This window comes from Chenopodium album, chromosome 20 (genome assembly GCF_948465745.1).
Source record: "Chenopodium album chromosome 20, dcCheAlbu1.1, whole genome shotgun sequence".
NCBI lineage: Eukaryota > Viridiplantae > Streptophyta > Magnoliopsida > Caryophyllales > Amaranthaceae > Chenopodium > Chenopodium album.
The window spans coordinates 39,710,863-39,766,134 of NC_137853.1; the positions used below are offsets into that span (position 1 = coordinate 39,710,863).

Consider the following 55,272-nt stretch of genomic DNA (forward strand, 5'->3'; position numbering starts at 1 on the left):
ATATATAAATTTTAATCATTTTATCATATCCCTAGGCAATTCTATTTTACCTCCCACAATCGAACTTGTATCTTCTAAACCATGTTACTCAAAACCTTCCCTAATGTTCTGTAAGCCTGAACCCATGTCAACATAAGTGTGATCCTTTATATAAATAAGAAAACTTAGATGCAGCCATGGCGGACACCATATCTGAGGCCGACATATTCAGCGAGTTTAAGCAAAAATAACTCATCAGCTAAACAGTTCATCTACAAATTAAACTTAATTGCCTCATGATAACAAGCCGACATAGTACTTAAGCATTAAGTAAAAACATCAACAGAAACCTTAAGGACAACATTTTACTGTACTCAATGTCATAATAGATTTGAATTATACAGAAAAATCCACAAAGCATCTAACATCTACAAATAAGGAGTACACTACGAGTAGTATTCAAACTAGAACCATGAATATTCTACAATGTAATGAGTGACTCACATGTGAAATATGCTGCAGAAGACAAAGAAATTCACTGTTTAAGCACTCGAACTTTCTATTTATAACAGGCAAGACCAAGCTGTCCCAAAAAAGAATCAGTGCCACGTCAGACTGTGTAACTGGACCCACTGAGTGTTACTCCCATGTATAGCTGCAAAACATTCTTGAATGCCTACAAAAGTGTAACAAAATCACAAAATGTAACTTACATCTTAAAATAATACTTTAATATAACATAGTAAAAGATATCTTGCATTATTGATCGATCTAATAAATATATGATTCTGATTGTGAAACAGAAGCATGTCCAAGAATTTTATAATCATAAGAAGTAAAATCCAGCTTTCTTCTTGGGAGTCCTAAAGCGCAGACGGCTCTTAGACATAGAGATGAAAGCCACAGTTACAAGGTAACTAACTAGTATAGCATTAACTTAAGGCCAACCCAAAAGAGAAAACGATAAAAAGGATGAAAAATGGATTGTGATTCAAAAGGCTTGTAAAGTACTTTTTCCAGGATAAGAAGTTACATTTGATTATGTATTAGTGTACAAAACTGTATGATAACAAGGACATAAAAGCAACAGTAGGGTGAATTATATTCCCACTTCATCGGTGGAATGGTAGATAGAAAAGTTTGCATATAAAAGTTCTACTGTAAGGGTTTTCCTATCCCACAAATTAAAAAAAAAAATTAAAAAAATTAAAAAAAAAAATAATTTGTCTCGATAGCTTAACAGTACAGTAACTTCCTTAAACAGAGGTACAATGACCTTGTACCAATTTTGACTAATTAATTAAGCAAGCTTTTGCTAAAAATTACAAACATTAAAGTCGGTACTCACCTCAATTAAAATAGTTTTTCTTCTTACTATGTAATGCTCTATTTATCAGCCTTTTCCCTCAACAGATATCGATGCAAAATTCAAATTAGAAAAATACAAAGGTAAAATCATTTCTTACCTGGAGTGCAAATGACTCTTTTCCTTTCAAGATCACATCCATTACAGCAAATTGATCATCAAACACACTATAAAACCTCTGGTAGAATGAGCCCCTGTAATTAACAAGACAAATACCAAATTAGAGGTGTCAAACCTGCCATATTTGGAGGAAAAAAAAAAAAAAACAGTCATTTCTCAATTGATCACTTACCGGTCTTCTTCAGTCAGCTGCTGATCTAATTCATCAAATTTTCGCGTAAGAACTTCAGCCCCCACTGGCGAAAGCATGTGAAGTATCAATGCTTCTAAGGTTCGGGGAAAGCTGTTCTGAAAAAATAACAAAACAGACAAACATAATAATAAGATGCCACTTGGATAGCACAATTAACACCAATTAATAATGATTTGCATTGATGAAATGTCAGGTGATAAGTAGCTAACTGCACACAAAATTTAAATAAATAAACAGAGACAAGAAGCGTCAATATATTAGTTCGAGCGTTTAGTTATGAAAAAAAATTTATCAAAGTCCTTTTTAAGATGCCAGAACATATTAATCAATCAATCTTCCCAAAAGTGTTGTGAATTCCAGTGCAAAGCTTACTACGAGGTAGAGAAAAAATAGCTACATAAAATTCTTAATAATCTAGAAAATGACAAAAACAAACGATATTTTGCATAAGAGAAAGCACATAAGCAAAGGGACTGCAGCACGGAGCAGAAAAACTTTCAACTGGTTTCCCTGATTCAAGGCATTAAAAGCAAAAACTCACCGCCATTGCCATAAAAACTGTCAGAAGATCAATTGGTTCAAGATTCCAGAGAATACTGGCAATTGAATCATCTTCCAAACGACATAAGTTAGATATCAGCACGTTCTTGGAGTCCTTGTCTGGAATAACTCCTGAATCACTTCTTGAAGAGCATTGATCTTGAGTGGCAGCACTGGGGCAATAGGGCTTGGTAACCATTGTGTTCTTGCCATTCTTATCAGGAATCACCCTAGACTCAGTTGTAGTACATGGTTGACTGACAGCACTAACCCCATCATGGACGAGAGAAAGAAGTTCATGAAGTGTTTCAAGTGCTAGGGGGGCAAGATCATGAGGTTTGACGTTAAGATTAATCTTATTTTCATGCTTCTGGTGCACGACAATTCCTTGACTATCTGATGCAAGGACACGAGAATCTAATCAGTTACTCTAGACCAGATGCTCAATATATATCCACCAATGTGCAGCGAATATAAGACCTGCTTTTCCATTATCAGGTTCTTCACTTCTGCAGTCTCTCATTTTGCCAGAACCCGCATTATAAGTTTTCTGCAACATCTGATTCTGCCCTATTGAAAAGGAAAGAAGTATCATGAAAAAATAGTCACCCAAAAATGTTGAAGTATTTTAGACTGCGTCAGTAAAGTAAATTCTAATGATGATACACACTGGGACATGTGCCCACAAAAAAAAAATACTAGCATTTCTAAGGTCGCCATTTTTCTTGAAACATGTCTTGATAAATGATAATGCGGACATGCTGAGGAATATATGATATACAGAATACACAAGTTTAATAATAAATAAACAAATAAAAGACAATTATGCAAATGCCAATTTTCAAGGCACCAGACTACAAGGCAACGCATATGGGGATTCATTAAATATAAAGAAAAGAATTATCACAGTTAGAGTTGATGAAAAGGAAAGGTAAGCTGAGTAAAGAAGCAAACATCAGCAGTCCACAAGCATACTGATAGCGACACATATTTAGACAAACGATTCTAAACATCAAGACATGTGCCATCACTTCAAATAAGCAACAAGCCTGTGCACAATATTGACAGAACCACAGAAGAAATTCTCAGGCAATCAAGACACAATCACTTCAAATGAATAACAAACATGTACAATTCTACGACAAAATGAAATGACAAGCTACATACCATCTCTTTGTCAATTAATCTTCATTTTGAGAACACCCGTATCACCAACAGACACAACACGGAAAAAACGTAGCATAAGTCATAGTTTATATAATTTATCAAATTACATTATTGAGGTAAATGAAAAGGCACACCTTCTCAATATTCTACGCAAGTAATATACATCCATGTGTTCCAACATGTTCGACGTCATATTTGATCTCCACCAAAAGTTAACAGCTATGGTTAATTGATCACTATCAACTTGATGGAACCTGTCAAACAAGTGATATGAAGTAAAGGAATGGATTCTTGCAGTTCTAGATATTATGATAACAAAAACTCCTCTATATATTTGAAAAGAGTAAAGGACATAACCATATATATGGCTCTACAAAACAAAAAGTCCTCTATATAACTTTGCAATGAACTAGCCTGAAGGGAGGGGTAGTCTAGGCAATGCGGCAATACATATTTAGCTGTTAGAATAAAGTTTGAGCTAGCTTGAGTAACAAGAAGAGGGGAGTAAGTCTATTTCTGATTAACATTCTATACAAACTTTTGCATTACCCTTGCCCTAATAATATTTCTGATTTCCATTCTATACAACTTTTGTATTTCTTTAGACCTAGAAGACCAGAACGGTCGTCAGAGCACCTGTGTTTTAGATACGATGCTTAAAAACCATATTTCAGTTGAAAAACAAATTGCCAAGATAATCATCAATTAAGATCAAAAACCTCATCTGAGTCATAAGAATATCACTCTTACACAAAAACACAGAATTGAATCACAAGAATTATTCAATAGATTTGGAACTTGGATGCCCTGGTTCATGACTCCAGACCTATTACCAATTAAAAGCCCAGGTGCAATGGGCAGTCATAAGGACAATCATTGCTGACGTATGTGTAAAGATGACAGTTTTTAAAATACTTACCAGCCTTCAGGAATAAAGAGGCAATCTCCTGCTTGAAGAGTGACTTTCTGAGAGTACTCATGAGCACGTTCAAATCTTGGATAACGCGAAAAATCAGGAGAATCAAGAGTAACAGAGCTGTTGGAAAAAAAGTGAAGATGAATCAATCAAAGCCTTAATCCCATAAATGGGGTCAGCTACATGAACCAAATATAATTATTCCGTGTGGTCGTCCACAAAAATCTTCCTCCCCCATCCCTTACGATCCAATACCTCATCCTCATGCAAGTCCATATACTTCATATCCTTCTTAACTCCTTCCAACCAAGTCTAGCATAGGGTTCTAAACTTATGATAATTCCATTTTGCCCTCCAGAATATGACAAAAAGCACTGAATACTTAGCGCCAGTCAGGGTTTTCAAAAATGGGTATCTAGAGTTGGGAATGGAAAATAAGTGACCAAATTTATGTTTTCCATTTGTTTCATTTGATTGGAGATAATTGTTAGGCCTTATTACTTGCTCATTAATGACCATAGAAAAGATAGATAAATGGATATTTTAGTAATTTGCCGCTTTATTCTCAATTTATTCCCATTAGCCCACCACAACCCAAAGTTCCAAACAAAGGAACAGAAATTACCATACGAATTTCGAAATCCCAATCAACATCCAACCCCACTGCCAGTTTTTGATCCCCAAACTCCCATTAGAATTTTACTTACATTCCTTTAGTAACTGTATTTTCAGCATACCTATGATTAGAGGACTCTCCGTAAATTGGCATAGGATACAACAGCGGCCCAGCAGATGGTGGCCATAAAACAACTGCCAAAAGTAGAATAGTCAGAGGTGAATCAATACAAAGTGACAAGCAAAAATACATATGTTAGTTGCTTAAAGATTGGATGCTGCATGACAGAAGTTAAAAAGCAGCATCATTCAGCATCTGAGTTTAAACAAATATATTCCACCTTTCCTAAAAATAAACGAAGTATTTAAAAATATAAACCCTCACCCTCAAGGCTTAAAGGCTTTGATAAACACACAAAGAAGCACAACTAATATGAGAGTATAAGGATGATCATTCCAAACAAAGAAACCAATAAGCTTAAAATTCAGAAAAAATGTCCATGTGAAGAACAGTTTTGCTACCAAATCTTAGTCTTACAATATTTATAAAAGAAAAGTTAACTGCCGTTTATATGCACCACAATAATGCAGCATATATTAGAATGCCATTCACTTAATCTCACTCCAATATCCACAACTCTGAGTCAGGGATTAGATCTTTCCGAATTCAGAACACAAACATGGCCCTAATTTCTTCCTTTTCACAAAAATACCAATCAGAAGGACAAGAGAACTAGACCAAACCAGAATGTAATAACTGGAGTTCTATAAATATAATAATAATAATTAAAGCAATGCACTAGGGATGATCTGTCACGTTGTCAAATTTCATACAATGTACATGACAAAGGTCTATCAGTCAACCCAAAAAAAGGCCTATCATCACAATATCACTAACAAAGCAAGATATCAGTCAAATGCAGATATAAAAGTGTTTGCAGATAGACTAATCAAACACCATAATGCAGATACAAAAGTGTTTGCATATTTGCACAAACATAGCACTCTTCTGCACTAAACAACAATAATACAACATAAGTTGCAAGAAATTCAAAGAAAAAAAAAAAGTTAGGTACCTTGCTTGCACCCAGAAATTACACATAAAAGATTATGGTGTGGATCATAGTGGGTGCTTGATCTAGCATCTGCATTATTCATCCACAAATTGATAGAAGAAATTTTATTTGGTCCCAAGAAAGAAGGCTGGTAATAAGAAGCAAGCAGTAAGGCAGGGGCTACATTCAGAATCAGAACAGCTGCAAATCAAAACACATAAGTAAAGGGTTCATAAACATACTATTTTTATGTCTTCTTGTAAACTTTCTAATTGTACCCTTTCTTCATTCTCTCTGTTCAGGATTGGAACCTACAGCCACATTATATGTACAAGAATTATAAACAAGTAGATGCCAATACTTCAGTGCTTAGAACATAAAGAGGGGTAATAAAAAATTCTGCTTCAAACACAACTCAAGAGATAGTGTAGCGCAGATAGGAGCAACATAATGCAACCCTGCATTTCTAAGCAAATGTTCTGACTCTATGCCCTACCAGAAGTCTAGCATTATCTGATAAGGCATTAGGATTCAGCCTCCAGTGATAGTTGTATTATGCACATGTATAATTTTTTATTTAAAAAAAAAGGAACATAAATCACAAACGGATATTCCTTGTATTTACTTAACTCAAAAAAGGTAACCTGGTCCAAATTTTAGATTTCATTTTATCTCATCTGAGTTGTTTGTATCTTGCCTATTTGAATACTTACAGAACCATTATCATTGTAATAATTATCACCGTCATCATTATGTTATTAGCTAATGCTGCACATCACGTTCTACCATTAATACACTGTCCAGTGTCAACTAGGAGTCTCTGGACTATGAGCTTCAACCTGAGCTAAATAAATCTGATCACGAGCATTTGTTAATGAATTGCACAGCTCGGCATCCGATCCCACACTCTGAAGTATCTCAGACTCACTGCAGGCATCATGACTATCATCTTTGATTGGACCCCTCTTACAAAACTCAATGAATGAAGAAAACGGCAGTGGAACCTACACGTCAGAAAGGGTAATAACTTGAATAAATAGTCCAAAATCATAAGGTTAGAAATGGTAAATGGCAAAAGAACTGCATACCCTCTCATGGCTTCTAATATCACCATAGAAGACAGGTGCTGATCTTGATAACATAACCTCCACAACAGCTGATTGTACCCGCTCCTAATATTTATAATCAGTTAATCACATATGCTACACAACTTTCCATCCAATTTTGGATGAAAGAAATGAAAACGAAACTAAACAAGAATATAAATAACATGATGAAAGAGTAAAGATGCAAGAAAGAGGAACAAACTATGCTGATTGTACATATGTAACAATGACTCCTTTAGCATGTACATTCTTTGGTTAAATAGGGATGATAAGAACTCGTAGAGCTTAATGGAAATTAAGCTCAAGGCAATCTAGGCTTGAAGGCCTTGAACTCAAGCTTGTCGAAAACAAAATTTTCAGGCACGACAACTCTTGCTTGATTGGAGCTCGAGTAAAGAGCAAGTAAATCCTTTCTCAAGCTCTAATGTTTCATCATTCTTCAAGATCCTTGAAACAATTTAGTTAAATCAATATTGTATCTCAAACGTCATAACTCATCTTTTCATTCAACTAAATTCATATATACAAACATGAACTCGAGCACACGTCAATCTCATCCATTTACTTAACTTAATCCATACATTCAAACATGCACTCGAGCTTTTCAAGGAATAGCCACACATAAGAGTATATCCTATTTTAACACACTTGTATAATCTTCCGAGCTCGAATAGGCTCGTAAAGTCGTAAAGGTATCAAGTTATCGACTAGAGCCAAACTTTGATCGAGGATATCCTAAGTAGATTAGGCTCATTATCATCCCTAATATTTATGCATAACCAAATTCCAACTTGATTAAGCTAATTACCTTGTTAAAATAGTGAAAATAATTCCTCGATATATTATAAATTTGTTGCGCAAATCATTAAACTAAAAGCAAATAAACAGCCAGTACATTCAAATAATTCATAATTCAATGCAATAATAATGCAAAATGATGAAATTATAAAACGCAAACCTGCAAATAATCGAGACCGCCATTTTTAGGGTTCCAACTGTGGAAAGCTTTCCAATCCTTAACAAATCCTCTGAAAACCTTTTGTTTTTTTCAAAATCAAAATTGAAACAATATTCAAAATCAAATAAATTAAGAAATAGAATTAGAGAAATAGAAAAATCAGGAAATTGTGAAATTTACAACGGGAACATTTAGGGTTTCGATTTGAGACTCAAATTCTTCAGTGGAAATAGTTTCTTCGATTTCTTTAATTCGCAACGAATCCTCCATTTTTGTTCTTGACTTGAATTTTACTGATTTTGAGTTCAATTCTTCAGTAGTTCAATCGTTCTAAGAATGATGATGGAGCAAATGATAATGGGTCGTTTTGTTGGACTATGTTTTCGACGCTAACTATCGGGCCTGTTCAATAAATAAAGTGGCCCGATTCTAAATAAGACCGAAACCAACCTGATCTAATATTCTAATGATTACCCAACATTAATTTTTTAATCCGATAATTCGAGACTTATACAAGTATATTTTAGGGCATGTTCTTTTGAGCTGATGTGCTCGGCTCTGCTCTGCTCTACTCAAAAGCTCTAAAAAACATGGTCTATCGGTCTATACCTGATTCATAACCAACACAAGGAAACTTGGGATTCAATTTGGATTTGATTTAATACGAGTATTTAGTCATTCATAAATTTAAATATTGGTTACTCTATAAGTTTTCATTATACTTTACAAGTATTTATGCATTTTGTCAAAAAAAAAAAAAAAAACAAAAAAAATTATAGAACAATATGATTACCTTTACACACTAATATTTGATTTTAATCTTTTATAAATAGAAACTTTATCTACAAGCTTTACTTTCATGATAAGGGATGTAAGCTTGGTAAAGATACGCGTTAACCTTTTTTAGGTTGAAATCAACTCTATTTTCTCGATATGTTAAAGAGTCTTATTTAAACAACTAAAAGGTGAGCATGTGTTGTGCCTCGATAGGTCAAGAAATAGTTGTGTTATGTCGTGTCGAGCTCATGTCGATCTTTTAAATCAAAGTTCATGCACGGTCCACGCCCACATGTCGTGTCGTGTCATCAAACCTCCTTAATAATTTGTACTTCGTATATTATTGTTGAATTGCTCAAAATAAGCTGGTCAATATCAAACTGACTCGTTATGCTTGTGGTGCCAAATTTTGAAAAAAAATTGTTCATGCACGACCCATTAGTCCATTACCCACCAAGCCTTGTGTCGTATTGATCTTGTGACAAGCTCATGCCGAGTTGGATCTTTTTGTGTTCTGCTTAATTGGCCTTCATGCATGCTGGCTCGAAAAATGATGTCAAAAATGCCTTTTTGCATGGTAATCTGGATAAAGTGGTGTATATGAATTTTCCTCCACCCATGTCTATATCTGTAAGCATCTATAAACTATAAATATACTGCAATAATCAAAGTATCAACTACTCCTACAATTAAAAACTATGAGCAATTTGTTTAAATTTGGATTGGTCATTTGAGGCTTGAAGCCCCCAAGATTTGTTTAGTAGTAAAATTAAAATTAAAATTCAAAATACATGTACAACTTTATTAAATCAATACAAGTCAATAATGTTCTCGTAACATCAATAGGGAGATTAGGTTTATAAAATATCTTAGCACATTATGACATTAGTTATTATAACATGTTTCGAAATCTAATTTAGCTAGCTAGCAAGTTGGTTTCAATAGTTTTGCATCATTGGATAGACTAATTCTGAGCTATGTGCCTGGACCATGTCGAATTTCATATAGTCACGCAAGTATTGAGCACGAAGCAATACAAGTAGGTATATTAAGTATTCTCTAGTATTAGGCTAGATTTGGTAAATGAAGTGCCGCAATATTAAAGCATGCTGTAAATGATAAGAATATGAGACCAACAAGAGCTGAAATTGACCGTGGTGTACTATATGAAAACGAAACCTCAAGCAAATCAAATTAAATATCAGCTGACAAATAAGTTTATCCACACATTTAAGGCACAAGTGCTCTCATATAGTGTCATACTCGCTCTCATATGATAACGTACATGTAACTTTATCGTCTTTCCAAAATAAGTTTTTATATTCTTATTTTCATAAAAATAATTGATAGATGAATTGGTATTTTGGGTTTTATTTTTTTTAAACACTTTTAACAATTTACTGTAAATTTTGTAGTTTTGTCTATTCAGAAAAATTGACATCATAACAGGAATAAGTGCAAGATATTTGAACCTTTCAAAAAAATTAAAATGTGCAAGATATTTTAAAAAATTGAACTTGAAGCTTTACTATAAAAGGTTTAAATTAATATAATTTCCTTGAAAAATCGAGGCAATAGAAGATGCTCATGATACGAAGTATTACTTTCTTATGTTTTCAAAAAAAAAAAAAAAAAAAAAAAAGTATCACTTTATTATTACCAAAAAGTATTGGGGTTAAATCTATTTTTATTATCATCAATAGTCAATTGAGACTTTAACTGAAATACAATATCGTTTAGAACTTCTTTAAAAAATGAAAATTATTTAATTAAGCCTTAATTATTTTAATGAACTGAACAAAGATTGTTTTTACTTTAAGGCGAAGAGAACATGGATGGCCTAATGCAAAATGATATTCAAATACTATGGAGTAGGATTTACTTGGGAAATTATATTAGATAGTAGTAGTTGATTTCATGACCATGGTAACGTTGTGTGAATGAACATTAGTTGACTCCATCTTAGGCTGACCAAACTTTATTTTATTAAATTAAGGGACAAGACTTATTCACACCTAACCACATTTCATGTACTACGTATCACTTATTCACTTATCTTTCATTAAACGGAAAGTTATAATCTTGCATTCTTGCTTGTTTAGTTTAGATGTTTACCAATCAAAAAATAGCAACTCTATGAAACGAAACCGCAAATACGGAGTAATAAACTATACTAGGGAAGTTTTAAGTCTTCTAACTCATTTATTCTTCTTCATTGCATGGCTAATAAAATTGTATTTTATGGCAATTTAGGTTTTTATTTTCCCTTAAAAAAAAGGTTATTACTTTATTACACACATAATTATAAAAGCATCAAAAATTAATGTTATACACTTATACTTGATCATTATATTTTCTCTTGTGTTTGCATTCGATTTACTTGTATCATGATTTTAAACAAAATTAGTGTGTAGTCCGGGTGTTGCACCAGGTTTCTACTTTAATTATTTCTTGTAATTAAATGTATTTGCTATTTGTAATGTTTTTTTTATTTTAATTTTTAATTTTTTTTTAATTAGACCTTGTGATTATCAATTATATACATTTATTTTCATGTTTATAGCATAATTGATAATTGGCTTAGATGGTTAAATAACCATCTTTCTTATAAGAGGTTGGGTATTCGAATCCCCTTACCATCTTTCTTAGACATTCTTAGGCCCTGTTCTCTAATTAAAAATAATTAGCAAAAATAAGGTGAAGAGAACGCGACCTTAGTAACGCCTTTTAATATATATATTAGTACTAGGTTAAGTCCCGTGCCATGCACGGTAATTTATAAAACTTGATACTTATCATTAATTTAGCATTATTATTTAATTATAAAAAATTAAACCTAATTGCAGAATAAAATAAAAGTTTTGTAATTACAAAAAAATTTAAAAAAATTGATCACACCAAAGAAAACAGAGAGAATGCGAGTGAGGGATAGCTCAAGTGGTTAGAGATCATGGGATCGATTCTTACCCCCGCCCTTGTGGCTCTCTTAACAAAAAAAAAAAAGAATAATGTATACACAACTAATAAAAATAACTATGAATTACATCATAAAGTTATAGATAGAAAACAATTATTGCATAATATTGTATATAAAAAAAAATCTTTGTTTGATTGTGTACAAATGTCAAATGGAATATACTTATAAAAGAGGAAGTGAAATATTATTGAATAGTTTGTATTAAAAACTTCTCTAAGAAGTTTTGGCCAAAAAAAAAAAAAAAACAAAACAAAACTTTTGGAGGGAAAATTTTTAACCAGAAGATGACATGTGTCATTTCTGGTTTCGCCTTTAGTATAAAGTTATAGATAGATTGATAATTGGCTTAGATGGTTAAATAACCATCTTTCTTATAAGAGGTTGGGTATTCGAATCCCCTTACCATCTTTCTTAGACATTCTTAGGCCCTGTTCTCTAATTAAAAATAATTAGCAAAAATAAGGTGAAGAGAACGCGACCTTAGTAACGCCTTTTAATATATATATTAGTACTAGGTTAAGTCCCGTGCCATGCACGGTAATTTATAAAACTTGATACTTATCATTAATTTAGCATTATTATTTAATTATAAAAAATTAAACCTAATTGCAGAATAAAATAAAAGTTTTGTAATTACAAAAAAATTTAAAAAAATTGATCACACCAAAGAAAACAGAGAGAATGCGAGTGAGGGATAGCTCAAGTGGTTAGAGATCATGGGATCGATTCTTACCCCCGCCCTTGTGGCTCTCTTAACAAAAAAAAAAAGAATAATGTATACACAACTAATAAAAATAACTATGAATTACATCATAAAGTTATAGATAGAAAACAATTATTGCATAATATTGTATATAAAAAAAAATCTTTGTTTGATTGTGTACAAATGTCAAATGGAATATACTTATAAAAGAGGAAGTGAAATATTATTGAATAGTTTGTATTAAAAACTTCTCTAAGAAGTTTTGGCCAAAAAAAAAAAAAAAACAAAACAAAACTTTTGGAGGGAAAAAATGTCATTTCTGGTTTCGCCTTTAGTATAAAGTTATAGATTGATAATTGGCTTAGATGGTTAAATAACCATCTTTCTTATAAGAGGTTGGGTATTCGAATCCCCTTACCATCTTTCTTAGACATTCTTAGGCCCTGTTCTCTAATTAAAAATAATTAGCAAAAATAAGGTGAAGAGAACGTGACCTTAGTAACGCCTTTTAATATATATATTAGTACTAGGTTAAGTCCCGTGCCATGCACGGTAATTTATAAAACTTGATACTTATCATTAATTTAGCATTATTATTTAATTATAAAAAATTAAACCTAATTGCAGAATAAAATAAAAGTTTTGTAATTACAAAAAAATTTAAAAAAATTGATCACACCAAAGAAAACAGAGAGAATGCGAGTGAGGGATAGCTCAAGTGGTTAGAGATCATGGGATCGATTCTTACCCCCGCCCTTGTGGCTCTCTTAACAAAAAAAAAAAGAATAATGTATACACAACTAATAAAAATAACTATGAATTACATCATAAAGTTATAGATAGAAAACAATTATTGCATAATATTGTATATAAAAAAAAATCTTTGTTTGATTGTGTACAAATGTCAAATGGAATATACTTATAAAAGAGGAAGTGAAATATTATTGAATAGTTTGTATTAAAAACTTCTCTAAGAAGTTTTGGCCAAAAAAAAAAAAAAAAACAAAACAAAACTTTTGGAGGGAAAATTTTTAACCAGAAGATGACATGTGTCATTTCTGGTTTCGCCTTTAGTATAAAGTTATAGATAGATTAAGGACAATATTCATTTTTCTCTACAAATTAAGTCCATATCTACTCAGGTGATCATCATCACATCTTGAACTCGATCAATGTACAAGTACACCATGTATATGAAGAATAATATACTGTTAAGGAATTTAAAGTTGAATAAATTATCATTACAATTTCAATTTTAAAAATGCATATCTATAGATGAAACTTAATAGTTAGTTGATTCAATTGCATACATAAGCTTTATTTATAAAAATTCTATTTTTAGATGTGAATTGTGTTATACATTTACCGTTATACTTGCGTTTCCTTATTTCTTAAATTAGTCCAATTCTTGAGCTTCAAAAATGAAAATTATATGATAACTCATGAAAGCTACATGTCTACATGCCCTAAATGAAAATTACATGCCAACAAAACTTCAAAGCTAGATTCTTCTCCACTGAACACTTTTTACAATGTCTAACATACTATTTCCAGTTGTAATACGTAGTATACAATTTTAAAACCTTCTTCTATCACCATGCATATTAATTATCGATAATTTATTAATTTAATTATAGTGGATAGATTTATTTATTTATTTGTAAATCACCATGAGTTCGTGACACATATATGTTTTTTTTTTCTTTGTTTTTTTCATTTTCAATATTACGTAAAAGCCATCGAAGACCACAAGAGGGAATTGTGTAATAATAAGTCATCTTTTAAACATTCAATCTTGTTGGCTATCCATTTACTCCACCAAAATCCTTAATGATTCTAACATTAAAACAAACATCCATTATTTAAAAAGAATATAAATTTTATCCACTTTAATTAAATAAATAAATGCAAATAGACATAAAAACATACTAACGTAACACCTCCATTATTATTGCAGGCCAATTTCCCTCCAAAAGTAATTGAAAAATCCCATAAAATAATTAGACATAACTTAATTACTACTCCTAACTACTTAACACTACTAACCAAAAAAAAAAAATAGTGCTAACTGAGAGGTCACCACGTCTAAGCCGTTGATTTTCACCTGCCACGTGGATATAATTTCAGACGTGGATCTTTAATTATGACGTCATAGGAGAGAGAAAATGAGATTAGTACTACTGTACTAGTACTAATATCAATTTAGGAGAGCGCGAAACGAGGAGAAGAAACAGCAAATAGACGAAAGGAAATTATTTTCTGGAGAGAGAAAAAAGAAAAAAGAAAAAAAAAATAAACAGAGGTAATTTATTTATTCAAAATTGGAAATTATTATAAAAAAAAAAAGAAATATCAAAAAGGAAGAAAATCTTCTTCCCTATTTCATAGTGTTCAACGCGTTTTTTGCAGAATTTTTGCTAGCAAATTTAGGGCAGAAGATAAAATTTGCCGAAGAAAAAGGAAGAAAATAAATTTCAAATTTCAAGCTTCAATCAAAAAAATCCAAAAATCAAATTTTCAATCAAATTTCTTGTTCTAAGCCCTAATTTCTTCAATAATTTCGATCTACCTTTCTGCATTTTGTACTGTAATATCAGAAGTTTGATTTGATTACATTTTTTGAGAATTTTTTTGGTGTTGAATTTGAGCTGGAAGATAGATCGATTATCATCGTTGGATTAATCGGATCTAACGGCGAGGAATGATCCGAGTCGTCGGATGAGAAACGGCGTCGTCGGATGTTCCAGAAGAAAACGATGAAATGGACAACATTGCTTAAGGACTTGAGAGAGAAGGTTGGATTAACTCAGCAGCAGCAGCAGCAGCAGCAGCAATCTTTTCCGTCGTCGTCGTCGTCTTCGTCTTCGTCGTTGTTTCCGTCTTCTTCTCTCTCATCTTCAGCTGATAATCACAATGCTGCATCTCTTTCTTCATCAGATTATCATCATGCTTACTTGTCCAATTCAAGGTTTGTATTTCTTTCTTTTTTTTGATTATTAAAGATTGTTTTTGCTGGATTATTTATGTTTATTTTGTGAATGAATGTTGTAATTTCTTTTTTGTTTGATGAATGTTGTTTTTGGCATTTTAATTAGTGATAATTTGAAGTTGAGCTTGATTTTACCTAATTCAGCTTTGACTACAGTTGAATTTTAGATTGCAAGGTTGTTATTGTTGAATTGGCGGTTTGTATTGATTTTTGGGGTAGTATTTCCTGCGATTAGTGATTATACAGGAAATGAGGAATCGGTAATTCGATATCAATCTGATCGATCGATTGAAGTGTAGGATTTGCATTTTTATAGGTAGGAGCGTTGTGGGAGGACAAGAGTAAGGTGTTTAGAGGAGAAAATTGGTTGATGGAATTTCTCGATTTTAGTTCGGCTTTGACTATGGATTTAACGTCAATGCTCAAGCCATTATAAGTATTCTTAGTTTTAGCGGTATTAGATGTTGTTCTGTAGAAGTTTGAGGAGACATTGTGCACATGCATAGGGTAATTGGAATTTGAGTTTTTTGTGAAGTTGAAGTGTTTGGGCTACACCTTGGGTTGGAGCTTTTCGAAATGGACAATAAATTTTAATTTTTAGTTTTAGTACAGTGGATCGTGTGCTTACTTTTTGGTATCCAGGTCCCTTCCTTTGCTGAATTCGATTAGGGTGCTTTAACTTGGGTTGGTCCTGTGAATTTCTATGACTTATATTGAGGATTTGATTGTTAACCTCTTGCCACATCAACGGCCTTTTACGCCATGATTTGCTACCTTAGTAGTAGGTATAAAGGGACCAAATTTTGTTATGATTCCTTTACTTGGAAGGTACATCATGAAGTGTTTGCTTTCGTTAAGCTGATCATTAGCTAATTGGGTTGATAAACCGATGAATTGCCAAAAGTAGAGACTCTCTTTCTCAGGCTTAAAAAGTTAAAAAGTGTTATGTAACAGAGTTACTTGTAAAAAGCATAAATAAAAATCTATTGCAATTTCAGGGACAGACACGAGCTCGAGAGTGACTTCAAGAGATTCTGGGAAGAGTTTCGCTCTTCAAGTTCGGAGAAGGTATCTTATATCTTTGAACAGAACTGGAATTGCTCTTGAAATTTTGTCTTTTCCAATGTACTAGTTTATATATGCTTACATGTTATTTGTCTTGTAGGAAAAGGAAACGGCCTTGAACATGGCTGTTGATGCATTCTGTAAATTAGCAAAGCAGCTTGCCGATGTAGCACAGTTAGTTACTATGTACGGTGTACCTAACCTCTCTTTCATTGTCCTTAAACCTATCATGTTTTAAGAATTATTTAAGCCAATATCTTATCTACATACACTGAATTCATATGTTTGTATTTATTTTTGGTATAATCCTTTCTTTACTTGACTGACAGATTTTCTTGTAGATAACCTAGTAACTAATTTTGATTTTCTGATTTTGTTCACAGGTTAGTTGAAACACATATTTTCTCTTTTGTGGTAGGAAGGGCTTTTGTTACAGATATTGAGAAACTTAAAATTAGCAACAAGGCGAGATCATTAGTTGTAGAGGAAGTATTACGTTTTTTTGCAGAGGTTACAAAGGTCTGTTCTTCTTATGATGAATATAGTTGCTGGTGACTGATCTTTTTGTGCTGTGATGTAATCTCATCTGTCTTGCAATCTCATTTTTAGGATGGCATATGCCCTGGCGCGAATCTTCTAAGTGCAATTGAACTTCTTTTATCTGGGGTATGTGCTTTACTATCCTCGTAAGAAAGTAAAGTTTAATTTCTGCCTTGTCTGCTTGATTATATAATTTGTTGCATTATGGTTTTTATTTTGACCGGAAATATGAAGTTTTAGTTTTCCTGATCATTGACTCTCCTGGACAAAAATTAATTATAACTTGCGAAATACAGTTGGCATTAAATGCTCACCTTGTTCTTGTTGTTTGTTTTTCTCCATTTCCGTTGTTTGTTTGATGACATACTACCTCCGTTTACGATAGATGCACTAATTTGACTTATTTACTTTCCAACGCGCTACCTTGACCATTAAGGAATTAAGGTATTAATTTATGTATACATTAATTAATAAAGTTTTTATAAGATTTTTTCTTCTTCTTCTTCTTCTTGAACGCCTTAATCCCATAAGTGGGGTCGGCTACATAAACCAAGATGAGAACTTCCCAGGTTGTCACCCATCCTAGTACTACTCTCAATAACTGTGGCTCATGTCAAGCGATGTGACAAAGCATGTCAAGCGATGTGACAAAGCATGTCAAGCGATGTGACAAAACTGTCATTGGCTATCACTGACCTACCGTAACCATCCTCCTTCATCCAGGTTTGGGACTGGTAGCGGAAAACCATTCCAGTAGAGTTTATAAAATTATTTTACTATTTTAAAAATATACATCGAGACCAATCTAACATATTTTACATGTAAATATTTATTTATTTATTTATTTTTATATACATGTAATAAGTGAGTCAAAGTTAGCAAATGACTTGTGCAATTTGCATCTAGTGTGAAACGTAGGTAGTAAATAAGTACTCATTATCTCATTTTTCATATTTTTGGATAATTTTATAGGGAAGAAGAGGGAAGGGGAAAGAAAGGGAAGGGATGGGAATAAGAGGAAAGGAAAGAATTAAGCTCACAATAGAGGGAAGGAAAATGTATTTGTTCAATTCTATTCACTCCCTTTCCCTCCTTAACATCCAAACAAGGACAAATTGATCCCTTACTCTCTTGACCTCTCTTTCCCTTCTCTCCAAAATCCATCATCCATAAAAATTGCAGAAGATGCTGGTACCGTTTATGAACCTTGCTGCCTTTGAACTTCAAGCTAAGCTAAACCTTCAATACTTGATTGCGTTGGGCAGTGAATGTGTGTTCTTGACTCAATTCAAATGCTTAGGGATTTAATGAGGCACAACATGTTGTATTGGTGTTTAGATAACTTTTTATTTTATTTATTTATTTATTTATTTATTTTTTTTCTATTTATATTACTTGCCAATCTGGTGGAATGTCGCTTTTGTATTTCCATGGAGTGCTAATCTGGTCCCTGGCTAGTGTTTTTTTTGTCAAGCTGCTTCCAAATCGGACCTTAATTTGTATGGCACCAAAATGGTTTTTCTAAACTTATCAAATATATATTCTATCTATCAAGTTATTATGATTCCATTAGGCAAGTGCTTGCTGTTAGGTTATATACTTTGACAATGATTCTTTCCCTCCTTTAAAAGCTGTCAATAATAAAAAAATTGATGTACTGTTGATTCATTCTACTCACATGTCCTATGATTTGATAATTGCAGCCGATTGATAAACAGTCTCTCCTTGATTCGGGAATTCTCTGCTGTCTTATTCATATTTTAAATGCTCTCCTGGGCTCCAGTGGAGGAAATAATGGTCAAAGGAGTTCTGATCATGATAAACAATTAGTTAGTGACCATGTAGATGCTGGTGGTCTTCGTACTCGTCAGCTGGAGGTGAGTCGCGTGTTTACATTTATTTAACTCATGCAGCACACGAGTTGTATGGCATATAAAATATTTTGCACTCATTATATCTGTATCATGAACTACTCCAGTACTTATATATTAAATTTTGTCATACTAAATGTTAATGGTAATAAAAAAAAAGGAGACGTTGCTGAAGGAGGTAAAGATATTAACTCCTTTCATTCCTTTTTCTTGGTTACACATAGTAGAATCAAAGTTCGAGGTAGGTAGGAGAGAGAGTGATGCATGTTGGGTTTGGTAGAAGAAAGAGTTGCACACGTGGTATTTGTGTGGTGTAGGTAGGAAGGGTTAGGTGTGAGTAAAAAGTTTGTAAAAATATTAATGAAAAATGTAAAAATCTAATGGTGTAACATACAAAAAGAAACCTATATAAACCAAAAGCATTACAAAAAATAAAAGGAGATATGAGACAATTTTGTCTTTGTAGCTTTCGTTATGGAGTTTCTTATATATTGATTTTGAAAAACTAATGAAGCGAGTGGAGAAGTAGTCGAGAAAGAAAAGAGCAATCTTTTTTAGGAAGAAGTTAAGCAAATTACCAATGGTAGACATAAGCTATATTATAATATATAATTTATGAGAGTGCACAAGGAGAAGACATTGTTTGCCAATAGTTCCTTTTGTTTAATAATTTTTTATGTGAGTCTCATACTTCAAAATTTTTGTTTAAGAGCTTATGTGGCTAATGCTGTGAGGCTTTTGGTAAGAATGTTTGAAACAGTGATACAGGGAACGCGGGACGTTGAGGCGAATCGCGATCTGAGTCGTTCGTACCGAATCGCGGAACAAACGCGACCCAAATCGCTAGGGTTCGCGACTCAGTTCGTAGTCGTGGCGTTCCCTTTTTCTTCTTCAGCAAGGTCAAATTTCTGAGTCAATAGCGGCAAAAATTGAAGGTTTACAGTGTTTGATAATGGCGAGTTCGCGAGGTTGAAGATGATACAGCTGTTGAAGATGATAAAGTGAAAAAGAAAAAGTTTTCTTTCAGAAAAAAAAAAAAAAAAAGAAACTGAAAAAGAAAAAGTTGAGGGGGCATTACGCATGAGACAAAACTCCTTTTTGAACTTCTTACTATATTGGGGCCCTCAATATAGGAAATAGCAATATATATTCATATAAAGTTATTATTTACACCTTTTTTTAATTTACTGAGTATTTACTATGTTATTTTTTTATGCTAAACTTTACTAATGTCATTAGTCTCTAAGTCTCTAACTACTACCTACTCATTACACTAGCTTATTGGGAACTTGAAAACAGAAAAGGACAACTTGCAAGTGATTAATGTTTTAACTATTTCAAATTAATTTTTAGTTTTTTTTTTCAGATTATTATTATTATTATTATTATATATATATATATATATATATATATATATATATATTAAACTACACTAAACGTTCCCGATTCACTCAATGTAGCGTTTCCCGTTTCCGTTTCCGTCCCGCGTTTCGTATCGAATTTCGTTCCTTGTATCATTGGTTTGAAAGCTGTAAAAGTTAGGTCAACTTTTAGCTCGTTCTTGACAACTGTAAACCTTAATAAATTATAAGAGTCCATGAATTTGTTTGATTTCTCCTGCTTATTAATACAAGTGATTTTAGAGGATTGCTGTACAGGAATTAAGTAGATGTGAATCAACTTTCATTTGTGGTTGCTAATTACACCTACATAATTTGCCCAAGTACCTATATGACTATATCAGGGGTAAGATTATGGAAAATTTGGTTGTTAGAAGCTACTTATTGACACCAATTTTCCATTCTTAAGGCAAGATTGTTAAAAGCTACTTAGAAACCAATATATGCTCGAAATTTAATTATTTAAGACATGGATCTGCATGAATATATGAGGCATCTCATTAATTCTAGGAAATGTTGGTGAATTTGGTTTTGGTTAATGGTGTCAACCTATTCTTATCTTTAATTAATGTTGATCTTCTACCTGGAAGGTGGAAGTTTAAGTTAGTTGTCTTTATCATAGTATTTCGTGAAAATTTGGTTTACTGTGCTCTTGCTGCACTGAAAACTTTGCGGGTTCCGATCATTATTTTACTTCTGTTTCAGGAAAATGTCAATAGGATTTTTGTTGTATATGAAAGCAATGCAGATCGTTGAATTGTTTTTATTATTGTAGGTTGAAGGAAGTGTTGTGCACATCATGAAGGCGTTAGCGAGCCACCCTTGTGCGGCTCAAAGTTTGATTGAGGATGATTCACTGCAGCTGCTTTTTCAAATGGTTGTCAATGGTTCATTGGCTGTTTTTATGCAATATAGAGATGGTCTTGTTCCCTTGCATTCCATTCAGCTACACAGGCATGCAATGCAGGCAAGTACAGGCTTGACATCATTTACCCTCTTTTTAATCGATCACGTATACTAACTTCTATTGTCTTATAAGGGTTTCTGAAGCTCATTTTTCTTACTGCAGATTCTAAATCTGCTTCTAGTGAATGACAACGGAAGTACGGCCAAATATATTCGAAAACATCACTTGGTATGCTTTATATCTCTGATGAAACATGTTTCAGTCTCTGTTATTTTGATGCTGTAACAAGGTGTCAATGGCTTAGACGGTTTTTTTATTTTTATTTTTTTTTTTTTTTTTTTTTTGATGGGTTAATAAGTCATTTCATTGAAGATAGATACTTAAGTGATAGTGTCTTCCTGTGACCGTGAAGATGTTTAAGGTCTTATAACTCTCATTGCTATTCCGAGACTGCAGTGTTGTTAATTTGAAGGATAGCTAGAGATGTCTATTGTAAATTTCTGATCTGCCAAATCATCTAAAAAAATCAAATTAGGCTGTTCAAGGTTTCATCTTGGTTGTGCAAATTATGCTCAGCAGAGGATGATTCTTGTCTATATCAATTTGACAGTGACCAACAGTGCACACAACTAATCAGTGTTCTATATCAGTTTTTTTCCTTTTTAACCTTTTAACTCGTTTTTGTAGCTTCCAATATGATAACCATAGCTTTCAAGAGTCAAATTATTAGGTTGAATTTGTTTAATATTTGGGATTATTTTATATTTACTGCAGGGTTTACAAGGATGTTTTCTAGGTTAATTAAGGTTTACTTACAGTTTGCTTCTGCGCCTTTTCTGTTTGTTTTAATGCTGATCATACATAGTCCGGCACAAAAATTGCGGGTTTGTACAGAAATCTTGGGCCTGAAGTGCATAAAAAGAATCCGTGCCTTGGTCATCAATTTTTAGACCCTGTTTAGGCTATAGGCCTGCTCTACTGCTTTGCCAGGTTTTGGGTGTGAAGTTTAATCCGTTCATAAACCTGACCTGAACAGACTTGGCAGTTATTCTTAAATTGGACTTTTTTAGGCCTAAGGCCAATCCATCCCACCCCATGATCAATTTTCACTTATTTCAGGTCTAATAATTAAAATCTAAGATAACATAAGTTAAGGGCTAATTAGTTCGAGTAAGTTCAAGACTAATAAAATCATGTCATAAGTTTTGGGCTGCTAAGTTTAGATAAGGAGAACACCACCTGCATGTGTTATAATGTTTTGTATTGTTCCATATTGCAGATAAGAGCTCTTCTAATGGCCATTAAAGATTTCAATCCTCGTTTTGGAGATCCTTCTTACACAATAGGCATCGTGGATTTGTTGCTAGAATGCATTGAGCTTTCCCATAGGCCTGGTAAATGACTAATTTTTTTTTTTTTTTTTGCTCTGGCATTCTCATAAGCATTGATAGTTCTCTTTAATCCTTCATATATAGGTTAATGCTATCTATGGAATTTACATTCTCTTTAGATTTGCTTGCTATGTCCCTCAATTTCACAAAAACTTCCCATTTCCCATGGGTACATTGTTTTAGGAGAGTGTTTGTGGGAGGTTTTGTCAAGTACAAGTGAATTTAAAATTATGTGATAGAAAGTGATTTAATAAGATAAAGGTAGAAAAGGAAACATTGTTTTGGGACAAGCAATGAGAGAGAAATGAGAAGCTTTTTTTGGGACGAAGGGATTATTATCATTCCTACTCCCAATCTATGGTTTCTTTTTAGTACTACAACATCAGTTTTATGTATATATTGATGTTCATTGACTTGCAGAGGCTGGAGGTGTAAAACTTCGAGAGGATATACATAATGCTCATGGGTATCACTTCCTAGTTCAGTTTGCTTTAACACTGGCTTCCATGCCTCCAAACCAGTCTCCTTCTGATAGTTCAGCTGTGGATGGCTCTCTTGCAACTGTCAATTCAAGAAAACAGGAAGTTAATGACAGCGGAGATGGAAGAATCTCAAATCTTTCGCCTGCACTTTCTAGGTTGCTGGATGTTCTTGTTAATTTAGCTCAGACCGGTCCATCAGAACCACCTGCATCTAAAAGTTCTAAAGCATCCCATGCCAAAGGTGGTGGTCATGGCCGGAGTCGTACTCCGTCATTGGACTTATTTACCGATGAAATTTGGGAGAAAGGAAATGCTAAAGTAAAAGACCTTGAAGCAGTGCAGATGCTGCAGGATATATTTCTTAAGGCTGGCTGCACAGAGTTGCAGGCAGAAGTGTTAAATCGGATGTTTAAGATATTTTCTAGTCATATTGAGAACTATCAAATGTGTCAGCAATTGCGGACTGTGCCACTTTTCATCCTGAATATGTCTGGCTTCCCTCCTGCTTTGCAAGACATTATATTAAAGATACTTGAATATGCTGTCACTGTTGTGAATTGTATTCCTGAGCAGGAGTTGTTGTCACTTTGCTGTCTACTACAGCAACCGATTACATCTGATTTGAAGCAAACAATTCTTTCTTTCTTTGTCAAGCTGCTGTCTTTTGATCAGCAGTATAAGAAAGTGCTGCGAGAAGTTGGTGTACTTGAAGTTTTGTTAGACGATTTGAAGCACAACAAGCTTCAGTCAGGACCTGACCAGCAAAATGGTGAAATCAACCCCGTTGAGAAAAAATCAAGCCAAAGTGGCTTCCAGAAACATTTGGACAGTAAAGATGCTATTATCACATCACCTAAACTCATGGACTCTGGTTCAGGAAAGTTCCTTCTATTTGAAGTTGAGGTTACTATTTCTATTGCTTGGGATTGTATGGTTTCTTTGCTGAAGAAAGCCGAGGCTAATCAATCCTCTTTTCGATCGGTCAATGGTGTTGCTGTTGTTCTTCCTCTTTTAGTTTCTGATGTTCATCGTTCTGGGGTGCTTCGAACATTGTCATGCTTGATTATGGAGGATTTAACTCAGGTTTGTAGTACTTTCACATCTAATACAAATATGTTGAATGCAATTGAAGAGATTGTTTTCGTTGCTGGTCTTTTAATGTCCCATGTCCTTTTCATTTTGAGCTTGTATATATTTTAATACTTCCTCCACTTTTTTATTATTGCACCATATATGTTGGGTACACATTTTTTGGTAGTGGGAAAAATGAAGAGAGAGAAGGGTAAAAGTACAAAAAAAGCCATGTGATGTAAATATAAAGTAAAGAATCAAGTGTTAAAGTTAAGGGTATATTGGATATTTACAGTGTGAACACACATATTTTGTTTCTTTAAATGGAAATGGTGCAATATTTGTGAATTTCCTTAAAAGGCAAGTGGTGCAATAATAAAAGAACGGAGGAATTAATTAAAATAGAAGTTCTGTGTGAATGCTGTGCTTGGCCAGATTGTGAACTGATGACTGTTAACTTTCTGTTACTAGGTTCATGCTGAAGAATTGGGAGTGCTGCTTGAGGTGATGAAAAGTGGAATGGTTACTAGTGTTTCAGGATCTCAATACAAGCTGCATGATGATGCCAAGTGTGACATTTTTGGAGCCCTTTGGCGCATCTTAGGTGTTAATAATTCAGCTCAAAGAGTGTTTGGTGAAGCAACTGGGTTCTCTTTGCTATTGACTACTTTACACAGTTTCCAGAGTGATGAAGAGAAGACAGACCAGTCTCAATTAGTTGTTTATGTTAAGGTTCTCACATACTTACTACGTGTTGTGACTGCAGCAGTTTGTGACAATCCTGTTAATAGAACAAAGTTGCACTCAATAGTATCATCACATACATTCTATGATCTCTTATGTGAGTCAGGATTGTTGTGTGTGGATTTTGAGAGGCAAGTTGTACATTTGTTAATGGAGCTTGCTCTTGAAATAGTTATTTCCCCTTTTTTGCCTTCTGGAGGTGATACTTCTTCTGGTGAGGTTGAATCATCCATTTTTGTTTTGACTACTCCCTCTGGTGATGTCAATGCTGCAATGGAGAGGGTGTATAATGCTGGTGCTGTCAGAGTAATTTTGAGGTCCTTGCTGCTATTTACTCCTAAGGTTCAGTTAGAGGTTCTGGAGCTTATTGAAAAGCTTGCTCATGCTGGACCTTTTAATCAGGAAAACCTTACATCTGTTGGTAGGTATCTTAAATGTCTTTGACTTATCTTTGTTCATTCGTTGTTTACAGTTTTGTAATTTTTTTTCTACGTGCTCTTAGGCTGTGTGGAGCTTCTTTTGGAGATGATTCACCCCTTCCTTCAAGGCTCATCACCCTTACTTGTACATGCTTTGAGGATTGTTGAAGTTCTTGGTGCATATAGGTAAAGAAACTTACATTTTGTATCCTATACGGTGCTTGATCCCTTGTTTGACGATATGACTTTCTTCTCCCAAATATTTATGAAATTCTTTTTTCATGTCTAGGTTGTCTACATCAGAACTTCGATTACTTGTCCGATACGTTCTTCAGTTGAGGAAAAAGAATTCAGGTGATGGTCTTGTTGGCATGATGGAAAGATTAATAATTATGGAGGACATGGCTTCAGAAAGTGTTTCTTTGGCTCCCTTTGTTGAGATGGACATGAGCAAAGTGGGTCATGCTTGTATCCAAGTCTCTCTCGGCGAAAGATCATGGCCTCCGGTGGCCGGTTATTCCTTTGTTTGCTGGTTTCAGTTTAAGAATTTCTTAAAGTCATCGGCTAAGGATACTGAAACCAAAATTGGACCTAGGAAGCTAAGCTCTTCTGGACAGCAGCAACAGGTTTTGAGATTGTTTTCTGTTGGAACTGTAGATAGTGGAAGTACATTTTATGCAGAACTATATCTCCAAGAGGATGGAGTTCTTACTCTTGCAACAAGTAATTCATCCTCACTATCATTTTCTGGTTCAGACTTGGAGGAAGGTCGGTGGCATCATCTTGCTGTGGTTCATAGCAAACCAAATGCTTTGGCTGGTTTGTTCCAAGCTAGTATTGCCTATGTATATCTAAATGGGAAACTGAGATACACAGGGAAACTTGGATATTCTCCATCTCCGGTTGGAAAAACTTTGCAGATAACAATAGGTACACCAGCCACTCATGCTAGAGTTAGTGAACTTCAGTGGAAGCTACGAAGTTGCTATCTTTTTGAAGAAGTGCTTACCTCTGGCTGTATATGTTTCATGTATATTCTTGGTAGAGGTTATAGAGGTCTTTTTCAAGATACAGACCTTTTGCAATTTGTTCCCAATCAAGCATGTGGTGGGGATAGCATGGCCATACTAGATTCATTGGAGGCTGATGTGAATACTGTGGCTGCAACACAAAAGCCTGACAATTCTGTTAAGCCTGGCATCTCAAGGGCAGATGGAAGCGGGATTGTTTGGGACTTGGAACGTCTTGGAAACCTATCCTTTCAGCTATCTGGGAAAAAATTAATTTTTGCATTTGACGGGACATCTACAGAACCTCTTCGAACATCTGGGACTCTATCACTGCTTAATCTTGTTGATCCTACATCAGCTGCTGCTTCTCCAATAGGGGGTATATAAATTAGTCTTGTTTTATGAATTTCAGTTCCTTCATAATTTGTCAACTGTTAATTTTATAGAGATTTCTTACTTTGTTTCTCTATTTTTTAAAATTATGTGGCAGGTATTCCACGTTTTGGACGTCTTCAAGGTGACATCTATGTCTGTAAGCCTTGTGTCATTGGTGATATCATCCACCCAATTGGGGGAATGGTTTCAGTCCTTGCTCTGGTTGAGGCTGCTGAAAGCAGGGATATGTTACACATGGCATTGACTCTTCTTTCGTGTGCTCTGCATCAAAATCCACAAAACGTGAGAGAAATGCAAGCTTGCCGGGGGTATCATTTACTGTCCCTGTTTCTTTACCGGAGAATGTCACTGTTCGACATGCACTGTCTTGAGATTTTTTTCAAAATTGCTGCTTGTGAAGCTTCATTTTCTGAACCAAAGAAGCTGGGGGTTTCTCATTTTAGCTTATCTCCTGTAACAAGTGCTCCTGAGGCCAGCTTTGAGGAGCTCAATTTGTCCAAGTTCCGGGATGAGTTTTCTTCACTAGGATCTCATGGGGACATGGATGATTTCTCTGCGCAGAAAGATGCATTTAGTCATATATCAGAGCTCGAGACAGCTGACACGCCTGCTGAGAATTCAAATTGCATTGTCCTTTCTAATGCTGATATGGTTGAGCATGTATTGTTGGATTGGACACTTTGGGTTACTGCACAAGTTTCTATCCAGATTGCACTGCTGAACTTTCTTGAGCATCTGGTATCCATCCATTGGTACAGATATCATAATCTTACTGTTCTTCGACGACTCAACCTTGTGCAGCATTTGCTGGTTACTCTACAGAGAGGTGATGTTGAGGTGCCTGTTTTAGAAAAATTAGTTGTGTTGCTTGGAGTCATTCTGGAAGATGGGTTTCTTGCTTCTGAACTAGAAAGTGTAGTAAGGTTTGTGATTATGACTTTTGATCCTCCTCAGCTGACAAGTCGCCCAGTGGTTGTGCGGGAGCCAATGGGGAAGCATGTCATTGTGCGTAATATGTTGCTGGAAATGCTCATAGATCTACAAGTGACCATTAAATCTGAAGAGTTGCTTGAGCAGTGGCATAGAGTGGTATCGTCTAGGATAATTACATATTTCCTTGACGAAGCTGTTCATCCATCGAGTATGCGTTGGATTATGACACTTCTTGGTGTGTGTCTGACATCTTCCCCGACATTTGCTCTTAAATTCAAGACAAGTGGAGGCTATCCAGGACTAACTCGTGTGCTTCCGAGTTTCTATGATTCACCAGACATATATTATATTCTCTTCTGCTTGATGTTTGGCAAGCCGGTTTACCCCAGATTACCAGAAGTTCGTATGCTGGACTTTCATGCTTTGGTGCCTAGTGATGGAGACCACAGTGAACTAAAATTTGTTGAAGTACTGGAATCTGTTATTGCCATGGCTAAATCTACATTTGATCGGTTAAGTAAGCAATCAATGCTTGCTCACCAAACCGGTAATCTTTCACAGATTGGTCCTAGTCTTGTTGCTGAATTAGCGGAGGAAAATTCTGATATGATTGGGGAGCTTCAAGGTGAAGCTTTAATGCATAAGACATATGCCGCACGTTTAATGGGTGGGGAGGCTTCAGCCCCTGCTGCTGCAACTTCAATCTTAAGGTTTATGGTTGATTTGGCAAAAATGTGTCCGTCGTTTGCTAGTGTTTGCAGGCGAACAGAATTTCTTGAAAACTGTGTTGAGCTATATTTTTCATGTGTGAGGTATGCTTTTGTCTCATATCATGCATTTATATTGTGTATGTCACTGTGTATGTGGAGGATACCCCTTCAGTAGTTGTTCAGATTTTTTCTATTATTATTTTTATATTTTAGAGGGTCACACATGAATTAGGAGATTTGGCTGGATTTGCAGGGCTTCTTATGCAGTTAAACTTGCAAGAGATCTTTCTGTTAAAACAGAGGAGAAGAATGCCAATGATTTTGAAGATTCCAATAGCTCTCAGAATACATTCTCTAGTTTGCCTCAGGATCAAGATCAGTCTGGAAAGACATCGATAAGTGGTGGAAGCTTCCCTCAAGGACAGGTCAGCACGAGCTCAGAAGATATACCTCTTCCAATGAACGGCAAAACTGTCGTACATGATGATTTTAGTGTATTATTAAATGAGCCCAAAGTAAATTTAGTGACACAAGAGCAACCCCCAGCTGTTCAGAACCTAGATGACGAAGTCATTGACAAGGCATCCATGACCCCCTCCAGTATCACTGATGTCAATGTCCAGAACATAAGAACCACGATGAATACGAATATCCATACAGATTCTCAGAGCTCCACATCTTTTGCAATGCCTAATTCTCCCATACTATCTGAGAAATCTGGCTCAAAGTTGGGACCAACATCTGGTGGGTCCCCTGGTGTTGCACTTGCTTCTGAACCTCATGATACTGTGAATGCATCCTTGGCTTCTTCAAACTCTATGGGTGAAAGTGATTCAATTGTGGATAAGAAATCCAGTCCTCGAGGACCATCTGCTGAAAGCTCATTTTTTTTAATAAGTTCAAAGCTCCTGCTTGAAATTGATGATTCTGGATATGGTGGGGGACCGTGCGCTGCAGGTGCTACTGCTATATTGGATTGTTTGGCTGAGGTTCTTTCTGAAGTTCTGACCGACCAGCTAAAAGCCGTGCCCATGGTGGAACGGATTCTGGAGAATGTTCCTTTATATGCTGACTCTGAAGCTGTGCTAGTTTTTCAGGGTCTTTGCCTTAGTAGAGTTATGAACTTTCTGGAAAGGCGTCTTCTGCGTGATGATGAGGAGAATTCTAAAAAATTGGATAAGAATCGCTGGTCATCAAATTTAGATGTATTATGTGGCATGATAGTTGATCGTGTCTACATGGGTGCTTTTCCAAGACCTACTGGAGTTTTGAGAACATTGGAATTCTTGCTGTCGATGCTGCAACTGGCTAACAAAGACGGCCGAATTGAGGAATCATATTCTGCTGCAAAAGGCTTATTGTCTATTGGTAGAGGAAGTAGGCAACTTGATCCATACATCACCGCAATCCTTAAAAACACAAATAGGATGATATTGTATTGCTTTCTTCCATCATTTTTGGTTACCATTGGGGAAGATGATCTTCTTTCTTCCTTAGGAATATCAAACTTGAATGAGATGAAACAAATATCAACCTCCAATCAAGAAGAAACTGGGATTGATATTTGCACTGTCTTGCAACTATTGGATGCGCATATACGAATTGTCTTCTGCCCAAGTAATGTAGATGCGGAACTAAACTCATGTCTTTGTGTTAACTTGATATCACTTCTTCATGACCAAAGACCAAATGTTAAGAATTTGGCAATAGATATCCTTAAGTATCTATTAGTTCATCGCCGGGGCTCTTTTGAAGACTTGCTTGTATCAAAGTCGAATCGTCTGGACGTATTGCGTGGAGGCTTTGATAAACTCTTGACTGGGAGCTTATCAAGTTTTTTTGAGTGGCTTCAAAGCTCTCAACACACTGTCAACAAAGTTCTGGAGCAGGGTGCTGGGCTTATGTGGGTGCAGTCTATTGCAGGATCTTCTAAGTTTCCAGGATTAAGAATCAGATCAATGGAGAGTCATCGTGGTAATGACTTGATCAAGAAGTCAAAGGAGTTGGCAAGATCAGAAGTAAAGCACTGGGAGCAAATAACAGAACGTAGATATGCACTTGAACTAGTTCGAGATGCCATGTCAACAGAATTGCGTGTTGTGCGTCAAGATAAGTATGGATGGGTCCTCCATGCTGAGAGTGAGTGGCAAACTCATCTTCAGCAGCTTGTGCATGAGCGAGGCATATTTCCAACACGTAAGACTCCTGAGTCAGGTGAGCCTGAGTGGCAGCTTTGCCCCATTGAAGGTCCATACCGAATGCGGAAAAAGCTTGAGCGTTGCAAACTAAAAGTTGATACCATTCAGAATGTGTTAGATTGGCAATTTGACTTTGGAAAGGCAGACTTATCTAAAGAGAGACCTGAGAATGCTCTTGATGCTTCTGACTCTGGTTCAGGCTCTTTCTCTCAACTGTTAGTGGATGGTTCCCAGCAATTGAGTTTAGAGGGTGAGCTGTATGATGAGTTATCTGTTAAAGATTCTGATGATGTTAGAGAAATTTCTTCTGCCAGAGCAGCATTGATTGATGATCGTGCCAGTAGTGTCAATGAAGCAAGTCTTCATTCTGCAGTTGAGTTTGGTACAAGGTCTAGTGCAGTATCTGGTCCTGTTTCTGACAGCGTACAAGGTCGATCGGAGTTGGAATCTGCCGGAGTGTCATCTTCAATGAGAACTGATGATGTTAGACTTTCAGAGGAAAAATCAGATAAAGAGTTATTGGACAATGGGGAGTATCTCATTAGACCTTACTTGGAACCCCTTGAGAAGATACGGTTCAGGTATAATTGTGAGAGAGTTGTTGGTCTTGACAAACACGATGGTATCTTTCTGATTGGAGAACTCTGCCTGTATGTCATCGAGAACTTTTATATCGATGGATCTGGATGCATATGTGAGAAAGACTCTGAAGACGAACTGTCTATTATAGATCAGGCGTTAGGAGTGAAGAAGGATACTACATTTATGGATTTTCAGTCCAAATCAACATCTTCATGGGCTGCTGCTGCCAAAACCTGTACAGGGGGAAGGGCCTGGGCTTACAATGGAGGTGCTTGGGGAAAGGAGAAAGTCTGTGCTAGTGGTACTTTGCCACATCCCTGGCGTATGTGGAAGCTTAATAGTGTACATGAAATATTGAAGCGTGATTACCAGCTGCGCCCAGTTGCCATTGAAATATTTAGCATGGATGGATGTAATGACCTCCTGGTTTTCCACAAGAAGGAGAGGGAAGAGGTTTTCAAAAATCTGGTTGCCATGAATCTACCAAGAAATAGCATGTAAGTCCCTAACTCTTAGTTGCTTTGTTCTGTGTTCAAGGGTAGGAAGATTGTATACAACTTACATGAAATGATGGCTAATGCAATGACTCAGCCATAGGTCTTAGTAATATGAATTCCCGTGCTAAAATTGTGCTATGACTGAGCATAGGTCCGCACCCCGATAAGAAATATGATTTCAGATCAGATATCCGTATCCTATCCGTAGATATCAGATATCCAAAATTTGTTGGATGGGATATTACCACATATCCGACAATTTTTCTTTCACTATTTTATTTATTTATTTTTCAAACATAAACTCATTATTTTGATATTAGCCGTCTTAACATGAACAATTCTATTTCAGTAATACAGTACCTATAGAAATGTAACTGGCGTAGTATGGGATTAGAGAATATAGATCTTAAAATTTACGTACATCAATAAATTATCAGATCTATAAATACATTCAAATAATAATTAAAGTTTGTTGGAATCTTTCCTTTCATCTTTCTTTTATTTATTTCTTCTCTTTTTTGTCCCCCTAGATGAATTGATTGATAGACAATGATTAATTTCAACAGGTTGGACACAACTATTTCGGGAGCAACCAAACAAGAAAGCAACGAGGGTAGCCGTCTTTTCAAGCTTATGGCTAAATCCTTTTCTAAGAGATGGCAAAATGGAGAAATTAGCAATTTTCAATATCTTATGCACCTGAATACTTTGGCAGGACGTGGATACAGTGATCTTACTCAGTATCCCGTCTTTCCATGGGTTCTTGCTGATTATGAGAGTGAAGATCTAGATTTAACAAATCCCAGCACGTTTCGCAAACTTGACAAACCTATGGGCTGTCAAAGTTCTGAAGGGGAAGAGGAGTTCAGAAAGAGGTTTGTTCTTGTCCATTAGGGTTTTATGGTTTCTGGTGTGCTACTTGTCTAATTTGAGTAATTGACTGTTTTTTTTAATTAAATATCCTGTAAAGGTATCTTAACAGTAAATATTGTTTCTCCTCATAGGTATGAGAGCTGGGATGATCCCGAGGTTCCAAAATTTCATTATGGCTCCCATTATTCTAGTGCTGGAATTGTTCTCTTCTATCTTGTACGCTTGCCTCCGTTTAGTGCTGAAAATCAAAAGCTGCAAGGTGGGCAGTTTGATCATGCTGATCGTCTATTTAATAGTATTCGGGACACATGGGGTAGTGCTGCTGGGAAAGGAAATACATCTGATGTGAAGGAGTTGATACCAGAATTTTTCTATATGCCTGAGTTCTTTGAGAATAGATTCAATCTTGACCTAGGGGAGAAACAGTCCGGAGAAAAGGTTTGCCTTTTTTTTTTTCTTTTCATTGTTGGTTTAAAAAAATGCATGTTTGAATTCATAAGCACCTTTCCCCTTCCCTGATTGACACAACATAGGGTTGGAAGTATTGGCTTCATGGTTTTCAATTGGTGTACAACAGGTTGGAGATGTTGTCCTACCTCCATGGGCAAAAGGCAGTGCCAGGGAATTCATCAAAAGGCATAGGGAAGCACTTGAATGTGATTATGTTTCTGAAAATCTACATCACTGGATCGACTTGATATTTGGCCACAAGCAAAGGGGCAAGGTTGGTGATAAGTTTTTTTTTTTTGGCCTTTTAGATGATGTTAAATTTTTTGTAATTTTATTAAATGCCCTAAACCATTGTAGAGAGGATTGGTAAACTTCCTGCAGTTAGGTGATGCATTTTAGCATTTTCTTATCCTGCAACCCCGACACCATTTATTTGTTTTTTTTGCATTTTCCCTTTTAATTTTCTGGTTTCCCCCCTCTTTTTCCTTGCCCTGGATTATATCGTGTGAGTGGTTTCAAATTTGTCATTCGTTGAGGTTGTACTGATCAAGCATTTGGTTCACGAAGAGAAGTATGGAATTTTTGTAAGATGCTAAGCTGTAGTCTTAATGAGTTTAATGTGTACCCTGACTCCTTGAATCATTCAGCATAGCATTACCTTAGGTTAAAAGTTGTGATAACTTTTTGGCTCAAGTATGTTAACTTAGATCAACTGTTGGTATTGTTGAATACGTGGGTTCATGAAAATTCATAAATTTACTATTCGAGGAGGTAATTATTGATAGTGGAAGAAGTTCAAGAGTGAATTCATCTTTATCTATTTTGACTTGATCATTAAGGAGTTAGACGATTTTCAGGACAAAGAGAGTGCAATGTTAACTAAATGCTGGATTGTGTATTCATTATTTCCAATTCCAAGCCATCATTTTTGTTGAAATCTTCTTGAATTGATTTGGTATACTATGTTGCAAACATTTGTTTGTAGTCCGTTTAAACAATGGACATAAAGTCTTTGTAGAAGTCACCTTGATGAATATCTTATCTCGGAAATTGAATAAACAAGCTGCTTTCCTACTTTAATTTTTATCCTGTGGTGTGAGTGTGACTTCATTTCAGATAACCTGGAAGTGTCGACAGTACACTTTTTGTGACTTGTATTTTAACCCTTTGCTGATATTAAAAGATTATTACAACCATCAATTATATAAGATTGATGCTATGCTTAAGTTCTTGGTCCTATTGTTCTTGTTGATTTTACTTCATACCTTTCCTCTGTCAGCTTCTTTGGTCTGATTAGTTCTTGGTCCTATTGTTCTTGTAGATTGTACTTCATACCTTTCCTCTGTGCTTCTCTTAACACATGTTTTTCTTGTGTAATTTATAGGCTGCTGAAGATGCTGCAAATGTTTTCTATCATTACACATACGAAGGGAGTGTGGACATAGATTCTGTTACAGACCCTTCGATGAAAGCTTCTATTCTCGCACAAATCAATCACTTTGGACAGACTCCTAAACAACTATTCCAAAAACCCCATGTGAAGAGGAAGGTGGACAGAAAGCCGCCTCATCCTCTAAAATACTCTATCAATCTTGTTCCTCATGACGTACGAAAGACCTCATCTTCCATTTCTCAGATTGTCACCATTAATGACAAAATTCTTGTAGCTGGAGCAAATCATGTGCTTAAACCCCAAACATATGCAAAGTATGTAGCTTGGGGTTTCCCTGACCGTAGCCTGAGATTTATGAGCTACGATCAAGATAAACTCCTATCAACGCATGAGAATCTTCATGGAGGAAGCCAAATTCAGTGTGTAGGTGTCACCCATGATGGTCAGACTGTGGTTACTGGGGCTGATGATGGATTGGTTTCAGTTTGGAGAATTCAAAAGGACAGCCCTCGCAGAGTACGGCGCTTGCAATTGGAGAAGGCACTCTGTGCTCACTCGGCCAAGGTGTCATGCCTTTATGTGAGCCAGCCTTACATGTTGGTTGTCAGTGGTTCAGATGACTGTACTGTTATTCTGTGGGACTTGAGCTCATTAGCTTTTGTAAGACAACTCCCGGAGTTTCCATCACCTGTCTCAGCAGTTTATGTCAATGACTTAACAGGTGATATCGTAACTGCAGCCGGGGTTTTGCTTGCTATCTGGAGCATCAATGGTGATTGCCTTGCAGTGATCAATACTTCTCAGCTTCCGTCTGATTTTATTTTGTCAGTGGCAAGCTCAGTGTCGTCTGATTGGCAGGACATTAACTGGTATGTAACAGGCCATCAGAGTGGGGCTGTCAAGGTGTGGAAAATGGTTCACTATACCGACAAGGAAAGTGCCCAGATCAAGCCGACTGCCAATGGGACAGCTGGCTTGGCTCTTGCAAAAGCACCAGAATACAGATTGATTCTTCACAAGGTACTCAAGTCTCATAAGCATCCTGTTACTGCACTTCATCTGACAACTGATCTGAAGCAATTATTGAGTGGTGACTCTGCTGGACATCTGCTGTCATGGACATTGCCAGGAGATAGCTTGAGGGGTTCATCTAGTCACGGTTGATGATGAATTATAGATATTGGTATACTTGACTGTTTTGCAGCCCTTAGTAAGGTCTTGAGGCTATAATTGGTTTGCCAATAGAACCTTGTTAAGGCTTTAATGGGCCTATCAGCAAGGTAGGACCGAAGAAGCATGACAACAGGGCTCTCGTGGGCTGTAATTGTAAAAGTGCGGTATTCGCATGAGTTTTTGGTAATTCAGTGCATGTCAATGAGACTGCTGACATAGTTGGGACATAAAGTGGATGTGCTTGATGCTCAAGGGACGTGGTGGAGGGCGGTTTGAGGGTTGTTGTCACTAATATACAAAATGTTGATGTAAATAGATTAATTAGGGGCTGTGTGTAATCAATTGTATAGTGTTTTTGTTTCCCATTCTTCCCTGTTTTTGAGGGTTAGAAGGGACGAAGCGGTGGATCGGTTAACATGATTCGTGGGTTTGATTGTGGAAAGTTATATTTGCCAGCATCATTCTCTTTGGATCTTCATTTTTTTCACACTCAAAATGTCTTTGAGTCTTCTTAGACAATGTAGGTCTTTTTACACTGCTGTAAAACACTGAATTTACAGAAATTTCAGCTTCGAAAATTTAGTACAATTTTACATTAGATTCAATATTTTATCTTTCTTTAATAACCTCACGACCTGTTATCACTAAAGATGGCATGAGGCTACGCCAAAAAACAACAAAGTCCATCACGAAAAAGCATGGCACAATCGCATAACACGCATGTTACATATTGCACAATTGTGTGTTTGATATATGTACGGATGTACCGCATTAAGATGCCACACACCTAAACTTCTGTTTTTTTTTTTTTTTTTTTTTTTTTTTTTTTTTTTTTTTTTTTTTTTTTTTTTAAATATGGCAAAATGAGTGAAATTCAGCTTCTGGCATGACATTACCCAACACGATAGCCACGTGTGTTTGGGTCGTTCTTAGAGTACACTTTCCGATGCCAATTTTAGAATATGTGGGTTCAGCATAAGACACAACACGAATTGATCCTTAGATTTCCCGGAAAAATTGTTGAATTTTTCTGCTACTAACAACTACGAAGTATGTCATATGACCTGATTGACCTCATATCACATAATGTTTGTAACTCTACTAAAACACCATAAATAAATTTCATGTTTCCACCTCTCTCCTAATCTATGGCTTCTTCAATTCAACTTTCTCACATTACATCTTCTCCAACTACCTTACCAAACTACCAAATGTTGAAGAATACCCATTTTAACTTTCCTCCCAAAACCTCTAAACTTGAGACAAATTCCATTAATTCAGCATCATTGAAACAAATTTGCAAACAGGGTAATTTAAAAGAAGCATTTCAATCGCTTACCAATTATTTGTCTTACCAAAATGAAGCCCTTTTATCTCCTGATGAAGCTTATTCATCAGTTCTTGAGCTTTGTGCAGAGAAGAAGGCTGTGAGAGAAGGGCAACAGATTCATACCCATGTTATAAAATCAAATGGGCATGGAAATTCTGTGTTTTTAAGAACTAAGCTTGTGTTTTTGTATGGGAAATGTGGGGTGGTGTTTGATGCACAGAAGGTGTTCGATGAAATGCCCCAAAGAACTATTTTTTCTTGGAATGCTATGCTTGGTGCTTATGTTTCTAATGGGAAGCCTTGGGAAGCACTTGAATTGTACCGGGCGATGCGGGTTTTTGGGGTCAATGTTGATTCTTGCACTTTCCCTTGTGTACTTAAAGCATGTGGATTGATAAAGGACATAAGATTAGGGACTGAAATTCATGGATATGCAGTGAAATCTGGTTGTGATTCCAATGGTTTTGTTGTGAATGCTCTTGTGAGTATGTATGCTAAGTGTGAGGATACTGTTAGTGCAAGGCAATTATTTGACAGAATTCAAGAAAAAGATGATGTTGTATTATGGAATTCAATCATTTCAGCATATTCTGCCAGTGGGAAGCCTATGGAAGCGTTAATGCTGTTCAGAGAAATGGAGAAGGCGGGTGTTAGCATGAATAGTTATACTTATGTTTGTGCACTTCAAGCATGTGAGGAGCCATTTAAGAGATTAGGGATGGAGATTCATGCTGCAATTTTGAAGTCGAATGATCGTATGCATCTATATGTGGCCAATGCTTTGCTTGTTATGTATGCAAGGTGTGGTAGAATGAGGGAAGCAGCTCAAATCTTCCATAAAATGACTGAGAAGGATAGTGTCTCTTGGAATTCTTTGCTCTCAGGTTTCGTGCAAAATGGTCTTTATAGTGAGGCTCTTCAGTTCTTTCATGAAACTCTGGCAGCAGGGCAGAGAGCTGATCAGGTCTCTTTGATAAGTATCCTTGGAACTTCTGGAAGGTTAAAGAATTTGCTGAATGGAATGGAAGCTCATGCCTATGCTGTTAAAAATGGATTAGATGCTGACATTCAAGTTGCGAACTCCTTAATAGATATGTATTCCAAATGTTGTCACATAAAATTTATGGAATGTGTTTTTAGAAGCATGGTCAGTAGAGATGTTATTTCTTGGACTACAGTTATAGCTGGTTATGCTCAGAATAGTTATCATGCTAATGCCTTGGATGTGTTCCGAGAAGTACAGGCTGAAGGGGTGGAAATTGATGCCATGATGATAGGAAGTGTCCTACTTGCTTGCACTTCACTGAGACGGCTTAATCATGTCAAAGAGACACATGGCTATATCTTGAGAAAGGGGCTCTCTGACTTAGTGTTAAATAATACGCTTGTAGATGCATATGGGGAATGCAACAATATAGAATTAGCCTCTCGTATGTTTGAGTTGATTGAAAACAAAGATGTTGTGTCTTGGACTAGCATGATTTCAGCTTATGTTGATAATGGACTTGGAGATGAAGCTCTTAGCCTTTTCTGTTTGATGAAAGAAGATGGAATTGAACCAGATTCTGTTACATTAATCAGCTTGCTCTCAGCTGCAGCTAGTCTCTCTGCCTTAAAGAAAGGGAAAGAAGTCCACGGATTCTTAATCAAGCAAGGTTTCCTTCTAGAGGGATCTGTTGTTAGCTCCCTTGTTGATATGTATGCACGATGTGGAACATTGGAGAACTCATTTAAGGTGTTTAATCTTGTCAAGGATAAGGATAAAGTTCTATGGACTTGTATGATCCATGCGAGTGGAATGCATGGCCGTGGAAAGGAGGCCACAGAGTTATTTAACAGGATGGAGACGGAAAGTATACAACCAGATCATGTTACATTTTTGGCCCTTCTTTATGCATGTAGCCACTCAGGGATGATTGATGAAGGTAAAAAGTATCTGGATATTATGAAAGATCACTATAACTTAGAGCCATGGCCTGAACATTATGCCTGTGTGGTTGACCTCCTAGGCCGAGCAAACCGTTTGAAAGAGGCATACCAGTTTGTGAAAAGCATGCCTGTGGAACCTGGCGCTGTTGTTTGGTGTGCTCTTCTTGGGGCTTGCCATGTTCACTCCAATAAGGAATTAGGAGATATTGCTGCAGGAAAGTTGTTGGAGTCAGAACCTGGGAATCCGGGAAATTATGTTTTAGTTTCAAATGTCTTTGCTGCAACTGGAAGGTGGGATGATGTTGAGTTAGTACGAGAGAGAATGAAGGAAAGAGGATTGAAGAAAAATCCAGCTTGCAGTTGGATAGAGATGAGAGATAAAGTACATAGTTTCATGGTGAGGGATAAGACTCACCCTCAGACTGACCAAATATATGAAAAATTGGCTGAAATTATTGAGACAATTAAAAGGGAAGGAAATTACACTGCTCAAACTAAGTATGTTTTGCATAATGTTGATGAGGAAGAGAAAACAAAGATGCTCTATGGTCATAGTGAGAGGTTGGCAATCGCATATGCACTCCTTGAATCTCCCAAGGGAACCCCTATTCGAGTGACAAAAAACCTTCGTGTATGTGGGGATTGTCATGTTTTTATCAAGCTAGTGTCTGAATTCTTTGACAGGGAAATCATTGTAAGGGATACCAGCAGATTTCACCATTTTCGCCATGGTAGTTGTTCTTGTGGTGATTTCTGGTGATAGTTCATCAGGCCATATAACTTAGTACATTGCATATGGTGATAGAGCTACTGACATTGATGCCTGGTAGTAGCTGTGCTCTGTTCGAAATTGATTGTTCGCCTGTATTAGCACTTACGTTATGGGTGGAGCGAGAGCCTTAAACTCAATACTAAAGCTGCCTAGCTTGGGAAATGATTATAGAAGGTGTTGCTGAGAAGACGGCTTGGTCAAGTCCCTTGTAATTGTAAATGTGCTGATCAAGGGAAGAAGGATGATTTCATGATTGTTGATTTGATGGGCAGGCACAGAAATATTAAGGTAATCACTTCATGTTAATGTACATACATTATAAATTGCTGCAAATGTCTGTAAATGATCTTTGTTGTTATAATATACCATTTTAGATTTTTCAATTCTCTGCAAAAGTATTGGTTTCTTGCTTACAAAATGTTTGCTACTGAACTACTGATTCAGAATCTTGTTATTAATAAAAAAAAAAAGAGCTCATGTGTTACTGTGTTAGTTAACTTTCTAGGCAACCAAAAAAAAAAAAAAAAAAACAACCAGAGTAATATTAAATTAAGAAAAGGAGAGTAAATGATATGATAGTACTCCTTTTAAGATGATTTTTCACCCCTTTTAGTTGCGTAACTGTTAAAAATCGGCCTACCAACCAGGCAATCATCATCGTAGTCTACAATTCATACACCAGACACGTTTGTTAATTATGTTGAACGATGTGTTAATATGATGCTACGGAGTACCAAACTTTATACACGATACATGTCAGATTTGTGCATCTGACAAACTAATGATATTAAATTCATTGGGACTTTACCCAATTATAAAAAGGACAAATACCAAGATTTACTGTCAAATAATAAAATACAGTAAATACTAAATACAGAGCATCAAAACAGAAGCCGTCTTTATTTTTTTATTACAGCAGGAAAAAAGAACCAATAGCAGATTTACAAATGTCACAATCACTCTACAATTTACACGTGTCTCATCACATCTAATCCTAAGAAGATCTCAACCCTCCATTTTGATTGTATGCATTTTGAGTGGAAAATATCTATCTGGAAACTACTAGTAATCCAATTTCATCTTCTTTAGATTTATAGAAAAGAATTGCAGAAAAAGAAACAGGAAAATAACCATTTGATCAAATCATAAAAAGATTGCAGAAAAACTAGAAATTTGAAGAAAAAATAGGAGAGAGAAAATGCTAGCAGTGTTCAACAAAGAAGTAGCTAAGTGCCCAGAAGAGCTGAAGAATGCTGATTCTTTGGGAAATTTAAAGAAAGATGATTTGATTCAACATTTTTCTTCAATTCATCCTGATGCTCTTTCTGTTAATCTTGGACTTTCTGGGTTTCTTGCTTTTTCCTCTGATAAGCAAAACCCTCTCTTACCCAGGTATACTTCTCTTTAAATTTCTGGGTTTTTTTTTTTTTTTTTTTTGAATTGATTTTGAATTATTTGTAAGTGGGTGTGTTTTTTTAGCAATTTGGAAATCTGGGTTGAAGTTAGTTTCTTCAATTTCATTGGATTTTAAGTGGGTTTTAATAGTTGCTTCATTGATGAACAAAAATGGCAGGAATTTGATTGTTGTTGGACTAGTTCTTGACTTCTTGGATATGACATTTGATTATATAGTTTGATTAAAGTTCAAAAATTATATACTAGGTATGTAATATGTATGTATAGATCTTTTTTAGTGATGTTGATTCCGGTCAATGATTGGAGCATATGATATGAAAAGGTGATTTGGTTATCAATCTTAAATGCTTTACCCCACTTTTAGCACATGATTCACGGGCCATCTTAATATGTATGCATTTGGATCATTTTATTGTGATTTCTAAAATTGATCAGCAAGTCAGAATTAGTAGGCTGCTTCTTTGTTTAGAAAAAACTTTAGCTATATGTTATTAAAATCGATTCCTAGAAGCAAGATCAAATCAGAATTAATCGGGCATGTTTGACCTTTTTGAGAATCATTTCAATCAAGAGGGTTGGAAGTCAACCTAGGCTTTGATATTTGTAATTTAGTGATGAGTATATTAAGTCTTGGATTAGGAATTTGCCCACCAAGTGGACCTCTGACTTCGTTTGCTAGTATTCTCAATTGGGATGTTAGCATACATTGATCTCAGTCAACTTCTGGATCCCAGCCTTCCAAAATAACACCCCTATAAGCTAATGAATTCGATTTCTGTCTCGTGTTATTGTGATTCGTGGTAGTTTAGCTTCCTTGTGTTTTAGACTTGGCCCTTTAGGTTAATCATGTGAACTAATGAGTTTCTTGATGCTGAATTCTGAATATTACCCTGCAGGCTTTTTGCTGTTGTGGATGACATATACTGCTTGTTTCATGGGCACATTGAGAACATAGCTTCTCTAAAACAGTTGTATGGATTGACTAAAACTGCAAATGAGGTGAGCATCATCATGGAGGCTTATCGTGCCATGAGGGACCGAAGCAGCAATCCTGCTGATCATGCATTGAGAAACATTGATGGAAAGTTTGCATTTGTCATTTATGACAGTTCGACAAAGAGAACCTTCGTTTCTGTGGTAAGTGATTAATGCAGGGCTCCCTGCTTTCATTGTTAATGGATTTTATAGTTTTATGTTTGCTTATATGTGTGTAATATTTCTGTAGAACCTTTGTTCTGTATTGCATACTCGTATATAGTAATATACAAGTTTATAATAGGTAACCCTTTTGTTTTTATAGGACAATGAAGGAAGTGTCCCTCTCTTCTGGGGAACGGATTCTGAAGATCACCTTGTTCTATCCGACATTGCTGAGGTTATGCAGAAAGCCTGTGGGAGATCATTTGCACCATTTCCAAAAGGTATTATCTTAAGCACTACCATATTAATTAACTTCCAGAGTACCATCATGCATGCACCTACATTCTATTGCTATTGACTCAAAATATTGTGTGTGGCATCTTTGTCTTTGTTTCTGTTTTACTATTCCCACTAAGAAACACAAAAAAGAACAGAATTTATACTAGGGTGCTTTTCTTTCTAGTTAATACAGAAGATTAGGTCAATTTATTGTCTTGGTATAAAAACTAAATATTTTACTCTTTGCTATCCCTGTCAACTAATTCCATATATACCCACTAGCCAGTTTTCTCTAGAATACAGTAGGTATGGAAAGACAGGATATTACTTGTCAGTTCTATCTATATGGTGAATGTGGTTAAGCTCTGAAATTCATCCCTCTAATTAGGGGTGATATTGTGATACTGTGATGAGAATTTTAGAGAGCTCGATCCCATCGAAACTCAAATTGAGTGAGCTCTTCAAGTCTAAACTAGACTTATATAGCTCGAGAGAAGCTATATATATTCTACCTTATATGCAACTAACATGCATCCATGTATTGGCTGATCTCGAGGCTCGAGCCAATCCTAGTTGAGTTCAACCCATGTTTGTGCCGAGCTCAATTGAATCTGAAAAGTAGAGGTTTTGATGAGTCCAAATAAACTTCACATTTTTTTACATGAGTTTTTAAGTTGAGCTAAGCCAAACCCATCCACTGTTTTACTCCTATGGCGCAACTTGTGACTCTGTATCCTTGTTTCCCTCTTAATCAGGATGCTACTTTACATCATCTGGTGGCCTGAAAAGTTATGAACATCCACTGAAAGTGCTAAAGGCAGTCCCATGGGTTGATAGCTCAGGCGAAACATGTGGATCAACCTTTGAGGTGACTGAAGAGACTAAGAAGGAGAACAAGCAGTTGGGAATCAAAGGAGGAATGCCAAGAGTTGGCAGTGATGCTGATTGGTCCACAAAAATATGAAAATCAACCAAATCATCTGTTATAATGCATTTTATGCAGTCTTTATCATAGTACTTCAGAACTAACTTCTATTACTGATGCCCCAAGTGGGTTTGGCTTCATGGATGTTATAAAATTGCCTTATTGGCATGTGAGTTTTATCTCAAAATTAGTACATAAAAAAGATGTTGAATATATCGAAATTTTTGTGTATTTCTGCCCATAATATAGTATATTGTCATATATAGTCTTATTGTGGTTAATTGAAAATGTGCTGAAAATGTAAAAGCTGGTTGAAAATGTGCTGAAAATGGGCCGGACTCGGGATTTGAATTTAAGATGTGCTTTTTAACCTTGTTCAAACCCGCACTTTTTTCAGGTCTGACCGAATTGGGCTAGTTGGTCAGGCCATCAATCATCATCTCTAAAATATAACTATAATGGTGAGTGACTTTTAGATTAAAAAATGAGATTACTTTTAATGTTGAGCACAACTTTTTTTAGATTCTGTAATATGATTTGGAACATTATATATGCGAAATTTTCGTTGATCTTGCCTTTGTGAAACAAAATGGTTGGTGGAGGCATAGACCAACAGCATTTTTTACTTTAATTCACTATTTACTTCGCCATCATGAAATTAGTGAAAATCTAGGTATTGAATATTGATACAATTGGAAAGATTTCATGTTGTAATAAGATTAGCCTATTCTTAGGCCACTATTGTCAAGTTAATAGAGTTGCTAACTACTTTGTATGTATCTATTTTGCAATCATTGCCCATCAAATTTCAAAATCATATAACATTTAGCGAAGAATAATATTGTTATTTAGCTTCTATTTCTTAAAGTCTTTAAGAAACTTACCTTAAGCCTTTGACAATTTGAATTTCTTTTTTACTCTATAAGATTCATATTGAATTCTGGTCACAGTTTTTTTACTCTCTAGAATTCGTATTGATTTCTAATCACAGTTTTCTTTTTTTTTTTTTTCTTTTTTTTTTTTTTTTTTATACAAGGTTATTAGGGCCTGTTCTCATACGTTGAAATTCAGTTCAATTCAGGTCAGTTCAGTTCAATTCAATTCAGTTCAGTTCAGCTCCTAATTTCCTTCTCTTATAAAATATTCATTTCAGTTCAGTTCAGCTCAGTTCAGTTCAATTCAGCTGAGTTCAGTCAATGAGAACAGACCCTTAGTTTTGAGCTGTTTTCTAGTAGATAATACTTGATTTTTTTATTTTTATTTTTATTTTTTATTATCAACTCTTCTAGATGTTAATTGTCACTTTAAACTTGTTGGAAGCATGAATCCATAATAATGATATAGGAATATATTGTAGAGGATATAATGATATATATAATAACCAGGTGTTAACAAAGCATTAATCCATGTGTAATTGTAACAAGAAACAACAAATGGAATCCTAGAATAACACTCATAAATCAGAATCAAAGCACCCTAATAACTTTTCCTACTCTTTTTGGTTGCAAAAAGCAATAGGATACAAAGATTCCTTGCCAAATTTGTTAGGTCACTTTGGCTTGCTATAATATCAAAACTATCCACAATCCAAACCCTTTTGTACCTATCCGATAGTAATGCAGTCCATTTAGCTGAAGGGTCCGCATAGCCCCGCCGGGTTATCCGGTCCGAATAAGATGGGCATGGACATGAAATTTTCCAAAGTAGTAAGTATTAGTTTGGCTTAAATTACTCTTAATATATAAAAAAAAAATTAACTATTGCATTATTTATGTCTTGTGCTACTATGAGAACATGTACTAATGTACTATTGTGTTTGATGCTAGAGAACATATCCTTTGTTTCATCGTTGTCACTACTCACAAAAGTAGTGCTATGATGGATAATCATGCAATTATAATACACAAGCTTTTAAATAAAACGGATGTTCAGTAAATTACTGAACATCCGTTATAAAGTGACAATAAAATGCGTAAAAGTTACACTAAAATGCACAAAAGTTACTCTGACATATATAAGAGTTATTTATGCTTCATTGATAAATTTGACAAAAGTGACACTAAATTTGACAAAAGTGACACTAAATTTAACAAAAGTAACCCGATGTACAGTAAATTATTGAAAACCGGGTGTATACAAAATAATAATAGATGTATGAATAAAAAGATAGATACTATATATATAACCACATATACACTAATTCAATAGAAGGATAAATTAATTATAACATGTAAAGGTTGAAACTTTATACAACCAATGACGTGATTACATCGAAGGTTGGAGATTGTGTCGAAATAGTGATTTAATAAGAACCGTTATGATACGTACCATGACACAAAAACAACCAAAGTTGTATGGGTACTCTATCTGCTCCGATCCATACATCCAATACTAAGTACGTATAACATTCTTCTTTTTTAAAAATTAATTTAAATACGAAGTATTTATCTCTAGATCGAATTAAAGATCAGAAAAACATTGGTTGGGAGACGGATAGAGGAAAAGATAGTGATTGAGTTATGTTTGATCTAGAGATAAATTTGCAAATTATGAAACATATATGAGGGTTATTTTGAATAAATCATCATATTTCTATTTGATACACACAAATTGTAGTAGACTCTCGATTAATAAAGAATCAACATCGCGATGATTATGGCGATGGATTAGCCAAAAGTAGCATCATGCTTTTTGAACCAATAAATAAATTACATAGACTTTGTTAATGGAATAAATAAACGAAACCTAAAGACTACTTAATACTAACGCTAATAGAGTTAATTAGGTTAATTAGTTAATTAAGGTGGAACCTTTTCCTTGCATGGCTATCTAGCTACTTCACAAATCAACAACAAACCTTAGACAATAAGATGCTATATATCGTCGTGACAAATATTATTATTTATAAACAAATGTAATTAGTAACCTAATCTTGTCCCCTAAGATTTAATTATGATTATAATTAAATTAGAAAATATACATTGTGATCTGAGACATGATCCGTCTCTCACTAGGCGACATTTGCATGATTCTCCATGACATAATAAACAAGCATTATCCTTTAAAGTTTATAATTTATTTATAATTACGAGTATATAATTAGTTGTCTACATAAAAAGATTCAATGAGTACCCTTTTTCCACTTTTCTTTTTTCCACTTTTTTCTGTTCTTTTATTCTCTAGCTAAGATGTTGACCAAAAAAGGAAAAAGAAAAAAATTATAAATAAAATTTGTTGCTAAGATACCCTTGATTCCATCTTCAACAACCTAAGCTCAAAGTTCACGTTTACGCAGCCAGCAAAAAATCTGTTTTCCAATCCCATAAAAATGCAAACAATTAACTAAATTCTAGGGTTAGGGCCTGTTCTCTTCATCTTATTTTCAGTTCAGTTCAGTTTAGCTCTAATAAGTTCAGTTCATTTCTTATCTTAATTTCTTTGTCTCATAAAATATTCAGTTCAGTTCAGCTCTAATAAGTTCAGTTCAGGTCAGTTCAGTCAATCAGAACAGGCCCTAAGCTGCATGTGTACCTAACGATGACTTGTTCATGTGTTGTAGGCTTGTAGTGAAGTGAGTGAGTGACTATAGCTACTAGTAGCTAGAGAGTCATATAAGGTGAATTGTATAGACGAGATTTAATCTCAAATTTTAAGTGTATACTTGTATGTGTTTCCAAGCAAGTTATTTGGCTTTTGAATTGTTGATCAAGGAGTACATGTCTACGTGACATGTATAGCTAGTATATATGGTATAATAACACGTATAATTCTTTTCAAAATGTTTGAGGAATGACTGAATGAGTGTTGTTCGGAATCATCAATGACTTATGCCCTCCTTTTATTGTCGATCTCAAAAATATAAATAAATAAATAAAAATAATTAAAATCCCTGCTATCCATCTCCATTCTTCTTTTTTTTTTTTTTTGGTAGAAATCCATCTCCATTCTTCAACAACTAGACAAAATAACATAAACTCTTCGTAGAATATATATTTTCAAGCATATAAGAGAAATTAAAGTTGTGCTATGTTAATTATCATAGTGAAAATATCCACATACAAGTATGATTTTATTTATTTATTTATTTATTTATTTATTTTTTACAAATGGCCATACAAAAAATTAACGATAACATTGATGAAGGAGTAATAACTAAATTAAGAAATAAAAGCTTGAAATCTGCTCTCTTCGAGGGACCTTCATCGTTGTCGAAACCCTCATACATCAATGGCAAAATTAAACCTACTAAAACAAACAATTCAACCTTTGTTATTTATTGTACTCATCTCACGTCGTGTGGTTATGACGTTGTAGAAGACATTGTTGAAATTCGGTTGAAATTCTTGACATGGAAATCTAGCTTGTATGTATGAGAGTCAACAATTGGTGGAAAGAATGCGAAAACAATCACAATAATAATGAGTGAAAAAATAAATAAATTCATACTCCCTACTAATAAAATTTTACTCAGTAATTCATTTTTTATTTTTTTTTTACTCAGTAATTCATATATACAGGTAATCACTTGTATATAAAAGGATCGGAGCATGTGAGAGGGTATAATTTTACGGAGATTATTGACAAAAAGAATTAAAACTCGCAATTAAATAAAACACTTTTTTTTTTTGCATATTGAAAAATAAGAATATGCATCACTAACTACTTATGTACGAATCTATGAATATTTAAAAAAAAAAAAAAAAAAAAAAAAAAAACCTCTTCAATTTATTGGCTCATTTGTATCATATGCATGCCATTCACTACATAAAAAATATTAATTATTATGAGGAGAAAATTAATAAGCAAGCACGACGTACCAATAATTAAATGAAAATGGTTCGTTCAATATAATGAATTCTTCATTGTTGTTGTATTCGTGATCCCATCAAAAGATGAAGCTACCAACATGATCTAATCTTTCCTTAATAAAGTTGTTGATGATGATTAATTGATAGATTAATCAGAATAAAAGGCAAGTTGAGATCATGCTGGCAGCTTCATCAACTAGTGGTGCACGTCAATGTACAATATAATTTCCCAAATGAAACTTAGAAAATAATAATAGAGAAAAAAAAAAATAAATGAGAAAAATTAAAGCTTATTATCGAATGAACATAGGATATAATGGTAGAGAAAGAAGTGAAGAAATAATGGGGTATTTATAGAGGGGCCAAAGGAGAGAGGTTTATGGGAAAATGTAAATATAATCATATCATAGTATATAAATTAAAATATAGTACTAATAATAACTAATATTCATTTCATATCATATGATTAGTAGCCATATGATATTACAGATGGATGTGGCCTAAAGTGAGACACATTGAATATAATCACACCCAAGCCACATCAATCTATGAAAATTATTTTTTCATATTTTTTAATGATTTTATTTTTTTAAAATTGTTTTTGAAATTTTCTATAAATTATGTACCTATATATCTAGGGCTTTGTCAACTTTATACTTTTATTTAGCATATTCTCTCTTCTTTCCTTTCTATCTCAAGAAGGGCAATGCCTTTTTCTTTGCTTTTCTTTTTGTTTTATTATTCTATTTTGGTTCCTTGAAGATTCAATAGAAGCCATGGTTTGATGTGTAGATATCAAAATATAGAAACATCGAGTATGTGCTTGCATCGGTTAGTAAGGAGTTGTACGTGTTTTTAGATTAATCAAGGTCTTATTGGCTGGTAAGGATCGGAGTTATGTATGTTTAATCAAGGTTTTGGTTAGTTAAAACTTGAATGCAATAACACTTGTTGGGCCGGGAGAGTTTTTTTCAATTGGGATATCCTTCGCTTTGAATTTCGATTTACAATTGATATACAAGTATATAAGTTACTAAATGATATGGACTCACAATTTAAGATTAGATGGACTTAATTAATTAAATAACATAGTTTGAAGTAGCTTGGATACATTAGTTTTTTTGTCTTTACAAGTTACAATAACTATACAATCATTAATCTTATTACTTGTAAACTATATAGTGCAAGATCTTATTACGGGTTGTCATGAATTGATAGTTGTATAGTAATTATTCATTCTTAGACAAATTTTAGACAATAATACAATATAAGTCTATTCAACTACATACTAAATCAACAAATTAATTAATCAAATAGGGCCATTTACATCATTTCATATCAATTCAAACAAAAATGCATAAAAACATTAACGTTAAAATCACTTTCAACTCCACCTCAATGGACTACAAATACCGACATTATCCCCCCAAACTTTCGAAGAAATATAAAAAAGATTATTACAATTAAGTAATGTGATTAGCTATACTAGGGGACCATAATTTTGTTAGTTGTAGAAGTAGGGTAAGGTATCTTAACATAACAACATGATCATGTGATGGATCTCCATCCATCTCTATGCAAGAGTCGTTTTCTTTTCTTTTCTTTTTCTTTTTTTAATTCTTTAATTTGTTAATTTTTTTAAATTTGAAAATATAATTTTAATTTTGTCCTTAGATGGGTAGTCTTCATTATTTTTCTTTATTAGCATGCAATGCCAATTGTCGGAGGCATGCTTTCTTTAGCATCTAATTGGTTAGCATAGATTTACATAAAAAAAGGCAAGTGTTTAAGAGGCAAGAACAATGGGTTAAGTGACACATGGATTGGGACAACAAATATAAAAACTATATATTATAATTAATTTAATCAATAAAATTAATGAATAAATCAAAGTGAACTGTCAAAAGGGTAATTAAATTTTAATTAATTAAGAGAGTTCTGATAAAGGTTAGTAAATTTTATGCTTTATTATCTTACTTTTATATGTTTACCATAAAATAATAAAAATGTAACATATATAGAGCTTTTGTTTTGATCCCTTTGGTGGGTTTTGGGCAGATGGAACCAATAGATGCATGCATAGTGATAAAAAATAAGTTCCCCCACAAATCAAAGTATCAAAAAAGTGGAAAGATTGAAGAGTTAGGACAAGAAAAAGGTTCTCCAAGTTATTAGCTTCAAATGGCGCATGCACACATCATAAGATTGATTCACTTTGAGTGCATCCAAATTCCAAACAAGCATCTTTCTTATTCCTTCTTCATACATCCATCTCTCTTTCATTTATTTCTCCATTGTACCATTTTTTAACTTGTCACCCAAGATTTGGCCCATATCCATTGTGTTTTAGAATCTTTGGCACTTTTAATTTGCATCAAGTGTTGTTGTATGATTATTGGTAATTTGGAAGGGGTTTATTATATACTAATTGATGTAACTATTGATGAGATAATGTGATGATAAGCATTGGATGTAATTTTTAACTTCTTTTGATTGTTGGTTGTCATTGTCAATTAGCAACGTCAGCAAGTGTGTTCAGTTATTTACAATGGTTGTTTGAGTTAATTATTTCTACGTGTATATTGGTTGTTCATAATTTCTTGTTGGCTTGAATTACTAGTTTTTATAACAAGTTATTTTTTAGGGGTGGAGGGGCTTGAGAGAGATGGAGGTTCTTATTCCAACTATCTCATAAGTCACTTATATATACTTTGTTTGCCCGGTTTGGCTAATCAGGCCAACCACTTGATTGTTTAATTTGTTTAGGTCTAACTTACATTTTTATTCTTCACCTTAGGGCATGTTCTCTTCAGCTTAAGTTCAGTTCAGTTCAGTTCCTAATTTCCTGCTCTCATAAAATATTCAACTCAGTTCAGTAAATCAGAACAAACCCTTAATCTAAGAAGTTATTATTTGTTTTGCTTAAAATTAGACCATAACTAGTTCTTACCACATTAAAATTCTCATTTTCGTTTAATAATTACAATTTTTATAATCTTATATTGCTAATTAGTTAGATGCCACCATACCTTAGTTAATATCATAAACCAATCAATATAAATGAGAAAAATTTATTTTAATTATGCATCAAAATATCAATATATATAATAGGAGTACAGTATAACTAAGCTCACTAAAAAATAAAAATCAAAAATCAAAAAATCAAAAAACAATTTAGAAAAACATTGAATTTTTTAGTGATACCTTTATTCAATTTTTAACTTCCTCTTATTAGTAAAATACAATAAGAATTCCACTTTAGTCCATTAGTTAGTTCTTTTATGCAATTTTAGAGCCCAATAATCTATGCATTTAATTCAAACACCAAAAGAGGGAATTGTATTATTCATTGAATTGAACTAAGTTTATGATGTTCTAATAACTTTTATGAATGCAAATTATTTCTTTTCTTTCTTAAAAGAGATTTCCAATTTTCATGATTCAATTCTAGCTCTTTATTATAGGTGGTCTTCACGTGACAAGTGACATAGGCACACATGGTACTAGAATTAGTAGAATATAATTAGCAATAATACAATAATAATAGTTTAATTAAGGAGTAATTAAGCTCATGATTAGGAGGTAGCTGCCTCTCTCCGTACCAACAAGAGTATGTAGCATACTTTACCCAAATAATAAGGCAACTATTTGCCCTTCTACACTGGGACTTGGGTCTCATCATTTTCAGATTTTTCCCTGTTACAATTTGCAGTTTTTTTTTTTTTTTTTTTTTTTTTTGCTTTTTTTTTTTTTGCTGTTTTTTTGCGGATTGTTAGAACAACGCACAACATTTAAAATATAGTAGTAAAAATATATTAAAAAAATCATCCAAAGCAAATATTGCCAACAAAAAATTAATAAATCTAATTAAATTACCCATTGGTCACAAAAAAACATAGTTACTCAAGGGTGCACCTAACGATACACCTAGGTGCATATGAAAATTATTACTCTAGCATAGATCTAAGAAACTTAATATTGTTAGATAATTAAAATAAATATAATACCTAATTAAACACAATACATCTCTTATTTTCTGGGGAAAAAAAACAATGTACTAGTATATTAACTGATTGAAAACTTTTAATTTCAATTAAAAGTACCAATTGCCAAATTTTTTTCATTTTAATTTAACTAGCTAGCTAGCACCTACGACATCATAAATTTGAAGCATGATACAACACAAAGACAAAATTAAAGGCGAACCCATAAGCTAGCATAACGAGTAAGGTTTTATAATAAGCAACAAGAAGAAGTCCATGACCATATCCATGTTCATACTACCTTCATATTACTCCGTATTTGCAAGGATTTGACATAAAGTAGAGAGGAAAAGAGTCTAATCGTTGCAAATAATATGAAATGGAGGTAGTATAAAGAATACTAGGGTACCACATCAACCTAAGACACATTGAGAATCAGACAGAAAGATATACTTACATTATTTTCCAGCCTTTCTTAGCTTCCCCCAAACAAGGAAGGAGTGATGCTGTCACAGCATGACCTAGCAACAGCTAGCAATTACATACACTCAAATAATCATACAATCTATAATATATGCATATAAATATATATGTGTATAGTTGTATACTATATAGTTTTAATGTGACTAGCTAATTAGCTAACCATCGATAGATCATGCTGGCAGCTTCACTTGTTCCTTTCTTGAGGATTTCAACCACTTGACAAACAAATTAAATCACCTCCTCTTTAATTAGATCTCAGTTTAAATAATTATTACTTTGTATAACTGTATTGTTTTATATATAGTGTACTAATTAACTACAATATGTTTGTTGGAGACATCATCATAAAAGTACTGAAAATTCATTTGAAAATATGCAAAAATATGCAAGCTAAAATTCATTTGACTTTGTTTTTACATACATAGTTCTAGCTAGAATAATTATTAACTAATAGGTCTATGGAAAAGATTGGTGATTTTAAAAAAACAAAAGACATGCATTATGGTATTCTCTGTGAAAACATCAACTTTACTTTTAAAGTCAAAAGAAATAGAAAAAAACTCAGAAAAGTTTCGATGATGACAAACAAGAAAAACAAATTTGAATAAGCCAAGAAAAACATATTAAAATTGAATAGCAAGAAAGAAAAAAAAAAGTTTAATAAGAAAATTTAGGAAAATAATTGAAAACAAAGATATATAAATATTTTATAAAATTACTACTCCATTAATATAAAATTTTGGAAACTTTTTCAAGTTAAGAAATGATAGATATGAGGAGCAAAAAAGATCCTTAATATAGAGGAAGGAGAACAGTGGAAATAAAGAGAGACAGCTCATAAGGAAATCAAAGGAGGAGGCAGGGAATTAAATCATACGATTCAAGTAGGTTTAATTATGTTGGTAATTAATAAGTGTTGGAATAGGTTAAGGGTTAGTCTTTAAAGTAGTACTACTCTACTATTATTGTATGCGTGTTATTATTTTAGGTATAAACATATAACATTTGGCAAGTTATAGAGGATTTAGGTCAAAGTGTATGGTGGCCTCAACAGTATTAGGTCAGCTGTGTATGTTAAACTAACGGTGCAGGTTAATAGTCTTTCATGTGTATGTACAAGTATTATGCGCAACTACATACATCAATAGGTTTATATAAGTTATAATAAGCTAAATTAAAGAAAGCACGTAGTTGGTGTTTTCGTGGCTTCAACCATTTATATAGTCCATGTTATTTTGAGCTACTTTATTAAAAAAAAATTCCTATGAACATTATGCTACCATGGCATGCCATATTAGAAAAGCAAGCAACCAACACGTACAACCAATCTAATTGCTCAAGGTGATCTAACCTAACTCTATAGTTAATAATGTACGATATATAAGCTCTTCAATCTCAATTAATTAATCTTTACCTTTATGTCTCATGGACGTAACTAAAACATTATTTGTGAATTACACACACAATATCTATGTACTCTTAATTATTGTTTTTCTTTGTCTTCTTTCTTTATTGCATCCATATAATCCGATTATAGCTAGCTCGATCCAAACATTTAGAATTCTCATCAAGATGTATCGATAATGTCATGCAACTTAATTAATACGAAGTATATGTAATATATTGTTGATGTTTAAAGGTTTTGATGATGAGGAACTTAAAGTACAACAAACTCATTTAATAAAGGTTTTTCAAGTGTCTGTTAGTTTAGGTGAAATTGATCTTGGAGATGGAAGAAGTAACTGAAACTAAGAAGACTTGAAGAAGTTCTTTATCAAGAAAGTTATTCGAAACAGAAGAAGAGTTCCCTCACAGAAACGTTCCTTAACAGGAGCTTGAAGATGGCTAGCTAAGATCTTTGGAGGAACTTAGTAAGCGTGGAGCCCAAGTAAACCTACCAGTACGAGAGTGCAGCGCAGCAAGGATTTAGTTAAGATTTTATCTTCTAGATTCACTGTTAAACATGTTAAGAAGAATATGCATGAGATCTATTAGAAGCGTGGCAAGTTAGCTTGGCAAAATCGGAAAAGATAAAAGATAGAAATCGGAAAAGATTTTCCTTAAATGTTTATTTCTTAAAATCATTTTGTTAAAAAGATATTATGCTTTTTAACTCAATTTTTCTATCTTATTTTTCGGAAAAGATTTTCTTCAAAGGATTTACTTAAAAACCGTGTTTTAAGATAAGTTAAGTTTAACTTATTTATCTTTAAGAAAACCTACTTTCTATACGAGTAATACTTGTATAAATAGTAGAGGACAAAAGGAGTTTAGGTTTTTGTGAGTTTATGCGTGAAGAATTACAGAGCTTTAATTGTGTAAGTTTGCCAAGCTTATAATCTTGTCATATTAGTTTCGGGTTTCATGCATAGCTTGCCTATCATATACTAGGTGTTAATTCTTGTAATTGGTTTGGTTATTGGGGTGAGAGTGTTTTTGTTATCTTTGCATACAGTGAGAGAGCTTCAGGTGAGAAGTGAGAAGATTTGTACTTAGGGAGTACGAGAGAGTCTAAGTGTGGGACTTAGACTGGATAGGACAGTGTCCTATTCTGTAGCAATTCAAGTTCGTTCAGGAACTTGTGAGTAGAGGTTTGATTATAATAGGTTGTAACTTGGTGTTTGCCCTATTATAGTGGAGT

At 34.4% G+C, this 55,272-nt stretch overlaps 3 protein-coding genes and 1 pseudogene across 4 annotated transcripts; 3 read left to right on the top strand and 1 right to left on the bottom strand.

Moving 5' to 3' along the window:
* Positions 1-318: 318 nt before the first annotated feature.
* Positions 319-8,384, bottom strand: LOC145597628 (lysine-specific demethylase JMJ31-like). The gene is made up of 15 exons (XM_081653839.1): positions 8,196-8,384; positions 8,016-8,093; positions 7,040-7,123; positions 6,791-6,955; positions 6,194-6,262; positions 5,973-6,099; positions 5,019-5,091; positions 4,285-4,401; positions 3,500-3,619; positions 3,366-3,384; positions 2,679-2,763; positions 2,200-2,594; positions 1,638-1,753; positions 1,446-1,539; positions 319-655 (listed from the first exon to the last, which is right to left on the bottom strand). Exons 1-15 carry the CDS (start codon positions 8,283-8,285, stop codon positions 590-592), a joined length of 1,698 nt encoding a protein of 565 aa, XP_081509965.1. The 5' UTR covers positions 8,286-8,384; the 3' UTR covers positions 319-589.
* Positions 8,385-14,693: 6,309 nt separating this feature from the next.
* Positions 14,694-36,171, top strand: LOC145597840 (protein SPIRRIG-like). 2 transcript variants are annotated; one of them, XM_081654090.1, is made up of 20 exons: positions 14,694-14,774; positions 15,128-15,440; positions 16,460-16,529; positions 16,627-16,712; positions 16,910-17,045; positions 17,136-17,192; positions 18,770-18,943; positions 21,113-21,304; positions 21,407-21,472; positions 22,524-22,638; positions 23,056-24,200; positions 24,660-25,353; positions 25,435-25,537; positions 25,641-26,740; positions 26,852-28,502; positions 28,654-31,677; positions 32,244-32,552; positions 32,682-32,988; positions 33,128-33,274; positions 34,385-36,171. In XM_081654090.1, the coding sequence occupies exons 2-20, from the start codon at positions 15,211-15,213 to the stop codon at positions 35,555-35,557; spliced, it is 10,779 nt and encodes a 3,592-aa protein (XP_081510216.1). In that variant the 5' UTR covers positions 14,694-14,774; positions 15,128-15,210; the 3' UTR covers positions 35,558-36,171. The 2 variants fall into 2 exon arrangements, with proteins under 2 accessions (XP_081510216.1, XP_081510217.1); XM_081654091.1 differs by having other exon boundaries at positions 14,697-14,774; positions 15,132-15,440.
* A 297-nt stretch (positions 36,172-36,468) lies between these two features.
* LOC145599044 (pentatricopeptide repeat-containing protein At3g63370, chloroplastic pseudogene) lies at positions 36,469-39,880 on the top strand (annotated as a pseudogene).
* An 807-nt stretch (positions 39,881-40,687) lies between these two features.
* Positions 40,688-43,618, top strand: LOC145597889 (stem-specific protein TSJT1-like). Its single transcript, XM_081654158.1, has 4 exons — positions 40,688-40,989; positions 41,910-42,150; positions 42,314-42,434; positions 43,188-43,618. Exons 1-4 carry the CDS (start codon positions 40,796-40,798, stop codon positions 43,394-43,396), a joined length of 765 nt encoding a protein of 254 aa, XP_081510284.1. The 5' UTR covers positions 40,688-40,795; the 3' UTR covers positions 43,397-43,618.
* Positions 43,619-55,272: the final 11,654 nt, after the last annotated feature.

What these genes read in the sequence shown, in the direction of transcription:
- LOC145597628 (XM_081653839.1), bottom strand. Translation starts at nt 8,285, where the DNA reads ATGGAGGATTCGTTGCGAATTAAAGAAATCGAAGAAACTATTTCCACT. An exon ending in CTCTTTATTCCTGAAGGCTG is followed by an intron (nt 3,620 to 4,284) that starts GTAAGTATTTTA and finishes CTTGTTTGACAG; the next exon opens with GTTCCATCAAGTTGATAGTG. An exon ending in ACCTGATAATGGAAAAGCAG is followed by an intron (nt 2,595 to 2,678) that starts GTCTTATATTCG and finishes TCCTTGCATCAG; the next exon opens with ATAGTCAAGGAATTGTCGTG.
- LOC145597840 (XM_081654090.1), top strand. Translation starts at nt 15,211, where the DNA reads ATGTTCCAGAAGAAAACGATGAAATGGACAACATTGCTTAAGGACTTG. An exon ending in TGAGCTTTCCCATAGGCCTG is followed by an intron (nt 22,639 to 23,055) that starts GTAAATGACTAA and finishes ATTGACTTGCAG; the next exon opens with AGGCTGGAGGTGTAAAACTT. An exon ending in TTATGGAGGATTTAACTCAG is followed by an intron (nt 24,201 to 24,659) that starts GTTTGTAGTACT and finishes TTCTGTTACTAG; the next exon opens with GTTCATGCTGAAGAATTGGG.
- LOC145597889 (XM_081654158.1), top strand. Translation starts at nt 40,796, where the DNA reads ATGCTAGCAGTGTTCAACAAAGAAGTAGCTAAGTGCCCAGAAGAGCTG. An exon ending in CAAAACCCTCTCTTACCCAG is followed by an intron (nt 40,990 to 41,909) that starts GTATACTTCTCT and finishes ATTACCCTGCAG; the next exon opens with GCTTTTTGCTGTTGTGGATG. An exon ending in ATTTGCACCATTTCCAAAAG is followed by an intron (nt 42,435 to 43,187) that starts GTATTATCTTAA and finishes CCTCTTAATCAG; the next exon opens with GATGCTACTTTACATCATCT.